We start from the raw sequence: 72089 nt of genomic DNA on the forward strand, positions 1-72089 counted from the left end.
ACTTGACAAAATAAATTTATTAAATAAATAAATCCATGAGAAAGGTTTCCCTCCTCTCCTCATATCTTTTGTCCTCAATTCTCACGATGCAGATTTCTTGCACAGCCTCACTTACATTTTCTTCCTAGGCGTTGATTACGGAGCTTCCCTTTTACTGCTGTTGTCCTAGTGCTTTGTGAGTCTGCCTGGAAAATGTACCTCCGCTATCCAGACTGGCCCCAGACCCAGGCTTGTTTGTCTCGGGCCAAGAGCCAGTCTGGTGGAGGGGTGACTCCAAACTCCTGAGTGTTTGGTCTGGGGGGTTGGACACAACTCCACCTGCTGTACAGGCAAAACTCGACTGAACCCAAAGAAGCCTTGTCTGGGTTTGGTGTGGAGGGAACAACCTTTGTTTCCTGCATTTTCTGTTGTTTCCTCACCTTGGCTCAGGTTGGGGGTTGGGGGAGGGGTATTTGGTAGGTCGGTAGATTCCACGGGACTTCACACGTGGGTGTGCTGATGTGCGTGATCAATAGAGATGTGTTCTCGTGCACCAACAGATGTACGTAAGAATGCTCATAGCTGCATTTGGGGTTGTAAGCCCAAACTGTAAACAATCTAACTGTTTATCATCATTAGAATGAGTAAATCCAGGGGCGCCTGGGTGGCTCCAGGGCGCGTCGGGCTTCAGCTCAGATCACGATCTCGCGGTTCATGAGTTTGCGCCCCGCGTCGGGCCCTGGGCTGACGGCTCAGAGCCTGGAGCCTGCTTTGGATTCTGTGTCTCCCTCTTTCTCTGCCCCTCCCCCACTCATGCGCGCTCTCTCTCTCTCTCTCTCTCTCTCTCTCAAAAATAAACATTAAAAAATTAAAAGAAAAAAGAATTAGAATGAATAAGTCCATCACGGAACATTCATACAATGGAATTCTCCACAGCATTGAAATAAATGATCTGTCATGACATGAACGGGATCTTACATACATCATGTTGGGCAAAACAAACCAGATACCAAAAACACATGTATGACTATATTAAGTTCAAGAAATAGGCAAACCGGTCCATTATATTTGAGGATGCCTGCTTACGTAGTAAGACTATAAAGAAAAACAAGAAAGTTTTTAGGATACTCGACATCCTAGTTAAGATATGGGTTACTTTCCCGGAGAGACGAAGGGGGAGTAGTTACACAAGGACCCAAGAGAAGTTTCTGGGGCTCTGGCTTTTAGAGCATGTTTTTGAGGGTTTTGCATTTTGACGCATCACTGTTACATACAGTAAAACCTTGGACTGTAAGCATAATTCGTTCCAGACACAGGCTTGCGGTCCAAAGCACTCGTGCATCAAAGCGAATTTCAAGACCCATTGGCTCGGTTGTGATCATGTGACATTCGGCGTCACATCTTGCTTGTCTTGCCAGACATCACTCGTTTATCCAGTTAAAATGCGTTAGAAATGTTTGCTCGTCTTGCGGAACATTCGTAGGGCAAGTTACTCGCAATGCAAGGTTTTACTGCAGATTTGTTTTGTGTAGTTTCCCATATAAAATGTACATTTAATGAATTTATTAAAAGCAAGTTGAAAAAAAAAAGCCCTTGAGCCATCGCCCACGGCAGCTGGTCTGGGCAGTTCATACACTGGCCACAGATGCCACGTCTCTCTCTTGCTGGCTTCAGCTCGTGTTGACACCCCCTGGCCCCATCACCTCTGACTTTCCTACACGCTCCACTCTGTACTGAGTACCTCCAGATCTCGGTCTCAGATTTCCTTCCGAGGACAGGAAATGTTCTGACATCCCTCCCAAACCGGGTGCTTCTTCCTCGGTTTACTTCCTCTCAAAGGGGTGCCAATAGCTTCCAGAAGCTGTGGCTGTTTTAGCTGGTGGTAGGCCCGCTTGGCTGGATGGAGTGGGGGTCATCTACAGAAATTCCTGGAGCCATGGTCTTACCCTCCTCATGCTCTTTACTCCCAGGGACTGGACGCTCAGCTATCGTCCATTGGCCTCATGGCCCCCCCGGGAGCCAGCCTGAGAGGCAGCGTGCGCACTCTGTTATCCCCAATAGTCCTTTCTCCATTTTGTCCACTTTCCGCTATGCCAGGCTGCCAATACGTCCTCCTGATGTGCCCTAGGGTCAGAAGACTTTGGAGAGGCATCACGCAGAGGGAAGAAGATCACCCTCGTTAACTGTCTTTAGACTAGAACTAATGCCCTCAAGGTGCACTTACCTAGGTACGTCCTAGCTTTTAAAAACCGATTGACCATGTCCTCAAAGGGCACACTGATTGCAAGCGGTGTGAACCAATGTTTATGGATGCCCCACTATGTCTCAGACATGCTGTCGGGCTGTCATGTAATCCCACGCTATGGGGTACGTGCTGTTCCCTCCGGTGTGTAGGTGAGGACACTGAGGCCCAAAAAGGGTCCCCGGCTCGTCCTTGTTCCCTCACACAGGGATCGAGAGGCCAGGGGCTGAGACTCGCCTGGGCTGGGCTTCCACGGAGCGCTTCCCATGCCGTTCCGGTTGGAGCTTCCGGACAGGATGACACGCAGGGCAGACCTGGAAAAATGAACATGTTACACTGTAAACATCAGCCAAGTCAGATATTTGTCAAAGCAAATGGATCCTAATGTGAGGTGAGAGAGGAGAGATCTTCCTGCCGGTTACCTTCTTACTACCCTCGAGTGAACAAAGTAATTATTGGTGGAGGCAAAATCGTGGCGCCTGGATAACTCATTAGCCCTTATTTGTTTAAAGTCTGATGGCGTATGACAAAAGGATTTGTTCCAGATGTCAGAGCAGCACAATAGGGCTTAACAGCCTGCGTATTAGGAAGGGGAGGAAATCGCGGGAGGTCACTGAGGCAGAGAGAGAGGCTGGTGGGGGCTGGGTCAACACTGCGAGAAGTCCCCACCTGTCCCCCGGGGACGTCACCACTTTCGGTCCCACCTCATCCATAAATTCTCGGCCTACGATTCTGAACGTTAATGACTTTTCCAGTGTCTGACCTTAAGCTATTGGAAAGGATTATTGAGATAAGTTCCTTTTGGGGTTTGGTGCTGGAAAAACATTTTATCTGAAAAAAATTGTGTATATTATATTATGTATATTATATGTGTATATTATATATGTATATTATGTATATTATACATTATATGTGTATATTATGTATATTATATGTGTATATTATATTATGTATATTATACATTAATTATATGTGTATGTTATATTATGTATATTATGTATATTATATGTGTATATTATATTATGTATATTATATGTGTATATTATATTATGTATATTATACATTAATTATATGTGTATATTATATTATGTATATTATATGTATGTATTATATGTGTATATTATGTATATTATGTATATTATACATTAATTATATGTGTATATTATATCATGTATATTATACATTAATTATATGTGTATATTATATTATGTATATTATGCATATTATACATTAATTATATGTGTATATTATGTATATTATATGTGTATATGTGTGTATTATATTATGTGTGTGTGTATATATATATATATATACACACATCATAATCACATAATACGCTTAATTTGCCACATTTTGCTTTTTCCGTTGGCTGTCGGGAAGCTCAGACTGCAATTTCCTACTCCACTGCAGAGCTCTGCAGAGCCTAACTTCCTCATACGATTAACCACCCACTTTGTTCCATGCCTTGTTCTATCACTATTTAAATGATCCTTTACTAGTTGTAGGCATTTTTACCCACTTCACCCTGGTTCTCTTTTTTCCTCCCCCCTTTATGTTAAAGAACAAAGGTTCCACTGAGTAAATCTGAAGATCTAACCGGCTTTAGGAAACGATCCACGGATCAGGAGTCACCTGGTCAACAGAAGGCAGCTCCAAAGACTTGTCTCAAGTGGAAGGTTTTTCTAGAAAGGAGGGTGGGACAAGACGTTACTGGCAAAAGACAAGAAAGGATTGTTTCGGGCACGGATCACAGGGGAAGGGCAGGGGGTCTTAGTAGGTGGGTCACCTCACCTTTCTTTAGGGGATGGAGAGAGCCCATGTGACAGATGACCTCATGGGTGCAGACCAGAAAATTCCTGACTGGCCCGTGAAGACAACATTTCTGGGGAAGGCTGCAACCTCAGTGAGGTTAGGCATTCGGCCCCAGTTTGGAGACTTGTCCTCTCAGAAGTGACCCCGTTTTAGGCCTGTAGTTCCTTTTTTTTTAATGGCTATGTATTTTTGAGAGAGAGAGAGAGGGAAAGAGGGAGAGAGAGAGTGCACGCGCAGAGATAAAGGGAGACACAGAATCTGAAACAGGCTCCAGGCAGCTCAGAGTTGCACGCAGGGCTCGAACTCACAAACCGGGAGATCCTACCCTGAGCCGATGTCAGAAGCTTAAGCGACTGAGCCACCCAGGCGTCCTGTCGGCGAATTAATAAATCCCAAGGGAAGCCTGCATTTTTCTATGAATAAATAGTTACCTGTCCCAAAGAGATTGGGACAGGGGTGCCTGCCCATTTCCAACCTCCTCCCAACTATTCATCTGGGAAGGCTTAGCTCCGAACGAGCAGTGAAAGCAGCCTGTTCTAATCTCCCACACTCTTGTGGTGGGCACGATCCAGAGGGCCCCTCCCTGATAAGAAATGCAAACTATTGTCCTTGCTGTGTGACCCCCACAAGCTTCGCCAGAAATGCTTCTCATGCTTTTTCTGTTTCCTCCAAGTACCCGGAGCCTTGCCTCTCACCCAGAAAGTGGTCGATAAGTATTTGCGGGTGTAGACGAACATACTCCCCTCCTTTTCACCTCCAGTTGCCCAAGCCCAGCTGTCAGAACTAAACTATTGCAAAAGTTTTATCCTGGGTTCTTGGGTCTCTGGTCTGTTTCAGTCAGTCTGAACTTCCTTTGTCCGAGGCTGACCCTCCTAACTCCAATCCCCTTTCTTCCACTGTCTTCCTTCAACTCCTTCCTTTGCCTAAATATGCATTGCTCAGCTAGGCCAGCTAAGGGCTCTAGCGAACAAGTTTTCAAACTTCGTGGCTTAAGCCCTTGAAAGGGTATTCCTTTCTCAGACTGCAGCCCGATACGGCAGCTGGGGATCATTCTGAAACCTGGACGCTATCAGCCCTTTGGAGGCCAGAGTTTTCCAGTGGCTATTCTGCAGCTCGCCAGACATGATGTCCAGAAAGACGCACGGAACATCGCGCAGTGTGCATCATTCTGTGCACATCCCATGGTCCAGAACGCAGCCACTCGCCCCTCCCTATGGGCTCAGGAGAAAAGGGAGAATGGGCATACAGTGGTCTCTGAATAACCGATGTCGCAGGACACATCGGACAGCGGCTCATAGTTCTTTTGCAGATCTTGGGATGATTGCCTGGCCAGGGGAAATAACGGGGTCTGTCTGATATTTGGAAGTCACCGATCCCATCACGGTTCGATCAGCAGAGATTAACCACAAGATCCGAGTCTTTTGACAATAACGAGAGCCAACCCTTACGGTGCACCAAGTTCTCCAGTAGGCACGTTACGTTTTTACTTACTCTTCACGCTTCAGGAGCCAGGTTCTGCTACGGTGCCCATCTCACAGATGAACACACCAAGGGAGAGCGGGCTTGGGTAAATTTTCCCGGCATCGCTCGGCTAACGAAGGGCTGAGCCGGGATTTGAATGAGGTGGGCTGATTCTGGGACCTATGAGTTTCACAACTGTGATCCTCTGCCCTCGAATTGGACGGGGCCAGCCAAGACAGTCTCTTTGATACTAGAGAGTGTGTGTGTGGGGGGGGGGGGGTAAAGGGAGCGTCCCCGCCTTTTACAGTCAGAAATAATCCTGGAGAGGCACTGGACCTTCACAGCCCACATGTACAGGGATCCCCTCCTACTTCTTGACCTTTCGTACACAAATGGCTACAGAGGACGCAGCCCATTTAGCGGTGTGCTCTCTAAAGGTTACCGGTTCCTCTCCTCCGTCCCCACTCAGCTTTTCAACAATAAAGGATATTTAACGAGCACCTACCATATGCCAGACACTTTTTTTAGGTGCCAAAATTGGAAGGAGATGAAGGAGTCACGACAGCCGGATGCAAGGCCTGTTCCCGGCAGCATCTGGACCATAAATGAAGAAGGAGGCAAAGTACAACAATGAGTCTATCAGAGCGAGGGCTTCATATCCAAGCAGCTAGGAGGAGGCCGGCTGGTGTCGAGGGCCCTAAAGAAAGCAGGGGTGACGGTGGCCAGAGATGTCCCCTGTTGAGGACAGCTGGGCAGGGACACGAATGACCCCAGAGAGCCCAGGGTTTTAAAATGTGGAGCGAGAGGGGCGCCTGGGTGGCTCAGTCGGTTAAGCGTCCAACTTCAGCTCAGGTCACGATCTCGCCGTCCGTGAGTTCGAGCCCCACGTCGGGCTCTGGGCTGATGGCTCGGAACCTGGAGCCTGCTTCCGATTCTGTGTCTCCCTCGCTCTCTGCCCCTCCCCCGTTCATGCTCTGTCTCTCTCTGCCTCAAAAATAAATAAACGTTAAAAAAAATAATAAATTTAAAATGTGGAGCGAGAGCATTCTAGGGGGAGGGGAATGACAGGCTCAGAGACTCAGAGCAACTTTTCGGTTTCGATACTGACAAGGCTTGCACATGTTCAGGGTTTGTGACATTTACATTCTACTCGTAATGTTTTTCTGAATCTTTAAGTTTATTTATTTTGAGAGAGGCAGAGGCAGCACCAGCAGGGGAGGGGCGGAGAGGGAGAGGGAGAGGGAGAATCCCAAGCAGGCTCTGTCCGCGCTGCCGGCACAGAGCCCCACGCGGGGCTCGAACCCGCGGAACCGTGAGATCGCGTCCTGAGCCGAAATCAAGAGTCAGACGCTTCACCGACTGGGCCACCCAGGGCCCTCCCCGCTATTGCTTTTGAAAAACAGTTTATTTTGAAATAATCGCCAACGTACGGGAGAGTTGAAAGGATGGAAGTGTTGACGATGAAGGAGAGTTAAAAAATCTCTCATTCACCCATATTTCCCAGCTGCTAATGTCTCCTTGCCTTACTTCATATCTTCCCTCCCTCATCCTCTCCCTCCCTCTTTCCTTTCCTCTCTTTCTCTCTCTGTCTCTGTCTGTCTCTCTCTCACTCACACACACACACACACACACACACACACACACACAATCTTTTTCCTTCACCATTTGCGAGCAAGCCGTAGACGTGATCTGCCTTCATTTGTAAATATTCTAGTATATATTCTCTAAAACAGAGATAACCACTCTCCAAGCCTACGAGTCAGGAAGACAACATCTTTCCAATGTTACCATCCCATCCATAGATGCCATTTCCATTTTGCCAGTTGTCCCAACCGTGTGTCTTTGTTCGACATGGTCTAGCATGCCACCCGGCAACCTGGGCTGCATTTTGCAGTGAAGCATGCTATGCCCTCCAACCTAGAACAACTCTTTGTCTTTCCCGCCTCTCCTGTCCTCAACCATTTTAGAGCACTGGACTCACACGCTGTCAGATGCCCCTCAGGGTGGTCTCCCTGGGACCAGCTCCAGATCACGTGTTCTTGATAGGGGCATCACGGGAATGATGCCGTGCCCTTCTCAGCACATCACCTCTAAACATACATGATGTCAGCCCATACTTCCCACCAATGCTGATATTAACCTTGATCAACCGGTCATGCTGGTGTGTGCCAGGTTTCTCCACCGTAATGGCATCATTTTCCTCCTTGTAACCCATTATCATTCCACGGGGGTATAGTGTGAGATCGTGTCATTATGTACATCCTCAAACTGCCACCCACCTACCTTTGCGCGCCCGAATCAACTCCAGCCCGGATCAATGACCACAGGTCTACCATATCCAACGACCACTACGATGGCTGCCAGACGGTGACCTTCCATTTCTAACATTCCTATTACTTATTAGTTTGATTTTACTATAATGCAGAGTTCTGCCTTCTCCATTTGTTTATGTACCTAGGTACGGACCCAGACCTTCTTATTTTCCACACTATATTATAATCCATGATACTTACACGCTGTTCTGAAATCACGATTTTTTTTTTAGCTGAGTCTTACACAGTTAGATGGACTCAATGTTTACAGCCAATCTGTTTACTATTTCTAGGTTGCATTTCTCGGTTGGCTGAAGTTTATCATCTAGAATTTCTTTAACAAGACCCTATGGGATTTCTATTCTCTAACCCTAAAATGTTTTTTTTTACCCCCATAGCAGCTTTATTGAGTTATATTTCATATACCATGCAATTCATTCACTTTGCACAATTCAATGGTTTTTAGTATATCCACAGAGTTGTGTAACTATTACCACAATTAAGTTTAAAACATTTTTATCACTGTCAAAAGGAATCTGGTAACCACCCTCCATTTTCCCCCCTATCCTCTCTGGTGCTTGACAAAAGCCAATGTGTTCTCTGTCTATATAGCTTGACCTTTTGGGGACATTTCTCACGTAAATGGAATCATACAATATATGGGGTCCTTTGTGACTGGCCTTCTTTCACTCAGCATATTGTTTTCAAGGTTCCTCCACATTGCAGTACATTCCTTTTACCCTGAAAAATATTCCAAGGTATGGAAACACCACATGTTGTTTATCCATTCATCTGGTGGCGGGCATTGAACAAGTAATTCCACTTTCGGTTTTTCTGAAAAATGCTGCTATGAACGTTCACATAGTCTTTGTGTGGACATACATTTTCATGGACCTTTGGTCCACGCAGGAGCGGAATTGCTGGGCTGTATGGGAACTCTGTGTTTACCATTAGGCAAATGGTGGCTGACGACGTTGCGTCCTTTTTCGCGGGCTTGTTGGCCATTCGTATCTCTTCTTTGGAAGAATCTCTACTCATACCCTTTGCTTATTTTTAAACTGGGTCATGCATCATTTTATTGTTGTGTCACTAACATTCTTTATATATTCTAGTGAGAATTCCCTTGTGAGATATATGGTTTGCAAATATTTTCTCCCATTTGTAGGTTGTGTTTTTGCTCCCTTTGAAGCACCGTCCTTTTTATTTTGGATACAGCCCAATTTCGCCATGTTTCTCTGTGTTGTGTGCCCTTTTGATACCATATCTAAGAAATTCTTGCCCGGTCCAAGATCATGAAGATTTACTTCTATGTTTTCTGAAAAAAGTTTCATAATCTATAAAGCTATTACTTTTAAGCGTTTGATGGTTTTGAATTAATTGTTATATATGCTATGGGGTAGGGAACTAATTCATTTTTTTTTGCGTGCGAATATCCTGTTTTCCCAACACCATTTGCTCAAAGGACTACTCTTTCTGCTATTGAACTGTTTTGGTACCTTTGTCAAAAATCAATTGCATGTTTATAGCCGCGCTTTCAACAATAGGCAAATGATGGAAAGAGCCGAAATGTCCATCCACTGATGAATGGATAAAGAAATTGTGGTTTATATACACAACGGAATACTATGCGGCAATGAGAAAGAATGAAATCTGGCCTTTTGTAGCAACGTGGATGGAACTGGAGAGTGTGATGCTAAGTGAAATGAGTCCTACAGAGAAAGACAGATACCAAATGTTTTCACTCTTATGTGGATCCTGAGAAACTTAACAGAAGACCAAGGGGGAGGGGAAGGAAAAAAAAAGTTAGGGAGGGAACCAAACCATAAGAGGCTCTTAAAAAGTGAGAATAAACTGAGGGTTGATGGGGGGTGGGAGGCGGGGGAGGGTGGATGATGGGCATTGAGGAGGGAACCTGTTGGGATGATCCTGGATGCTGTATGGAAACCAATTTGACAATAAATTTCATATTAAAAAAATCAATTGCATGTAAATGTGATGGCATATTTTTAGATCCTCAATTCTATTCCATTGATCTATATGTCTACCTTATGCCAGGACTAAAATGGTTTCCTTTGGCCTTTATACTTGAACAAAAGTTCTGCTGGGTGTAAAATGATTGGAGTTATCATTTCTTACTCTGAAGATTTTGGGGTGTAATTCAGTCGACTCCAGCACTGAGTATAGAGAAGGCTGAGGTCTGATGAGTGATTTTTAGCCTCAGAGCCAACACCAAAAGGACCGCTTATCTAAATGTTCACTGTTTCTTAGAATACATCTTGGTGCAAATGGTCCCATGTCAGGTTTTCCGGAAAGCATGTTGTGGTTTCATTATGTAGGTTTGATCTTTATTTCATAGAGAGTTTTCTTAAATGCTAAATCTTAAGATACGTTTTTTTTTGTTGTTGTTGTTGTTTAATTATTTCAGTCTCTTGGGGATGACAATTATGGCAGGTTGGAACTCTTTTGACTTTGTTCTCTACATCGATATGCAGAGTTAGATAATAGATGATAGATTGAGAGATGGATGAATAGATGGATAGATAGACAGTAGGTGGATGGATGGATAGATAAGATATAGACAATGTTATAGATAGATGATATACAGATGGTCTCAACTCCTTCCTCCATAATAACCCCTGGTGGCATTTAACCACACGAATTCCTTTTTGTCCTGTCTCTAATGTAGCTTGTAAATTTCGGTTTTTTATTATTCTCTTCTACTTCCTCCTTGTTCGCTTCTTTCTGCCAGCTTATGTTTCATCTCGTTCTGTCGCCTTGCCGTATATTCTCTGTGCGCTTATCTTTCTGCCTCGAGCTTTATTTTTTCAAAACGCTCCCTCGAAATCTTCCTCCGCGAACGAAACTACAGTGACACTCTTCTGTTCGAAGACCGTGTTCTTCCTCTGCGGGTTTCTCATGGGCCATTTTCTTTTGCTTATCGCCTCTCATTTCCCTGTTCCGTGTCCATACAGTTCCCGTCTTGGTCCCTTTCCTGGTACAGTTTTTCTGGAGGTACCATCTGTGTAAGGATCTGTGTTGGGAAGGGCAGGGGCCACTATTCAGGTCCGAAGAAATTTTCCCTGCTGACGTGTCCAGGGCTCCTCTGTGCCCATGTGAGCAGACCCCAACTGCCTTCAGCTGATGGAAGCCTGCTCTCGGTACAATTCCTCTTGACCGCCTGGCCTACTTCCTGCAACTGGGGCACACCTGTGCCAGTGTTGACAATTTTTAAGTGCTCATGAGCATATCCAGAAAGGGAGTCTAAAAAAATAGCGCCTGTGGTTCTCTCCGACGTGCTGTGCTGTGTGGTGCTTTTATTCTGTTCTTTTCTACTCTCCTGTAGTCTTGTTGTTGTGTTTTTAACAGAAATGTATATTATCTCTATAATCCGGAAATGCATTGTATTAGAAAAAGAAGGTTCACACGGCTGCAGCAGGATGAAAGAACAAAGGTGAGTTAAGGAGCTGGGTCTACCAGCCGGTCCCTCTCAAGTGCACCAGACTAATAGCTAAGGACAGGTCAACTGAGGGGGCCGGAGGGCTCAGACCTGGCGAGGCAAAATGGGCCACTCCAGTGAAAGAAATCACCAGGTGAAGCAGGAAAAAAAACCCCGAAGCAAGGCTGGGCAGAGGGGAGATCCTACACATCCAGATTATTACTACAACCACGTAACTCCCATGCAGGAGGCGACTGGAGCTCTGAGGGGTTGGGTCAGTTGCCCAAAGTCCCTCCATCTTGAAAATGCCGATTAAATCATGTTCTTCTAATTCCACATCATCCCAGGGCTTTTCCTCTCCTTCCTGCCTACTTATTAGCTCTCCAGCCAGGGTGACTCAGTGTAGGGTGATGCTATTAACTGAGAGAGGGAGCGTGGGGAGGGAAGGAGGCGGCTTGCGGGGAGAGATAATGAGCTCTGTTTTGGACATGATGAGTTATTGTGAGTGCAGTGCTCTCCTGTTGGAGTAACATGGAGGCAGAGGCATCGTCTCCTGTGAAAGCCCACTGTTCCTGTCACCTCGCTCCTGTCAGTCAAGCGAGGAAAAAAAAAATAATGTGTCTAGAAACCTGCTGGTGGCTGTCTTTCCCCCAGAATGAAGCCACCCAGTACAGAGGACACTGGATCTCAAGGAGACGAGGCTTTGACAGCCCCTGTCCGTGGCCCAAATAGCATCGGGAGCATCTCTTGGCATCAGGAGCATCACCTGGCATCCATCTGGCTCCGGGCTCTTGAATGGGGGCATTCCAGATACCTGGGAGGCAGAGGGGCTGGAAACAGCGACAGCTTTATTGAACTCTGCAGGGCTTCAGAGAGTCGCCTTCCCCGTTGTGATCTAGGCAGCCAGCCTCAAGGGAATTTGACCAAGGCCAAGTTTTTCCCCCAGGGCCGACGAGCACAACATCCAGAGCCATCCTCTGCCTTTGTGCGTAGACCCGTTTGCCAAGACTGACAAGGGGGTGGGTTCCAGCAACAAGAGCAAAGCATGCACAGAAAACACACCCCACCAAACTAACGGCAACCTGTGTGCGATAACATTTTTGTCCAAGAGATCACTGTTGAATCTCAAGCCTATTTTTCTTTTCTTTCTTTTAAAAGTTTTTTTTTTTATGTTTATTGATTTTTGAGAGAGAGAGAGTGTGAGCAGAAGAGAGACAGAGAGAGAGAGAGAGAGAGAGGGAGAGAGACAGAATCTGAAGCGGGCTCCAGGCTCCGAGCTGCCAGCCCAGCTGGCCATGCACTCAACTCCAATGTGATGTTAGCTCTTTGTTAGGTTTATTTATTTATTTTTCAGATTAAATGAATCACCTGCTATACACCCAACACCACACGAGCAGCTTTGTCTCTTGTAATTTTGTACACCCACGAAAACGAGCAGACCCTGTATCAGTCAGGATTGGCTAGGTTATGTTACCGTAACAAACATCCCACCTGTCTTAGTGGCTTGTATTGGTTTCTTACTCACTCACACTGCATGCCTAATCATTCAGCTGGCAGTTTTGCTCCCAGATTTCCTCACCCCCTCGGATCCAGACAACAGAGTGGCCACCTTTGCCAGTCTCAGGGGGCACAGAGAAGGAACGGGGTGAATCGCAACCTGGCCGGTAGCTCCCGTCCAGAAGTGACGTCACCACCATGCCACTTGGCCCTGCCTGAAATCAAAGGGAATGGGATGGAGGGAGGCCAACCAACTGCCTCAGAGAAGCATGCAGGTTTGGTGAACGGGTTTCTCACAAGGGAAACTGAGGCCCTTGGTTAAGTCAGTGAGCCAGGTGTAAGGAAGTGAATCATGGTCTGTCTGAACACGGAACACAGGGCATCCCATTTGTCTCTTTGGTCTGCTTGCTTCTCGTGTCTTCACGGAGCCTAATGCTTGGTCTCTCTGGAGAAGCCAGTTGGCAAGGCGCCTTGTGACACCCAGAAGCGGGCCTTTGTCACTCTGATGTGGCACAGATTTCCAGGCCAAGTGCCAAGTGCTGTCCGGACTTGTGGAGATGTCCTTGTGGATATGGTACTCATAATACAAGTCCATGCCTGCTTTTCCAAAATGGCTTGCTGGCCCGCTTCCTGAGCAACCCCTACCTTGCTGGCCCGCTTCCTGAACAACCCCTACCTTGCAAAACCAAAAGGCAAATCTCGTTATCCACGCTCCAATTCGAGAAAACTCCTGGAACATCTCTACTTGTAGAAATGTGATGGAGGAAGAAAGAGTGTGCATACCCCCTCCTTTCTGAAGTATTGAGCAACTCATTATTCATCAAATGGCATTTCAGAATAGTGTGGTTGTTTTAATTCAACCCTTTTTAACTTTTTCTTTTTGTACGTGTTTTAAAATTTCTATTAACGTTTATTTATTTTTGAGACGGAGAGAGACAGAGCATGAGCAGGGGAGGGGCAGAAAGAGAGGGAGACACAGAATCTGAAACAAGCTCCAGGCTCTGAGCAGTCAGCACAGAGCCCGACGCGGGGCTCGAACTCACGGACAGTGAGATTGTGACCTGAGCCGAAGTCGGACGCTTAACCGACAGAGCCACCCAGGCGCCCCTCTGCCTCTGTGATTTTTTAAAAAATTTTTGAATGTTTTTTTAAATTTATTTTTGAAGGAGAGAGAGAGACAGAGCATGAGCAGGGGATGGGCAGAGAGAGAGGGAGACACAGAATCCGAAGCAGGCTCCAGGCTCCGAGCTGCCAGCGCAGAGCCCAACGCGGGGCTCAAACCCACGAACCATGAGATCATGACGTGAGCCGAAGTCGGTCGCCCAACCGACTGAGCCACCCAGGCGCCCCAACCCTTTTTGATTTTTTCAGTCATGGGGTCACACTTGTGGTTCTATTTGGTAAATGCACTATGGACATGTGCCCACAACACCCAGGTCTGGAATCACTGACCTCCGTGTGCTCGGCTACTGAAACTTCATCCGAACCACTTAACAATAATCTAAGCGTAAGCCGCCGCTTTTAGCTTCTTCTGTTCCCCAGCCTTCTCTTACTGACTTGTTAAAAGAAAATCAAATGGTCACACATGAGACAGCAACAGAGGTAAGTGTAAACCCGTCCGAGATGTCATCCCGTGGTTCTCAACTGGGGGGTGCGGATGTGTGTCATTTGCATACATTTTATCACCTCTCTCTGCCCGGGACTCATCCCAAACCAGTGAATCGGAACTCCAGAAATGGGGCCTGGGGCACATTTCTATTTCAGGACGTTGCTCTCAGATTTGAGAACCACTGAATAAGGTCCTCAACCACTGAGTAGCTGAGCTAGCTCCCATTCCTGACCCCTGCCCCCACCCTTGTATTACTTTACGTGTGTATTTCTCATCAAATGAATGATGCATTTGTAGATGTTGTGTTGGGGTTGCAACATGTTTATTCTGCTCAGCCCTACGTGCTTCTGGATGCTAATTGAGGTCACTTTCATTGTTTGTCCCTGAGTCTGCCGGAATAATAAGCCTCACTTGTCAAGGGATATGGCCTTATCACTCCCTCTTGCATTTTTCCGGGACCCACGGGAGGAGAGGGGATATTTGCCTCATATAGGACTCCTGCCACATCCTGTACCTCCAGCTGGCTCACCACCCCCATTTGGGCCATCGACAAGGGGGTATCAATTGCCCCTCAGCTCCGGATTTTCTGGCTGTGGCAACACCAACTCCTAACCTCCACCCACCTCCAGATCTCCAACATGGACTTTCCTCATTTGCTTGCCGGGAAAGGTTTCCTTTTTTGTTGTTGTTTCTTCATTTCGGTGCTGGGCGTGCAGAGATGGGGGGTAGGTAAGACCCATGGTTGAGTGGCACTGTTGGAGATCCTGGGTCCTATGTTCCCCTGCAACAATTCTTTCCCAGGTACCCTAGACCCCGATGGTCCAGTTGGACTCTCCCAATGGACTCCTTCCTCTGTGCCATTTTGTCTGCCCTTCTCCTTCCGGCAAGCGAGCTTCTGTGGCTTTCCCATCTGTAGACTGTTTCAGGACCTCTTCTAAAACTACACGTTGCATTCCACCCCCATGATACGGTCTACCCCCAGGGGAGGCAAGGAGGCAGAATCTCCACAAAAGACGGGGGCTTCCGCGACACCCACCCCCAGATTCACAGGGGGTTCCGATCTGCAGCACGGATCAGAAAGTGTGTTGCTGTGGAGGGGCCTGGCTAGGACTTAGACTAGAATCTTCCTTTCAGTGTCTAGGACTAAGTGTCTAGACGACTCCTCATCCTGCAAGGCAAGGTGGCAACTTTCCCAGGATAAGGGAACGGCATTCGTGCCTCAGTTTCCACTTTGTAACAGTTGGTAGCCTTCCATTCTAAACTGAGCTGAGGTGAATCTGCCCATGCAGCTATTTAAAAGGAAGCCAGAGGAAGGTTTCCTAAGGCTTTGCAGAGCCAGGGTACCCAAAGAGGCAGAGGGAGGTGTGACAGGGGATACTCTGGAGACATAGCCTGACAAAGGGCTGTGGAGCTGAGTCTCCTCCCCAGAGGACACGAGGGGAAGGGGGCTTTAAAGCACCATTAAGAGCTTCCAAATATGTTCCTTCTTTCAGGAGGCACAGGAGACTGATGCCTGAGAACAGAAACATGGGTCACAGACTGGGTCAGATTTCCAACTGGAGGTGGGGGGGATGGCTGGCCACTTGCTTTGGTGGCAGAGCCTGGAGTCAATGGCATTGGGACTGGCCAGCAAAGGGTCTACAGGGGTGTGGGGGATGTGAGTGTTCCCGTGGAATGGACCTGGGCAACACTGCAGAGAAGGCAACTGTGGGGCCATCTTTGTTCCTCAGGCTGCCCAGAGCAGCAAGGAATCCCAGCAGAAAGAGGCCAGAGGACCATGGCTGGGTGCCCAGGGGTGAAGAAAGATGGGAAGTCGTGACCTGAAATAGAGACATCACCCCAGGCCCCAGGCCAAGGGAACCACACAATCTTCTAAAGCACCCAAAGCGAAAAACCAAAAGCTTTTGGGGGGGCGGGGTAAGGAGAGCACAGTTGGTGGAGGGCCGGGGAGAGGGGGACAGAGGATCCAAAGCTGAAGCCAGCTCTGCGCTGACAGGCTGACAGAAGGGAGCCTGACGCGGGGCCCGAACTCGCGAACCGCGAGATCATGAGCTGAAGCTGAAGTTGGACGCTCAACTGACTGAGCCACCCAGGTGCCCCAAGAAGCAACAACCTTAAAATGTGAACAGACACAGAGAACAAAAAGCCAGGTAAACACAGAGCTAGTTCAAGGAACAACTTTCCTGCCCTTTCCTCCTCCTCCGTGCAGCCCCCAGAGGCTGATGCTGTAGGGGCAGGGGGTGCGGGGGGGTGGGGTGGGGGGTGGTTCCGAAGAAGGGAAGTTGGAAACCACTGGCCCCTCTTCTCCTCTCCTACTGCAGGCTTCCAGCCAAGTCCAGAGTCTCTATTTAAATTACGGTGTGAGCATTCAAGTTTCTGAATCAATGTGTGTTTGTGATCTCACGCAACTTCTAGATGTCCTCTTAGCTGAGAGTGGCAGAGAAAGCAAAGACTTTGCAGGCTAGGAGAATCATCACACGGGGTGTAAAACGACCCTGTGAGCTAACGTTTAAAGGCACAATGACAGACAGAACAAAGTTGCGGCGTGATCGCAATCTATGCGTCTCTGTACAAGTTACAACAGGAAACGGGAGGCAGAAGTCAGCGGAAACCCGTACGTGGTAAGCTGTGCTTCTTGAATGGCCTTCTGTGAATTTCATATTGTTCTCCATATTCTTTTTAAAAAGGAAATCAAGGGGAGGGACTCGAGTCCACACTTAGACCAGAACTTGGAAGAGTAGATTGGAAGATCGCGGTGCCCCCGGAGGGACGGGTTCAGGAATCCCAAAAAGAGGCGACATTCAGGACCCAGGGGTTTCCTCACCTACCAGGCTCGTCTTGGGTGGCCACAGGACAAATAGGCCTCTGCATCAGCCTATGGATCCTAGGGAATGTCTAGGTCAATAATACCCTAATAACATGGTACGGTGACAGGTGGTAACTACGTTTGCTGCGGTGAGAAGTTAGTAATAAATTGTTGAATCACTATGTTGTACATCAGAAACTAATATAATATTACATGTCAGCTATACTTCTATTAAAAATAAAAATTAAAGGGGCGCCTGGGTGGCGCAGTCGGTTAAGCGTCCGACTTCGGCTCAGGTCACGATCTCGCGGTCCGCGGGTTCGAGCCCCGCGTCGGGCTCCAGGCTGATGGCTCAGAGCCTGGAGCCTGCTTCCGATTCTGTGTTTTCCCCTCTCTCTGCCCCTCCTCCGTTCATGCTGTGTCTCTCTCTGTCTGAAAAATAAATAAACGTTAAAAAAAATTAAAAAAATAAAAATTAAAAGCAAAAAAACTTTAAGTTTATTTATTTTTGAGAGAGAGAGTGAGCAAGATCACAAGTGGGGTTGGGGTAGAGAGAGAGGTACAGAGAGAGAATCCCAAGCAGGCTCCGTGCTGTCAGCACAGAGCCCCACGCGGGACTTGAACTCACGAACTGTGTGATCATGACCTGAGTCGAAATCAAGAGCCAGACGCTTAAGCAACCGGGCCACCCAGATGCCCCAGTAGTTAAAAGGTTTTTAAAGGTTCATATAGAAGCCTTAACTGGGTTCGCTGGCTCAACACCACATCACTATCTCAAGGCTGTGTCCCGGGAGCAGCCTCTGGGAGTGGGAAAGGCAGGCAGAACGCACATTCCCAGGACAGGGCAGGGGGCGGGGAGGCCCCCGTGGCTTGGGCCCTGCTCACGGGTCAGCCAGCGGTCGTGTCTTCTCCATGACCTGCCCCCACAACCTCAAGGAGAATTACCACTTGTATCGAACGTTCCTGTAGGAGTCCTACAGAAATCACCCAAGTGGAGGTGGGTGGAGTTTCACTTTGGAGAATTGCACAGCAGGTGCATGGGACACTTTCGGTGCGGCCACATAGCATTATTGGGACATTTACCTATACGGTGTAAGTTTCACTGGGCAAGCCGGTTGAAAATACATAAACACTATTAAATCGAGTCCCGTGGAAAACATGGCTAAAGGGCAGATTGATTTCAAGGAGCCTCTGCTAAGTGTACAAAATTGCAATGTGCTTTTGGTTTGTTTTCTCTAAAAGGTCTGCTGGTCCGCCCCTTGCCCGCGAGCTAACCCATGAAATAATGTCAACCTACAGCGTCATTTGGGAGATGATTTGACTTAAGCTGGAAACGGGGTCAGGGGTATTGATTGGAAACATAGTGACAAGGCCCGTTTTTACTGATAAGCAGGGCATGGTCAGACTCATTCCTGGGGGCTACTCTTCCAGAAAGGCGGGGTAGGCGGCCAAGTCTGGCATGCTACAATGCCCCAGAATTAAGTGCTGCTTCTGGGAAGCCTCTACTCCATGAGGAGAGCCACTCGCTCTTGCTGAGTTCTGGACAACTCTGCAGATGCTGTCTTTTAGAACGTGGCCTCTCATGAACGTGGAAGAACACGGAGATTAGAATCCAACAGACTTGGTTCGAATTCTGGCTGCACTGACCATATCCCCTAGGGGTGCTGCTTCTCCGCGTGGCTGTCTCTACAGCCTGGAGGCTCATTCTGAGGACTCAAATGATGCTTTACATGTGAAAGCCTTTTGCACAATGCTGGGCACACAGCACGACTTCAACAGATAGTCTATTTCTACAATAAAAGAGTTAAGTACGGCAGTTCGCCACTAAGATGTCCTATCTCATAAAGAAAAATAATTCTTGGATAGGAGTCAGTGGTTGGGGGTTGATGGGCAGTTCATCCCCAAACTACTTGAAGTCCAGGAAGTTAAAAAAAAAATTGGTAGCAATTAGAGTAAGAAAACTTAATACCCAGCTCGTTTCAGAATGCCTGCACGATCCGATTTTCATCAACACTACAACTGGACAAAGATTCTTGAAGGTTCCGCCTCTACCGCTCCACTCCCTTTCGCCTGGCCGCCAGCCTCCTTAAATATTCTTCTGCTTCTCTTTTTCTGTGTTCCTTTGAAAAGGTTTGTCGAGTGAGCCACTGACATTTTTTAAGGCAACGCTGGAAACACCTGAGCGGGCAAAGCCCGGCATTACTAACAGAGGGTGTTAAAAAGATAAATTGTTGTGGAGCGGGAGAGAGAGAAAATTATACGTGAGTGTAGAGGGTGGCCCCTGAGGGGTCTTCGGAGCTGCTGTTGAGTGAGCAGCTTTTCAGGTGTCGAGCAAAAAGAGGCTGTAAAGCAACCAAAATGTTTACGTGAGGTCCTAGGGCGTGCAATCCAGGAGACAGAGAGTCCCCGGAGACTGAAGGCAGTACACCCTGAGAGAGGTTACACGACTTGTTTGGAAAGAATCGTGCTCGGTGCTGACGGGAGGTAAACCACCTACCACACCGTTGCTCTTGGGCTGACAGATGTCACACTGTCTCTTTCTCAGCCCCGAGGAGCAGGATGTGTCCTAGGAGGTGGCTGTGTGGCAACCGACGAGTTGCAATGGACAGAAGTCAAAAGTCGGTGGTGTTCCAAGCACTGAAACGGGAGATGTGCCTATGCCTAGCTTCCTCAGTTTCCCCCTGAGCCTATTGTGAGGGACTTTTAGCAATGCTTACTTCACGGTGGAATCCCCTTTCACCGCAGAGGATCAAGCTTTCCAACTGGGAGAGCACTCTTTTCCCCCTGCCGTTCCTTGAAAATGTTCTTACGTAATGACTGAACGCCTCTCCCAAGAGCTCTCACTCGGGAGCAAACCCTCGCGGAAGCACCTGCCAGCCTCTATCTCTCAACTCCGTGTCATGCTTTTGAGCCCCCCCTTTTTTTTTTGCCTTTGGTCGCTCTTTCCTGGAGCCTCAAGAGCCCCCTTCTCTGCCTTTGATGCGGACGCCAGCCTGTGTCAACGTGACTGGGGTCTCCTTGGGCGTCCGTTGACTCTTGTGGAGCCTGTGGTCCAAGCCCCAACCCCGACTTGTTTCTGTCAACAGCCCTTCTCTTCAAACCCTTGAAAGCAGCTCTATTTATCCTCATTGTACCAACAACATCCCATGACTGTTCCACGTCCCAGACTCGGTATTTTTCCATTTGTCACCTCGATTCCTCCTCAAGCCAGGAAGTTAGCAAACTGCAAAGAGCCAGGTATGAACTTGTTTAAGTTTTAGGAGCATTGTGGCGGCCACTCAACCCTCAAAGCACAAAAACCACCGCAGAGAGCATGGAAACAAACGATCCCGGCTGTGTTCCCATAAACGTTATAAACAACATGTCCGTGAGCGGGCCTGGCTTGGTCCCAATAAAACTTTATTTAAACACACATTCAGCAGGGTAGTCTTGGCCGGCGGGCTGTAGCGTGCCCGCCCCTCGCTCTAAACAACCCGTCGGAGTGTGTTATTAGTACTTCTTCTACGATGGAGAAAAGGAAGCCTGGCGAAGAGATTAATTTCCAAACATCACATAGGTTGGGGGTGGCAACCCAGGGTGCGTCTGAGTCCAGTGCCCGTGTCAATTCTGCGCCGAAATCCCTGCAAACGATGACGACGTTCGCGTTAGGAAGAGTGACGTGGAAGACGGGGGGGTTTTCCCAGCAGCCTGCACCTTCTTCCTTATTACAAGCTCCCACCCCCCCCCCGCCCCCCGGATTTCACCAGCTCCACGGTGGGCTGGAATACTGCTCAGGGTAACGACTGCTCTTAGGGCTCTGACGTGGCTACCCTGCATGGCTATCCTGCATTGGCATGTAACTTCCAGAAAGCTACAGACAACAGCTTTTTCTTCCTTGGCCTGGAATTTGAGTAATATATTTTAGCCCTTGTGTTAAGGGCATTTAGGAACCTCAGACATTACTGAGCGCGCGTGTGTGTGTCCGTGTATATACGAGACACTGAGCTAAGCCCTGGAAATAAAACATAAACATATGTTTCACCATAAAACAGTGAAAAGAGGGGCACCTGGGTGGCTCGGTCGGTTAAGCATCCGACTCTTGATCTCAGCTCAGGTCATGATCTCACGGTTTGTGAGTTCAAGCCCCACAAGGGAGCTGGTGTGCAGCCTGCTTGGGATTCTTTCTTTCCCTCTGTCTCTGACCCTCCCCAGCTTGTGCTCACTCCCATGCTCTCGCTCTCTCTCTCTCTCTCAAAATGGATAAACATAAAAAAAAAAACAGTGAAAAGGACGGACCTGTTCCTGCCTCGGTGAAATGACCATCTAGACCTCTATGTGATGGAGTCTGTGTTGCTCAGGTCTATAGTTTAGTCCTTGTCCACATTATTCGGATGAACCCTCGGAACCTGAGCTAGGCATCATTAACCCCATTTTAAGCGTGGGTAAGCTCAGGCTGGGAGGTGCAGGGACCTGTCACATGGTGACAACTTTGGTGGTGGAGTGGGGTCTTTGGCTTGGGGTTTCTGGCCCCTGGCCCCGTGCCCTTTCCGGCACGCCTCGTAGCTCTGCCTCTCCCAGAGCCACACTCTGCACCATTGGGCTCTACTCCTGCACCCCCAGCTGGCAGCGTCTTTGTCTGAACTTTATATAACCTGGCTCCTTTCCAGGTCCTCTGGCAGCTGTCCCAATTCTCGTTTTCTATCTGCCCGGCATCTCCCCAGTTCCCTTCTGAAGCTCTTATCCTTCTCTGGCAGCCAAATGCCCTCTATTTTATTTCCTCCCCAGGGCACACTCATAGGATGGAGAAAAGCCGAGAGATTGTTCACTTTCTTAACAGGAGCTGCTTTCAATTCAGCCACAGCTGCGACACGTTTCACAAGTTAGATGGATCCCAAGACAGATGGCTCAGCAGCGACTATTTTAAGCCCCAGAGTCACAAGAACGGATCCAAAATAACTCGGTCCAGCAGGGGTCAAACGCAGAGCAGACCTGCCGGCTTTGGGAAAAGCATGACCCCGGGTCCTCGGCGTCGTCGAGTGAGTCAGCTCTGGTGTTTTCTAGTTAATAAGACTTCTTCGGCGCAGTTCTTATGCTGATGTTTCAGGGCTGAGTTGGCTCTGTGTTCAGCTGCTGCTCTCAAAAACAACAACAGCAGCAACAAAAACTCCCTCCACGTCTTCAAAGCTCTCATCTGAATATTTGTTACTGCGCTCAAGATTCGTACCAGGGGAAGCTCTGCTCCCCTGTGTATCAGTCAGCTAATTGCAACAGTGATGCTGTGTAAGAAAGCACGTCAAAACTCTGTGGCTTAAGGCAATGATTATTTATTCTCTTTCAAGTGCCTGGACTCGGCTGGGGTTCAGCTGATCTGGACTCAGCCTGGTTGGCCTCGGCTCCAGGTTGTAAATTTCCTTCTGTGGCAACACCTACTTTTCACTTTTGTTGGACCAGCCGGTTGTTTTCGTCGCAGTGGTAGAAATGCAAGAGGAAGAATGTCCCGCTACACATGCATGTTTCAGGCCTCTGTTTGCATGTGTCTGCTACAATCACATTGGCCAGAGCACTCTATGTGGTCAAGCCCAATACCATTGAGACAGGAAGTAGAGCCCACCCCACCGCTAATGGAGCAAGGAGGGACTGTAACTCACGCGGCAACGACTGTGGAAAGGAGAGTGGAGAATTAGGAACTATCCATTACCCCTGGGCTGCAAAACACCTGGAAAAGAAGGCTGGCTGGAGGGCAGCAGAGAAACCTGGTGGTCTTTCCCCATAGAGGAGCTATGACTACTCATTTTCCTTATGACTCCAGGGGAGACTCAGAGCCATGACAGATGGCCTGACTTTCCCCTTTGCAGTGGCCTTAAACCACCTCCGCATTCTTTTGTATGGACTGCCCTTCTGTCCCTCGAGGGGGCTGCTATTGATTCTTCGAACCGGCTCCCCAGAGGGCTCTCATAGATCTGGTAAGTCCGGAGATGTAAACAGGATGCGCGAGTAGAGGGTGACTTAAGGTCCCGAGCCCATTTATTTGCATGCCCCTGTCCCTGCACGTGAGGATGTCTTCAGTTTCAATGACGATACCAGAGAGGCGGGCTTCCGAGAGCTCACTGGAGATGGCAGCACGTTCAAGGTAAAGCTGTCCTGCTTTTGAGGCCATCAGAATTTGTCCGTGGGCCGGCAGTGGGGGCAGACGTACCGTGTGTAGGGATTTTCACGTACAAAAGACCGTGCGGCGCTCAGAGGCGTTGCTAGAATCATATGGTGCTTCTCATTGCACCTACCCCTGTCGAGCACACTGAGCCTTGGTGAAAGGGACATTTGCCTTCAGAGTCATGGGGGCAATGATGCAGTGTCATCTGTCTTCCGTCACTTGCTATCTCACGGCCCTCCTTAATATGTTCATGGCATTTGTCACCGTATGGCATTATGGGTTTGCGTATTTGCTTATTGCCTTTTTCCTCCACTACTCTTCAGGGGCAAGAATGTATACCTCTTTGTATGCCTCCTTTAGGGCTGTATCCCCAGAACCTAGACTCTGATACATGGTATTAGTCAAAAAGGAGTTCAATTAGACATTTGTTACATAAATAAATAAATAAATAATCTTGTCTCACCATGTGGAACAGAGTATTAGTATCCTACTATTCTCCCTCCCTCTTTCCCTCCCTCCCTCCCTTCCTTCCTCCTTTCCTTTCCTTTCCCTTCCTTCCCTTCCCTTCTTCCTTCTATCATCCTTCCTTCCTTCCTTCCTTCCTTCCTTCCTTCCTTCCTTCCCCTCCCTTCTTCCTCCTATCATCCTTCCTTCCTTCTTTCCTTTCCTTTCCTCCCCTTCCCCTCCCTTCTTCCATCATCCTTCCTTCCTTCTTTCATTTCCTTTCCCTTCCTTCCCTTCCCTTCTTCCTTCTATCATCCTTCTTTCCTTTCCTTTCCTTCCCCTCCTTTCTTCCTCCTATCATCCTTCCTTCTTTCCTTTACTTTCCTTTCCCTTCCCTTGTTCCTTCTATCATCCTTCCTTCCTTCCTTCCTTCCTTCTTTCCTTTCCTTCCCCTCCCTTCTTCCTCCTATCATCCTTCCTTCCTTCCTTCTTTCCTTTCACTTCCTTTCCCTTCCTTCCCTTCTTCCATCATCCTTCCTTCTTTCCTTTCCTTTCCTTTCCTTCTCTTCCCTTCCCTTCCCCTCCCTTCTTCCTTCTATCATCCTTCCTTCCTTCTTTCCTTTCCTTTCCCTTCCTTCCCTTCCCTTCTTCCTTCTATCATCCTTCCTTCTTTCCTTTCCCTTCCTTTCCTTTCCTTTCCTTTCCTTTCCTTTCCTTTCCTTTCCTTCCCTTCCCTTCCCTTCCCTTCCCTTCTTCCTTCTATCACCTTTCTTTTCTTTCTTCTGTCTGTCCTTCCTCTTATCCTTCCTCTGGATATATATTGATGACTCCACCTAAGATTACTTCATCTTGTATGATTCTATAACTTCCCCAATGTGCACTGTAAACTTCCCTTTGGCTGTGCTAACATTTAGGGCCAACTAGGGATATCAGAGGAAAGAAATCAATCTTGGCTCAGGGAGACCCAGACCTTTTGAAATTCAGATGTGAGGGCGCTTTGGGCTTAGAAATTATCTTGCTTTCCATTCATAGAGAAAGACTGGAAGTGGGTGAAGGCATCATCTAGGTGTTAGCTTTCCTACATGCCAGCGTGACCTCAAGCTGGCCAGTTGTGGCACACACAATCAGCCCCCTCCGCGACGTCCGTGGTCTAATCGCGTTGGGATCCTGTGATCGTGTTAGATCACGTGGCAGAGAGGGAATTAAGGCTGCAAATGAAATTAAGGTTTCTAATCAGTTGACCTTGACATAAGTAGATCATACTGAATCCTCGGAGGGGGCCCAGAGTTAAAAGTTGGGTGGGGGTCCAATTGTTAAAAAATAAAAGTGTTTTAATGGGAAAGGAGGAGGGAGAAGATCAGTGTCAGAATAATGTCACCTGAGGAGGAGTCAGCTAGCCTTTGCTGGCTTTGAAGCTGGAAGGGGGCCGTGAGCCACAGAACGCAGAAACTGGCGAAGGCAAGAAGATGGACCCTTCTCGAAGACCTCCAGAAATGAACACATCCCTGCCGGCACTTGATTTGAGCCTATTTTGGACTTAATGGCCTCTAGAACCACAACATAATAATTCTGCACTGTTTTCAGCCACTAAGCGTTTATGGCTTTAATTTTTTACGGCAGCAGCAGGAAACTAACATGCCCATTTGCCCACCGGGATGTTATGTTAACCTTTAAAACCAAGGGAATTGAACCAGATAGCGCCCACCCCTTTTCCAGGGCTAATTTCCTCTCCTTCATAACACCTGCATTTTTGTAACCTGTCAAGGAGGCGAACGGGGGGCAGTGGCCGGATGGGGGAGTCAGGCCGACCCAGGGTGCCTTGCATCCCTTAGCTCACTCTGAGCCTGTGAACAGAGCAGAACAGTGAGTTTTGCTCACCAGGAGAAGCATCACGCCCTTCCATGGGTGCACTGAGGGGCAATGTCCATGGCGACTCGGTCCACTTTGCCTATCCCTTGCAGCTTTCTGCCAGGCCTCCTTTCTATAACAAACGTAGAGAAAGCGTGGCACACGTACGGGGGGCGGTGAAGACACCGGCCTAAGTTTAACTGAAGGAGCTTCTGTGGGTTTGGCTGTTGGCTTTGTGGGCTTAATACCGTCTTCGTCGCAAAGACTTCTTGTTGTCCTCTCTGTGGTCACTGAATGTCCCTCTGGGACAGGCTGTAAAGGCTCTGGGCTCCCCCAACCTCAGCAGGAGTTTCGGCTTCAGAAAGTGCCCCAAATACAGCCGGGGGAGGTGGCTGGGATCCTTGGGGACACGATGATTCTGGAAAGAGTCCAAGGCTCTCACCTTGGAACCACAGGCAAATGTTGCAAGACTCCTGCTCGGGATCTGGACAAAAGAATGTAGGGACAGGAGCAGTTTGGGCTAGACAAGGAGTCAGTTTGGAAGGTCACAAACCCTCGGGGTGACCTCAGTCAGAGGCAAATGACCAATGGACCAGAGCATTCAATTTGATGAAGGATAGAAAAAGATCCCCATTCCAAGTGGTCCCCTAACTGTACTCATGCTTTTCAAAAATTATTTTATTTTTCAAGTTAATTTATTTATTTTGAGAGAGAGAGTGCAAGTCGGGGAGGGGCAGAGAGAGACGCAAGGAGGCTCCACAGCATCAGAGCAGAGCACTACGCGGGGCTTGAACCCACGAGATAAGACATCGTGACCTGAGCTGAAGTCAAGAGCTGGATGCTTAACCAACAGAGCCACCCAGGCGTCCCGTCACATTTTTTTTTTTTAAGTGCAGTTCGTTTTCCATCCCAAACTAATTTATATCTTTTGTAGATACTTCACACTATCTAAAGCGATTCTGTACTTTTATTTCACAGGCAATAAAGGCTTATATTTTCTATTAGAGATCAGATTTAACATGGGAATACGGCATATCCCTCTGAAAAGGTGGCACAGTTAGCTAAACCCATTAAGGCATAAATCACCGCGATGTTATCCTTGCCGAGAGCTAAAAACTCGAGGGGGCAGACTCCCACAAATTCTCAAAAAATGAGAAAGTTTGACATAAAATGAATGGAGGAAAAATAGGAGGCAGAGCTGGGGGGACAGAAGGACCCCAATAAGGGCCAGTGACTCTCTCTCTCTCTCTCTCAGCCTGAGTGAGCGAGATTGTCCTGATCTCACCTGATCCCGTGGCACCTTCTGTGTTTATTTTACTGGCACTAGGTCATTATGGAAAGATCTATATTTTATTTATTTATTTTTTTAATGTTTATTTTGAGAGAGGGAGAGAGAGAGAGAGCACGAGCAGGGGAGGGGCAGAGAGACAGAGGGAGACACAGAATCCGAAGGAGGCTCCAGGCTCTGGGCTGTCGGCGCAGAGCCCGACACGGGGCTCGAACCCACGAACCGTGAGATCATGAGCCGAGCCGAAGTCGGATGCTTAACTGACTGAGCCACCCAGTCGTCCCGGAAAGATGTAGATTTTAAAACTCGCCACTTGCTTTCATTCAACATCATTCCCTTGTTCAGTCCTTTATTTTCTGCCGGTCGAGGTAAGCCCCCAGAGACAGAAGCTCAAATTCAATGTGGTCCCTGCCCACAGGCCACTCCAAGCTGCAGGACGCAGTATGAAAACTGTAACCTCGGAAAACCTTGGGTGGTAGCTTGCAAAGCCAGCCACCGCGTTTTGCCGCTTCTCTATCAAAGAGTAGAGTCCATTTATCCTCCTTTCAGATCCCGGCTGGCCTTCTGACTTGCTCGAATGCGGTAGAAATGGCCCCGCTCACATTCCGACCCCGGTTTCGTGAGACCTTGCTGTTCTTGGGCATCCTGCAACCACCACGGTGTGAATCAGCCAGGGTTAGCCTGCTGGATGACGAGGGTGTGGGGCCCAGTTACTCGGTCCTCTAGCCAATGGCTGGCCAACCACCAGTCATGTGGGTGAAGGCTTGCTCACCGCAAACATGTAGTGAGCCCAACCCACAACCGCAGGGCAAGTGCCCGGCTACGCTCGGCCCAAACTGCCCACCCAACGTGAGCTAGAAATGATGGCATTTTAAGCCACCGATTTAGAGGCTTTTTCCTTTTTAACGCAGCAACAGCTAATCGGTACAACCTCCCACAGCGGAAGGAAACATGGAGTTACGGGGAAGGGGGGGTTGCTTAACAATGACCTTGTCAAGGACAAGCAGTGGTTCACGGAGGGCCGTGTTGACAGTGGGGGGAGAAGAGTGGTTTGGGCCGAGGGGATGGCCCAGGGTGGGAGAGAAGATGTTTGAGATTCCAACTCACTCTCTCCTACGGATGGACCACATACATGGCTGTGTGCTTCGGGGAGTTGTCCTTTTTTTCATCAGAGTAGTAGCTGAGATCGTAGAAAAATCAACCCGGCCTCAAGTGATGGTTTTGCTCATTGTTCTTTGTTGAAAGAGGCTTTGCCTTAAAATAGACTGAATATCCCAACCTTACTTCTCTCGTGATAAGAGAACGTCGCCTCGCCAATCCCCTCCCAGCGCCGTGGGTACGATGTGATAGGCACGGCCCTGGACACGGTGGGTGTTACCGGCTGGCGATTTTGGAAAGAGATTTTCTGAGACAGTGTCCCTGGCTCTCCGTTTCTAGACGCAGGTGCCTGTGTCACTGCTTCTTTTTTGGAAATGGAGCTCCCACTGACATCAAAAAGAATCCTTCTCAAAGTGTGGAGAGACTGCAGGGCGGGCAGTGTGGTTCTCCCAGCGGCAGAGAATCGGCTCCTGATGCAGGGACTGGAGATCAAATTGGGTTAAACGCCCCCGTCCAAGAGAGCCTGGAAAATTCGCGCGTTGGACCTCGAATGGAGGGCAAGCCTCAAAGCCTGGCCTAGTTCTAAAATTAGATCAGTAATTTTATCCGAGAACGCGACGGGGGTGAATACTCCTGGTTTTCCTTCTGGTCTAATGCCTGAGTGGGGGGAGGACTAGGGCTACATCTGTGCCTTGACGATTTCGAGAAGGTGTCCTGTGGATATTTCTCAGGGGAAAAAAGCAAAAGTAAGGGGAGACCCGCTTAAAATGTCAAGTCACATTGTTGGCAGACGCCTAAGGTGATCTTTGCTGCTTTTCCCTGCAAGTAATTCAAGCAACATTACATGTGCCGTGACAACAGGGAGTGGTCTGGAACACACTGCTTGATCTCTGGGAGCCGGCTGCCGCAAGGACAGTCTGAAAGGTCCTTCATGCATTTTATCATCCTTCAAGGGGTGCTTATTCTCTGGGAGCGGGGGGCTGCGGGGGGGGGGGGTTAGTTTATATGCTCGAAGAGCCATAGCAACAGAGAAGGCATGGGAGGCTGTGGGTGTGCGTAGGGCTGATTTTAAATATTTTATTTTATTAAAAAAAATTTTAATCCTTATTTATTTTTGAGAGAGAGAGAGGGAGAGAGAGAGAGAGACAGACAGACAGAGCATGAGCCCGGGAGGGGCAGAGAGAGAGGGAGACACAGAATCCGAAGCAGGCTCCGGGCTCCGAGCTGTCAGCACAGAGCCTGACGCGGGGCTCAAACCCACGAACCGCGAGATCATGACCCGAGCCGAAGTCGGCTGCTTAACCGACTGAGCTACCCAGGTGCCCCTAAATATTTTAAAAGTTAAATGGACATATGCATATGTATGTATACACACACACACACACACACACACACTCAAGGCTCCACAGTCAAAAATATCAGCTGCCTCTGTTTGGGGATCGAGTTATTTCCACCCCTCCTGACTACCCAATGTTGAAAAGAAGGTCTCGTTGGCAATCATGTGTGTGTATATATATATATTCATTCGATAAAAAAGTAAGAGCCGAGTGATTAATGATCAGGTTATAAATGCAGTGTGTTAGCGTCTCAGGGGGAACAAGAGGGGCCCGTTCACGCAGCCCTGGAATTCAGAGTCTGCTGAATGGGCACAGGACTGGCCAAGCCAACAGACTGAATGGCCGCATTGGGAGAAGCCAGTGTTTCCGCAGTGGTCGTCAGTATAACCACTGGAGATACAGATGTTTCCGTGAAGATTTTCAGAACGATCAATGTACTCTTGAGGCAAATCTTGGGCTTACCTGTCTCCCTTATAACCTGAAAAGCAAGGCATGGGGGTTTGATTGAATTGCCTAGTAATTCTGTCATGAACTGCACTGCTTTTTTCTACCTTGAACACATTACTGATGGTAACAAGGGAGTTATTTTCAATCAAAGCGTGCTCCAACGAAAAAGATTTCTCCTAACATTGTGATCCCTTCCTCTGAAATCCATTTCAGATTGGCGGATAAAATGTGATTATATTTACACTTCCCTGACACAATTCAGGCAGCAAAATAACAGCCTGCCGGAGACATTTTTCTTCTTCGTATTTAGATCTGTCAGTGCTGTAGTGCTGGGGGAACAGGGAGGGGTGACCGAGGCAGCTGGGGTTGGTGATATGGTTTACTTGGCTCACAAATAGAGACGTTCTGTGCACCGTGTGTGTGTGTCTCTCTCTCTCATCTCAGGATTCCTTGAACCCCATCCTGAATGGCATTCCGAGTGATGATACGGCATGCTAATCAATAGTGCTGTAAGCAAATCGAATTTCTCATTTTTTTGCCTTGACACAGCCCATAAATTATTTCAACATAATACTTTAATTGGTTCACACTCATTAGGGGCTGTACGACGTATGACTCACCAGCTTCCGTGTGAGTCAGTGCGATTTGTATTAAAACTCTGGGCTTCTGGATTGCAAGGTAAAAATGGTGGATGGGACAGCATAGAGGTTCCCTGGTGTTGTAGAGAGCAGGAGAGCCCCGGAGCGAGCGGGGAGTTTTGATGCTGGTTCTTGACCTACAGGGATCAGCCGTATGTTGGATGAGACAACTCATCCAACTTCTTTGAGCTCAAGTGTCCTCATCTGTACAATGGGTGGGTTGGTTTAGGGGGTCATCAGGATGCTATGGGTGCAATGTGAAGCCCTGCCTGTTGTCCCCAAGGCGGCAATGTCCCACTTGTGTCCCAGTCTCCACTCTCAGGAGATGATTGACATTCTGCTTCAACAAGGCTCTCAAGATCATCCAGGATCCTATGGACATCACCCTGGACCCTTCCTAGGGAACCAGTTCTGGTAACTAAATACAACACTGTCCCTCTTGAATCCAGAGAAGGAAGTGACCCTCCACTTTCTCGGGTCTCCTCTGAGTTTTAGATCTGTAGTGGATGTTGCAATCCCCGAATAGAGTACTTCTTGACCCCGCTGCTGGGAGTGCTGTCCGTAGACCGTCAGCAGCTCTCAGCTACCTCTGGGTATGGCTTTAACAGCAGAGAGCCCTAGCCTCCAGCCGCTTCCTGGAACGACCCACATCCAGTAACGGATGGGCATGGGGGAGTGAAAGCTGAGTCTTCTCACCCCAACTTGGGGCAGCTCTGAAGGGTCATGCCCTCTTGAGAAATCCCCAGAGGCTGGGCGAGGTTTCTGCGAAGACTGCATCAAAGTTTCAACGTCTCCTTCTGCCCAACATTGCTGCTCTCCTTCCTTTCCACTGGCACTCCCTGCTCCCTCTTTTCCGAGAGCACTCCCTGATAATCTCCTTGTGTGCTGAGCTCCGTCCAGGAGGCTGCATCTCAGGGAGTTATCTTTCATCAGCCATACAATGTGGACTCCAGACCATTTCTGGTGCCAAGTTAGAGACCCCTCTTTTCACCTGCAGCCAAGCTGGTAACTCCCTGACTTCTCTGCTGATGCTTGGACACAAGGAGTCCAAAGTGTCTTGGAAGCACTTATAGCTTGTAGTTTGATGGGACCCTGTTGTGTCTTCTAGTAAGTATATCCCCTTTGGGGTCCAACCAATGGAACCCAGGATTTCAGGAATAGAAAATACAAAGTCTCCCGAGGTGGGGGTGGGGGGGTAGGGCTCATTGGTTGTGATGATAATTAGGGATGAACCTGCCTTCACCCCACTGTTCCAAGACCCTATATGGGGTCTTCCTATAATGGGCACAGTATCAGATAAAGGTCTCTGATTTAAAGTATATGCTGCACCTTGAAGGAGGTCATTCTATACTTTCAAGGTATTGCCTTCAAGATGGTAGTTCAGCTGTACATTTAGAAGGCTACGTAAGCATTTGGGGGGGCCATTTATTTCTGGATGGCGTAGTGTTATCACTTGACCGCGGTGGACGATATGCCCATGCTCAAATGGTACTATCAGGTGGGCCCTTGGCTGAAGGCTATGTTGTATGGGATTCTATAGGTACGGATCAGGCATGTGTAGGCTCTGTGGGGAGAAAACAAATACACAAAACTCACTGCTGGTCTAGATACATAGCCCTGTAAGGATGAATTGCTGGCCTTCATGGATGGAGGGGGCCCAGTGTAGTTGGGTTGCCAACAGCGGGCCGTTGGACTCAATGAAGAAAAGTGCCCTATATGCGAGAGCCCGGTCACACCAGCTACCAGTACTCACTTGTGCACGTCTTTTCCAACCCTGTATAAAGGGACGTCAGGTTGGTGGCCTGAAATTTCCCATACTAGAGTGCCTATACCATCGCAATGGGCAAACACCGCAAATGAGAGCCTCTTGTTACGTATTGGCCGGGATACCACTACTTATAACTTAAGCTACTCTCCACACTACAGAGTTATTTCCCATCCTCATTTCTGGTGGCTGAAATCTAAATCATCGACGGCTTCTGCTTCTAGTGATAACGGGCATCTTCTCTTAGAACTGTCATCTCATTGAAAGCCACGACGAATTCTTGATGAAATACAGAAACAAGAAAATTTTAAAAGTCGTTTTGACGTCATCAAGGCGTAACCAAGGCAACCAAGTCTTGGGAAGCCATGTGAGCAGTGCCTTCCCTGCCTCCGGTCATTGGTTGAGTCCCAGCCTAAAGCCTAGATGGCCATCAGAGACAGTGTCAGACTACAGCTTTCAGAACTATCATGGGGATAGGATAGAAATGAGAGTTCAGGGTTTCAAAGGCTTCCAGGATTTGAGAAATCAAGATCCTGGAGAAATGAGCCTGCAGAGACATTCTATGCCACTTTTTACCTCATGGCATTTGCTGAACCCATAGCTGAGCTGGACAAAAACCTGATAAGCAAAGCATAATATAGCAATGTGGGGGGAAAAATCTATAATCAGAGCTTTTAGCCATCTTGTGGTGCTAAGGAAACAAAATTGAACTTCAGAAAGAGCCAAGAAGTTGGTTAAGCACTCATGGGTGAGTTTAACTGAGACCCATAACAGGCTATGCAGGCTATGTGCCAGGAGTAAGGATGGACCAAAAAATAGACAAGCCCCTGGGGAACCTTAAATCTGGTGCTCAATCATTTCAGCCCCTTATTAGATGACGAATGTACCTAAGAGCCAGAAAAGCTTTAAGTCTTCTCTGGAAGAACATGAAATTATCCATTACCCAACCACTTTTCATACAAAATGTCTGGCATTCAATAAAAAATCACCCTGTATGCCAGGAGTTGGGGGTAAGTACCCAAAAGCCAAGAGAAAAAGTAAAACAGAAGAAAGAAACAGACGTGCAGGTGATACACATATTAACTTTAACCATGATTAAGATGTTTAAGAAACTAGCTAAGGTGGAAAATTTCAACAAAGAATTAGTGACTATAAAAATAACCAAATGGAAATCCCAGAACCAAAAAATAATAGTAATGGCTAAATGAAAAATTAATGGCTTAATAGTAGCTTAGACATAGCAGAGAAAGGGATTCATACACTGGAAAGTAGCTTACACAAAAATATTCAGAGTGATTGGGGCACCTGGGTGGCTCAGTCGGTTAAACATCCGACTTTGGCTCAGGTCATGATCTCCCGGTTTGTGAGTTCGAGCCCCATGTTGGGCTCTGTGCTGACAGCTCAGAGCCCGGAGCCTGCTTTGGATTCTGTGTCTCCCTCTCTCTCTCTCCCTCTCATGCTCATGCTCTGTCTCTCTGTCTCTCTCTCAATAATAAATGGAAATTTAAAAATACATACATGTATATATATATATATATATATATATACACACATATATACATACATATAGAATGGGCACAGAGAAATAACAAGGAAAATTCTAGAATAGAACATGTAGGACATCTAGGCATAGTCAGGAGGCTAACATACTTAGAATTAGATTCCTAGAAGGAGGAAAAGCTGGAATGAGACAGAAATACTATTTGCAGGACATGGGCTGAAAAATTCCCCAAACTGATAAAGTATACAAAGTCACACATTCAAAACGCTTAAATACAGAGAATGTCCTACAAAGGCACATCATAATAAAAATTTTGAAAGCCATATAGAAACTCTAGAAAGAAGTCATCAAAAAAAAAAAGACACATTGTCTACAAAGGCACAACAACAACGATAATTATTATTTTTAAAAGTGTAAGAGATATATTTTCCTACAGAAATTATGTGAGTCAGAAAAGGATAAAATGTGCCTACCAAAGTTCCGCCCAAAATTATTTCTAACCCAAGAATCATATACTCAATGAGAATATTCTTTCATAGGAAATGTGATATAAAGACATTTTCAGTCAAGCAAAGGTTGACAAAATTTGTACCCAGCAAATGTTCACTAAAGAAATTTTTTTCTGGAAAGAGTTGTGCAAGCAGGTATTAAATGGGTCCATATAGAAGCACAATTATGCAGCAAAGTGTTAAGAAAAGAATACTGGAAAGGGTAAGTATGTCAGAAAACTGAATTTTTTGTATGCTAGTTCTCAATCTGCAAAATCCAAATCTCGTAGAGAAAGAGAGAAGAAGGGTGGTTACCAGTGGTGAGGACAGCTGGGGATGTGTCATTACAGGGGAGAGGCTTGCACCGGGAAGATGAGTAAGTTCTAGAAATCTAATGCACAGCAAATAGTGATAACAGTCAACAGTACTGTACTATACGCTTCAAGGTTGCTAAGCCACTAGATCCCAAGTGTTCTCACCACAAAAAAGGAAATTATAATTATGTGATGCATTAGAGGAGCTGGCCAAAGCTATTATGGTCATCAAATCACAACATATCAATGTATCAAATCAATACTTTGTATATCTTAAACTTATATAATGTTGTATGTCGATTGTATCTCCCTTAAAGAATACACTTGGTTTCGGGCCCAAGGTTCGACCCAAACCAGATCGCTGGAGTACCACACGCATTTGTTGCCTGATATATAACAAATGGGATATTGCAAAATTCTTTTTTTTATACAAATGTTAATTTTTAAAAAAGTAATCTCGAGGCCTAACGTGCGGCTCAGACTCACGACCCCACGATCAAGAGTCGCATGCCCTACCAACTGCCATTGCAAAAGTCTGGATACGGTACTTTATAAAAGAAGATGCCCAAATGGCCAGTAAAGAAATGAAAAGTGGCTCAACATTACTGGTTGACGGGGAGATGTATGCAGTTAAAAACCCTGGCGTGTGAGTAACTTGTTCTGTGAGTGTCAAAATTCTCTAATAAATTTTAGCTTAATAAACGAGTGATGTCTTGGGGTATGAGTAGGATGTGACACCAAGCATCACGTGATCGCCACCGAGCCAACGATTCTCGAAATTCGCTTGGTAATACGGTGCTTTGGACTAGAAGCATGTTTCCGGAATGAATTACGCTCTCAACCCAAGGTTTTGCTATTAGAACGATAAGATACCATTACAAACACACAAAATGAGCATGGTTAAAGTCAAGGATAAAAACTGGCAACGCCACACATTGGTGAGAACTTGGACCACTAGAATTTTCCTAGTCTGCTAGTGGGAGAGTAGTCTGGTACCGCCACTTGGGAAAAGCTCCCCCCCGCCATGTTGGGTGAAGAAGGGGGGGCAAAGCTGAGGGTAGACACGGCAGTCATTGGCTCTTACTGTCTAGTGGGCACTGGAGGCCAGGTGGTGGCCTCCTTCTATGCCACACTATTCAGAACAGGGGAACAGCCCTTACTGAGCCCAGCTCACACGTGGGCTTTGGGAAATCCCAATAACTAATCTCACAAAGAAGCCTCTGATCTTCTGGGAATACCAGTTCTCGGTGTGAATCTTCAGATGCCGACTACTAAGAGACGAATTTCCAAGAGATCTCTGTCATATGCCTTTCCGTCCATGAGAGCATGAGTTGAAACCTCCTTGAAACCAAAGCAGTGGCTTATTTCTGCCAGTTCTGGCTGCTCCTCTGGATGCTGAGGCCCTCCCCTTCCGTTCCACCTGCAGGATCCGTGCTGGAACAATGCCTGTGTAGACAGACAGACCTCCACTCTGGTTGGCTGGCTTCTGGAATTAGACCAGCCCTCCCTAACCTGGTGTCAGCTCTGGACAAGATTAAGAAGGCTGATGGCCTCCCTACCTCATCCCCATCGTGACGTCTTTGACCTCCGTTCCTGATTTTCCCTTGTGGCCTGCTAGGAGAGAGGTTCAACTGTGAATGCCAGGAGAATCCCTTGACGACCTTGCTGAGCTCCGCACTGTGACGGCCCACAACCGGACAGCACTTCTGATATAACCATCAGCTCTTCTGGCTTGTTCCCTACATAGGCTCCGAAAGATATTTTTGTACCACAGGTAGGCACCTCTGAGCGCAAGAACACAATAACCCCACCCCACCCCCTATCAATACCCTCATACTACACTCTCCCACCGCCTAACCTTGGCTGTCCCACATCAAGCTAGACCTCACGCTATCCTCAGAGTCTGGGATTCGTGCTAACTGGCTTAGCAAGGCTCACCATACCGGCGGCCTGCTTGTCACAGGGTATTTCTGGCATGTGACATGATTCACGGAAAAAACTGAAAAAAAAAAAAAATCCATCAAGCCAGTTGTTGGAATTCACGTGGGCCTGCCTGCCAGAAATTTAACATTTCAAAGGCTTTAGGGAAAAATTGTGTCAGGACAAAGGATACTTAGAATAATAGATGTACAGCCATCTCTGTTCAGGGCAGCCTTCCTTGGCTATAAGATCTGTAAGTTGTTACTTAAAGATACATTTGTCAGTTGGATTTGGTTTCGACACGGCCTCTGAAAATTACTCACATTCCCCGAGGCCACAGGACAGTCCCTACAACTTAAATAAATCGGGCATGTTTGAATCGATAAATAAAGGCATGCGTGTCCGCCCACTCCGGCATCCCGGACATGGAATATTCTCTGGGGGAAAGTTCTAAGAAAGGCTTGAGAATTACCCCAAAGCTGCAGAAAAAATCCTTCCGGGGGCACGGTAAAGTGGGACACCCACCCATCTGTGCTAGAGTCAAGCACATCTCAAAGAGAGGAGGCAGGACCCATTGGGGGGAGACTTTGAAATCCAATGGATACCTTGTTTATTTTTTAAGAGGCTGTTTTAGAGCTGTTTTAGGGTTACAGCAAAATTAAGAGGAAGGTAAGAGAATTCCCACCCCCCCCCCCCCCCGTCCCCACACATGCACAGCCTCCCCCATTTACCAACATCCACCTCCGGAGCGTTACGTTTGTTGCAATTGACAAGCCTACGTGGACACGTCACAGTCGCCCAAAGTCCACAGTTTCCTTTAGGGTTCACTCCTGGGGTTGCACAATCTGGGGGGGGGGGTTGACAAAAGAATAAAAGACGGCTATCCACTGTTAGAGTATCGGGGAAAAAAATTTCACTGCCCTCCGCGCTCTGTGTATTCATCCCATCCTCCCCTCCTACCCCTGGCATCCAACGATCGTTTTCCTGTCTCTGCAGGTTTGCCTTCTCGAGACTGTCGTATGGTTGAAATCATAAAGCATGTAGTCCTTTCAAAAGGCTGCCACAAAAGTCCTTACACAAGGCCCTCAGTAACACGCATTTAAGTTTCCTCCGTGACTTGTCACGGCTCGATAGCTCATTTCTTTTTAGCGCAGAATAATATTCCATCGTCTGGATGTGCCAGTTTTGTTTATCCATTCACTTGCCGAAGGACATCTTAGTTGCGTCCGAGTTTTGACGATTATGGGTACCGCGGCTATAAACACCCGTGTTCTGGCTCTTGTGCGGACACGGTTTTCAACTCCTTTCAAAAACCGGAGTGCGATGGTTAGATTATGTGCTCAAAGAAACTGTCAGCCTGTCTTCCAAAGTGGCTGCTCCCTTTTGCGTTCCCACCAGCAGCGAACGAGAGTTCCCGTCGTTCTCCAATGCTCACCAGCATTTGGTGTTGTTGTTGCGTTGGATTTTGGCCCTTCTTATAGATGAGCGGGGCTTTCTGATAGCTGTTTTGACTTGCATCTTCCTGACGGCATATGACGTGGAGCATATTTCCATATGTGCATTTGCCGTATGTGGATCTTCATTGGTGAGCTGTCTGTTAAGGTCTTTGGCCTACTTTTTTTTTTAATGTTTATTCATTTTTTTTTTTTTTACAGCGAGAGCATGAGCGGGAGAGGGGCAGAGAGAGAGGGGGACAGAGGATCCGAAGCGGGTTCTGAGCTGACAGCAGTGAGCCCGACGCGGGGCTCGAACTCACCAACTGTGAGATCGTGACCTGCCCTGAAGTCAGCCACTCAACCGACCGAGCCACCCGGGTGCCCCTAGCCTATTTTTTAATTGAGCTGTTTCTTTACCGTTGGCCTGTCAGCGTTCTTGGTATATTTTGGGTACCAGGCTCTTCGCGGTTGTGTCTTTTGCCAGTATTTTCTCCCAGCCTGTGGCTTGTCTTCTCAGTCTCTCGAGCATGTTATTTTCTTGAGTTGTTGGGTGCAAGTCACAAGGGGGCTGGTGCCTGGCTCATTCCATGAAGAAGTGTAAATTAAAAAAGCATCAAGTCTTTGAGCACTTGCTTACCAGAGAGACGGGAGGGCATAGTGGTTAAAGCAGTTTGTGTATGTGCAGGTGGGGGTGGGAATGGGGGCCAGCAAATGCCCTGTGTCCTCCTCCTGCGGCTCCAATCCTGGTCATGCCATTTAATGGCTGGGCCAAACTACCTAATTGTGTCTGCCTTAGGCTCCTAACCTGTGGAGCCAGTCCCCAGAGGATATGAAGACATCTCCAGACGGCCATCAGCAAAGCACTGAGAACGACGTCAACGCCTTGTAAGCTCTCCGTCAACGGTAGCCATTATCGTAATGCACCCATTCCCGTTAGGGGTATTTTTAAGGATGCAGGAGAAAAAGACATCCTTACCCGTGGGCATATCCTATTATTTCATTGGAGAAGAAGATTAAAGGGCAAGGTAACAGGGGTGAAGAGTGAAAGTGAGCACAAGCCCCTTTGGAAAACATTCCCCATCAACTAAAGCCGAGCAAAAAGTCGGGGATAGAGTGGATTCTGAATACGTGCTTAAGTATTCCATTAATTATTCGACAGAAGGGCCAACCTCGGCGGGAGGTAAAGTGGAAACGTTGGAAATAAGACCGCCTAAGATGATTTGATGACCGAAAGTGGGGGGGAGGGACCGAATCCCAAAGGATTCGGTCAGATTTGGATTTGTGAGGGAAGAGGAGAAGAGCATACATAGCAGGTGGATGAATACTCGGAAGGGAGGACTGTATTCACAGGACGCGGAGAAGCCCGGCTGCAGAGGAAATCAGACAGGCGGCAAGGAGCCGTATTATTTGAAAATGGCTGAAGTCAGCTGCCAATTTCCAAACCAGATTGTGTAGCTGGAAACCACTGCTTTTAGACAAGTGCTAGATTTCACCTCCCCTCAAATCTACTTGTTAAGCAGCTGCTTTCAAAATAACCAGGGGAGGGGCGCCTGGGTGGCTCAGCCAGTTGGGCGTCTGACTCTTGATTTCCGCTCAGGTCATGGTCCGAAGGTTGTGGGATTGAGCCCCACGTCAGGCTCGGCACTGGGCGTAGAGCCTGCTTAAGATTCTCTCTCTCTCTCTCTCTCTCTCTCTCTCTCTCTCTCTCTCCCCCTCCCCTTATCTGGAAAACAAAACAAAACAAAACAAATCAAAAACAGGTGATTGTTGAATTAAACTGTAGTGTTCACCTCGGCCTTCAAGACCAAGCTCTCCCACATAACGTATGTAACTTAGTTCTCCCTCCTGGGACAACTGTTGGATCTATCATTTCACTCTTGGGGGGGATGTGGCGACGAGGTGATTTGGGATTCTGTTCACTTACACAACCCCCTAAGAGCAGCTCCAAGGAAATTGTTTAAATGTTGACCCCTTCCCCGCTAAATGTTCATTGGGTAAAATTAAGTCTGATACACAAGTAATTGGAAGACTTACATGCACGCAAAAACCGACATGCAAATGTTCGTGGCAGCTTTATTTGTAATCACTAAAAACTGGAGGCAGCCGCGATGCTCTTCTACAGGTGAATAAATAAACTGTGGTATGTCTATACAGGAAAATACTACGCAACGATAAACAGGAGCAAATGGGCAAGCCACAAAAAGGCACGGATGCATCTTAAACACACATTGCTAGGTGAAAGAAGCCAGTCTGAAAGGGCTACATATGAACGATGCCCTCCCTATGATGTTCTAGAATAGACCAAACTATAGAGATTGCAGACAGATCAGTGGTTGCCACGGGATTCGGGGAAGGGAGTGGGGGCTGAAGAGAGGAGGCACGTGGGGTTTTGGAAGGTGGCCAAAGCAATCTGTGTGATCCTGTGATGGCAGATACATGACACGCGCTCGATATCGGTTAAAAGCCGTAGAGCTTTACAACACAAAGGGCGAAGCTTCACGTGGGCAAATAAAAGGAGTCAGGTAGGAATTCGGGGGATCCCAGGATGGAACACAGAATGTGACCCCCAAAGCCCTCTAAATTACAGATGTGTGAGGCAACCCCAATAAGGAGGATGGGGAGGGGAGACGCTAACCTAAGACAGTTTGAAAAAGAGTAGACACAAAGCCCAGCCTCTAGAATTTCCATGAGGGGGCCCAGGTGCTGCTCAGAATGTAGGTCACATTCACCCCCCTTAACCTTTAGGAAGCCTTTCCAGCCTTAGCCTTGTAAGTTAGCCAATTACCCTTGGTGTCCCCTGCGCCCTTTGCCCAGACACTAGACACATCTTAAGCGTCCGTGGGGTATGTAGACTGGGGACTGTCGTCCAGACACGGCTACCCTAAGCTATGTAGGGATTTCTCCTTCAGGTCCCACAATTACTTAGGGCAGCAAACCAAGGTAGAGCTGAGCAGAAGGCAGTGGCAGCTAAGGGTAAGCAGGTCAACAGCCCATGGTGCCTTTCCAGGCCATGAATGCCATTCTTTGAATTCGATTAGTAAGCCAAGAGCAGTGGAGAGGCACGTCATCACGGTCCGTCACCGAGCCACCCAGCTGGCCACACCAATCATTTTGAAACGTACCTGGGGTTTGCTCTAATCAGGTATGGTAAGACGACAGACACGGAGACGACTGCCTCGAGAGAAGAGTTTACCACTTACCATTCCCAAGAGGAGGGGGGATGTCACGTCACACAGGGGCCACAAGAGGAGGCACCAGGGTCGGTCAGAGCCGGAGTGAGAGGGAATCGCCGACAAGAGTCTTCCTTCTGGAGCGGTGGCAAGTTTTCAGTCACGGACGTTCCCTGTGGGGCAGGAAGCAAAGCACGGATGTTGGGATCTGTGGTTGGAAGGGGTGAAATGTGACCCCTGCAACCCCCCAGGGGTGGTAGGCGCGGTAAGGATTCGGACTCATGACTCCAAGACGTCAAATAGTCAACTACAGGTGATCAAGGTTGATCATTACGATGGGATCCTGAAGCAACAAAGAAAGAAAAGGGCGTTAAGCAAAAAGTAAGGAAATCTTGGGGCGCCTGGGTGGCTCAGTCGGTTGAGCGTCTGACTTCGGCTCAGGTCATGATCTCACAGCCCGTGAGTTCGAGCCCCGCGTCGGGCTCTGGGCTGACAGCTCCGAGCCTGGAGCCTGCTTCGGATTCTGTGTCTCCCTCTCTCTCTGCCCTTCCCCTGCTCATGCTCTGTCTCTCTTACTCTCAGGAATGAATAAATGTTAAAGAAATGAAAAAAAAAGTAAGGAAATCTGAATAAAGTGTAGAATTTAAGGCATCACGACATAGCAATATTCATTCATGAATTAGGACAAAGTAGCATCCTTTTTTTTTTAAGTTTATTTATTTTGAGAGAGAAAGAGAGAGCACAGGGAGGGGCAGAGAGAGAGGAAGGGAGAGAATCCCAAGCAGGCTCTGTGCTGCCAGTGCAGAGCCCGACGTGGGGCTCGATCTCACGATCCGTGGGATAATGACATGAGCTGAAACCAAGAGTCAGTCGCTTAACTGACTGAGCCACCCAGGCTTCCCACCAAGGTACCATCCTAATATAGGGTGACAGTTCTAGAGGACATAGGAAAACTTGGGAATGCTCTGGTGCTATCTTTATAACTTTTCTGTAAATCTGCAACTTTTCCAAAGTAAAAGTTGATGTCACAAAACTAACTGAGACAGAGTGTGGGCGGAGGAGGGGCAGAGAGAGAGAGAGAGAGAGAGAGAGAGAGGGAGACACAGAATCCGAAGCAGCTTCCAGGCTCCGAGCTGCCATGGAAAGGGCTGGTAAGAGATGCATCTGGAAAGGAACAGTAGGGCTCTAGCCATTAGGAAGCACTTGACGAACATTTGCTGATGAACTGAAGGAATGAATGGATGAATGACCAGAAGCTGAAAGTTCCTGTGTGATTTCCAGAGTCTCGAGTTTACTGCATAGGCAACAGGGAGCCACCTCAGGTTTCGAGAGGGGGTGTGAGCCGATGTGTCGGCCATTAGACACTTGCCGCTCCAAAGTTTGGTCCATGGACCGGGTGGTTCACGCAACATCGGCGTTACCTGAGCGCTTGCAAGAGCCAGAGAAGCTGAGGTCAGACCCCAGAGGCACTGAATCTGAATCTGCATTTCACCAAGATCCCCCGGGTGCTTCCTCCGCACGTTTTAATTCCAGAAGAGTCGCTTTCTTGAGATCGCTTTGTTGGTAGAGGGGGGGAAAAAGTCTTCTGATTTTGTTGGGTTTTGTTTTTGTTTTGTTTCATTTTGCAACAAGAAAAAGGGGAGGGGAGGAAGGGAGAGAGGGAAGGGGAGGAAGGATGGAGAGCAGGTGTATTGTGGGACAAATACACAGCCTCCCCCCTGACTGCTTTCTTCCACCGAGGTGCTGCGAGACGCAGTATCTCTAACTGGAAGGCTTCGGATCCCGGCCAGTTTCCTGCGGAGGGAGGTGGGCAGCCTTTGAAGGGGCTGCTGGGGAAACTGGGGACAGGGTAGGGGAGAAAGGGACAGACCACCGGCGGCATGGTGCCCGGCGAACGTGGAACCCTTCTCCCCTCTGCCAGCAGTTGAAACCTACACTCCATTTCCAGGAAAGTGGCCGTCGGGCTGGCCGCTGGGGGAAATCAAAGGCTCAGCGGGCCTCCGTAATGCACCCTCATTTTGTGCAGCCAGAGCAGAGGATGGGACGGCAGGGTACAACCGTCCCTGGCTCCCACTAGCCCGTCCAGCCCCTCTGTCCCCGGCCCTGCACGCTTGCCCGGGGCGGCCCAAATCTGGGCTCGTGCAGGGAAAGCAAATGGGAATGTCTGGCCGCCTCGGCCCAGGTGCAGGCGGCTGCGTCGAGCGACCCGCTTCTACTGCCTCGTCTATACTGCCTGTGCTGCTGGGGCGTCCTCCTCCGAGACACGCTCATCGAGATCTGTTATATTTACCCATGAAACAGCGCGTGATAACGGCATCCTTACGTCTCAGCCTCTTATTTGAGACGAAAGATCTACCAGAGCCTTGCTCGCCTGATTGGCGCCCTGGGTTCAGCGGTCACTCGGGGAGCACGGGCAGGGCTGTATGTGGGGTTTTGTCCTCTCCCTCCCCTTCGTCGTTGGGCTGCTGAGAACGGAGCTCATTCTCCAGTACAGCCTGGCAGTCACTCTATTGCTCTGTGCCAGGCGTGTTCACACAGCTCTTCCTTGAAGCGCCTCACGAAGCGCCCTGGAAGGTGGTCCCCTTGTCCCGAGTTTACGGACAGGGACATCGATGCCAGCAGCATGGATGGCGTTCTGCCCAAGGCCGGGCTCTCCCCTCTGCATTGCTAGTGACAGGGCGAACTCGGGGTCAAAATCCACTCAAAGGCACGGTCCTGGTTTCCTGAGGTCGAAATCTCTTGGAGGAGCCCTCCCTCCGGAAGAGTGCCAAGTGTATAATGGGACACCAAAGCCTCACGGGTGTTAGAGCTTTGGGTTTCCGGAACTCTCCATGATATCATATCTCAATGCTGGCGACTACAAGAACTGCAGGGCTAGGTCAGTATCCCCAGCTTCTGGAGACAGGGACTGAGCCCCGCAGAGAACAAGCCAGCAACGTGGCCCCGTAGGGAAGAGATCTGGAAGAACGGAGGGGCGTGGAGGTACCCCACCCTCCCACCTGCGCGCACGGGCTCATGACTTCACCCGGCAGGAATTGGAATGAGTGGCTTGGGATTGAGGAGGCAGAGCTGGAAAGCAATGACTGTTGCCTTTGAAAATCTGACTATTGCCAAGAGGGGGACACAGCAGCCTTGTTTTACGTGCACGTGTGGGTGCATGTGTGTGTGTGTTTTCCAGAAAGCATACGAGGAGTAAGAGAATCCAGCCTCTGAATGGGTCTCTGATGAATTGAGTCACCCTCTAGCTCAGTTAGATTCAGTTAAATACAGAGACAGGAGCCCTGAGCAGGGCGTATGGTGAGAACCAGAGTGGCCGACAAAGCAACCGGCTACCAAAGGTGCTATTTGTCTGATGGTGTCATCGACTCAATGTGAGGAAAGTACACGGGATGATGATCGCCCAAGACTGAGATTCCCAAACCCACTGGGGAGCAGCACCCTGGCCCCCTTGCTCCACTGGACCACATAATAAAGGTACTAGGTATGGGGCACAGAGCCGCATGGACGGTTGTTGGTAGCGAGGTAGAAGCATTTAAGCTGGTGACACACTGACCATCTTTGAGCCTCATCTTAAGGGAATCCATCCAAGATCCTAAAGAGAGTGACTGCCAGACTCTGGAAACCTTGGTATTCCAAGAAACTGAGTAAACAGAACCATCAAGGGCCAATGGCTAAAAGGAGACATGGCCTAGCCATGGTCACACTCAACCCCACAGAGAGGCCACACTCAACCCCACAGAGAGGCCACGCGCAACCCCACAGAGAGGCCACGCTCAACCCCACAGAGAGGCCACGCTCAACCCCACAGAGAGGCCACGCTCAACCGCACAGAGAGGCCACGCTCAACCCCACAGAGAGGCCACGCTCAACCGCACAGAGAGGCCACGCTCAACCGCACAGAGAGGCCACGCTCAACCCCACAGAGAGGCCACGCTCAACCCCACAGAGAGGCCACGCTCAACCCCACAGAGAGGCCACGCTCAACCCCACAGAGAGGCCACGCTCAACCCCACAGAGAGGCCACGCTCAACCCCACAGAGAGGCCACGCTCAACCCCACAGAGAGGCCACGCTCAACCCCACAGAGAGGCCACGCTCCACTCCACAGAGAGGCCACACTCCACTCCACAGAGAGGCCATACTCAACCCCACAGAGAGGCCATACTCCACTCCACAGAGAGGCCATACTCAACCCCACAGAGAGGCCATACTCAACCCCACAGAGAGGCCATACTCAACCCCGTAGAGAGGCCCGTACTCAACCCCGTAGAGAGGCCCGTACTCAACCCCATAGAGAGGGCCGTACTCAACCCCAGTGTGGACAGTTGGCATGGAGAAGCTGCCAGAAGCATGCGGAAGTGACATCAGTTTAGCCTCCGTGGTGGTAGCAGCCATCATGTGACCCAGTGTGGGCAAGGGTGGGGAGATGAGAGCCATGATGGCAGCGTCCAGCAGTCCACAGAACAGGAGGCAGGACTGAGTCCCGAGGAGCAGGATGGAGTGGGGGGCCCTCTCAGATGATGCCCGAGGGACCCCCACTCACTGGAGACCAGCAGGTCCCCTCTCTTACTTGATTATATCTTACTCAAACTTTGTTTTTAAAAGCTTATTTATTTATTTTTTGAGAGAGAGTGCTAGAGGGGAAGGGGCAGAGAGAGGGAGAGACAGAATCCCAAGCACGCTCCTCACTGTCATCGCAGGGCCCGATGCGGGGCTTGAACTCATGAACCACCTGAGCCAAGATCAAGAGTAAGTACACTTGGGGCACCTGGGTGGCTCGGTCGGTTGAGCGTCCAACTTCAGCTCAGGTCATGATCTCGCGGTCCGTAAGTTCGAGCCCCGCATCGGGCTCTGTGCTGACAGCACAGAACCTGCTTCAGATTCTGTGTCTCCCTCTCCCTCTGCCCCTACCCCGCTTATACTCTGTCTTTAAGTAAACATTGAAAAATATTTTTTAAAAGAAGAGTCAGACGCCACCCCAGCGTCCCTATACCATATTCAACCTTTAAAACCCAGCTCCAAGGACACTCCCTAAAGCATTCTTTTCTAGAAATGGGTCATCCTCTGAACTCCTGGAGCTCCCAGAGCTCTTAACCTTATTGTGCATAATATCTTCCGTCCTGTACTTTGGCTGGCTGTGGTCCATTTGCTCTAATTAATTTTTCTAGACCACAGCCACCTGTCCTGTGTCCCTCTGTCCCCTTTACATTGAACATCTCTTTTTAGATCAAGAGACCTCCTCTCCCAATCCACCCAGCCTGAGCCCATAGGGTGATCTTGTTTTGAATGAATGGCTGCATGCGTGATAAAGGCGAGAGGGAGGCTGGGTCAGGGAGGGAGATGGGGTGCTTTTGAGTCCTCTGGGAAAGAAATCGATGAGGCTTTGGCCTCATTTTCCCAGGAGGGGTCCAGGCTTGCTCACAGTGGGTGAGCCAAGAGAGGGAGGGGGCGAGACGGCCAGGGCAGGTGCATCGGGGCGCATCAGTTCGACAGGGAGGAAATGCCCTTGACAGGGGCAGCGTGCTCAAGGGGCCCGGCCCTGGGTATGCGCCGTTCCAGCTGCGTTCCCAGGAATTAGAGGCAGAGAAGGCAGGGGAAGGGACTCATCTCAGAGCCTGGTGGGTGAGGGGACAGGAAGGGGGGCGGGCGGGGGGTGGCGACGACACCTCGGCTGACTAATTAAAGCCTTTGGTAGCTGGCCCCCACCAGCTCGAGCAGATTATCACTGCTGACTCAGCTCCCCGCCAAGGCCAGACGCACGCTCCCTTTTTTCCTGCTTGATTTGCCTAATGGAAGCTGACAGTGAAGTTCAACCCTGATTGTCAGATTTCAGTAGGAACCTCAAGGAGGGGGGGAGAGGAAGGCAGACATTCGAGGAATAAAAATAGCTCACATAATGAGATCCTTTATTTAGCTGAACTGCTTCTTTAATGACTCACCTCTCCGTCCCTCCCTCCCTCCCTCCCTCTCTCTCTCTCTCTCTCACACACACGCACACACAGTTGTGCACACAAATGTCTGATTTGCACGTAGAGCTTGCCTCGGTCCTGTAGGAAAGAGGCCATCCATCCTGGACCATACGGTCTGCAAAAGCGGATGTCCCTTAATGGCAAAGTTGGGAGATATTTTCCCTCATCCCTCTAACCAGAATTGCTGCTCCCCAGGCTCATTCAATGGTCCAGTTTCCAATATGTGACCCAGGAAATCGGTCCGGCCGGCACAACCAAACACACGGGTAGGCCCTCGCGACCCTGGCCGGTTCCTCATCCATCCGTGCCTCCGGCTCTGTGAACTGAGGTCTCGAAGGTCCGGATCACTTCTTAAAACCTGAGCTCCTCATCAGAAGGGTCAGGCTGACCGCTTGTGAGGAGGAAACAAAATGGCGCAAGGAAACCTCCAGGTACTCTGCGTGACACAGCGTCCGGGCAAGAATGCCATTGCCCTCCTCCCTCCTCTGCTGTGCAGTTTGTTCTCCGTGAGGTCACAGGAAGTCACCTGCTAACTGGACGTGTCCGGGTTAAAAACCTAGCTCTAAAACGGGAGGTTGAGGGCACCTGGGTGGCTCAGTCAGTTGAGCGTCCGGTTCTCGGTTTCGGTTCAGGTCGTGATCTCAGGGCTGTTGGATGGAGCCCCACGTGGGGCTCCGCTCCGAGCATGGGATTCTCTCTCTCCCTCTGTGCCCCTCCTCCACTCATGCGTGCTCTCTCTCTCTCTGCCTCTCTCTGTCTCAAGACAAATAAATAAGCTTAAAAAAAAAATAAAACGGAAGGTGGGGTCGTAATACAGGCAGTTCTGCGTGTTTGTGAGCGCCGTACACTGATGTTCGACGTCAGTATCCTGGGTCATATTTGCGTGCGCTGACGAGGAGGGGATCTGGGGACCCCAGTAGGGCCACATGGGCCTGGACTAGGGTGGGACTCTCTGAATGAGCGCCTCCTTACGCTTTGTCCCCTGTATGCCTCCCACGGCTGAGGGCCACGTGGGGGAGAGACAGAAAGGCCGGCGGTCGGCATGATGTGACTCCATCATCCTGAAGGTATGGCTGAACAAAGACCGTCTCACGCTAGCTAATGGCTCAAGAAGAGAATTCCAGAGGGCAAGTTCCGATCTACTGCCTACAGCCAACCCGGCCTCACGGATTCCCAAACCCAGCGGGGAAAGGCAGGCCAGAGGTGACAAGAAGGTCACTCTTAAAAATTGAGCTGCGGAGCATCTTGCGGAGCGGTTTTTTTTCCCCTTTGAATGTAGACCGTATTTTTCTTTTCTCTTTATTTTTCTTCCCCTACTCTAACAAAATCCTTTTTTTTAATGTTTTAATTTACTTTTTATTTTATTTTGTTTTATTTTTTATTTTATTTTACTTTATTTTATTTTATTTTATTTTAATTTAATTTATTTTAGAGAGAGAGAGCATGAGTGGGGAAGAGAGGCAGAGACAGAGAGAGAAAGAGGGAGAGAATCTTAATCAGGCTCCACGCTCAGCACAGAGCTTGACGTGGGGCTCAATCCAACGACCCTGGGATTGTGACCTGAACCAAAATGAAGAGTAAGACGCTCAGCTGACTGAGCCGCCCAGGCGCCCCTCTAACAAGACGCCTCTTGAGTGGCGGCTGCCATTTTTAATGGTGAGCATCTGCCCCCCATTTGTCAACATTTCCTCCCTATCTCTTGTGCCACAGAGGAGGGACCTGAGGCACAGAGAATGTATGTAAGTTGCCCAAGATGGAGGCAGCTAACAAAGGTCAAGTGTCCAAAGCCTGAATTATTCTGTTCCCTGTAAGATGTTCCCTCCTTACTTTGTCAAGAGGGAACACAAGGCATAGTGAGGCAGGAAGGGACCAAAGAACAAAACCTAGTCAGTGGCCCCAGGACCTTGGAACTTACTGTTGTGCATGGACTCCTATGTTTTTGAATAGGCTCATGCGAAGGAGCCACACAAACCCCTACCTGAGACGCCTGTATTTCTCACTATGGACCTCTTCCTTATGGTTCTCTTGGTGTCTCCCCCACAGGCAAATCTTCTGTGTGATTCTCAGGAGTCAGCACAGCCAAGCAGCCCTGGTCAGCCCGCCCACCTCTCCCTTCTCCCTCCTGTGTATGACCTTCATATACATTGACGCTTGTTGTCGGGTGATAGTCTCTAAACCCACGCTCTACGCATTGCCATGCAAAGCAACAAAAAGACCCGCTTTTTCAAGGGTCTCTGAGTGGCTAAATTAGTACAAATGTTTAACTACTCTCGCAAGGCAGGCATGGTTTTTATCAGTCACCGTCTTCAGTGGACTGTTAACTTTGAAGACAGGACAGAATAAGAACAACCATGGAAGACGGGGTTCCCCAAGTTTTTCCCCCTTCCTGTTCCACCTGCTTCGTGACCAAGTGAGTAGAAAAGTGGCCAGTGGGGGCCTGGGGACAAGACAGAAACAGCAAGAGAACTCGGAATCCATGAGAGAAGCAGGATGCTACCCGATTCTCATCTGCCGGGCTCGTTCACTTCTGCTCCACACCTGCCAAAGCCTTCTGCTTTCTCCTCATCCAGGGGGACAAACTGACCATCACCAAGTCTGCCCATGAAACCCCAGAGGAATCTGAATGAAATAAGCAGAATGGCCGCTCAAACAGAGGGAAGGAACAGGGGAGGGGGTCACTGTCATTGGTGGTTGAGAGATCGCAAGACACTGAAAGAAGACAAAAGCCCGATAAAGGTGGGTTGATGGATAAAAGGAAAGGCCCTTAGCTCAGAATAGGCTGAGGAAGGGATATGCTGGTGGAGAAGCTGGTCTTCTGAGAAGAGTTTGGGACAGACTCTAGACCAGAGGTCTGGGAGAACAGAGGCGGGCAGAAACAGAGGGAGCAGAGGCAAAGAACTTCGCTGAACAGTTGTTTGTCCTCAGAACAGCTAGGCCGTTAACCCTTCCCTCGACGCCCGTCCTTATGGAACGGAACGGAGAACTGCGAGATGTTCTGGGACAGAAGCCAAGAAGCAGCTGGATTGAGATAGAAAAGGCAGTTTGGGAGGATCCAGGAAGTGTGTTTGCAGTAAAGAAACCGGGTGCTTTTATAAGTGGAATCGAGGACAGACTGTGCATTTTTGAGGACGTGGGGAAGACACAGTATTGTTTTATCAGCAGACAAGAGGGAAGGAGGGAGGGAGGGAGGGAGGGAGAGGGGGATGGGGGAAGGAAGGAAAGGAAAGTAGGAAGGAAGGAGAAGAAGGAAGGAAGGAAAGAAGGAAGAGGAAGGAAGGAAGGAAGGAAGGAAGGAAGGAAGGAAGGGGAAGGAGAGGAAGGAAGGAACGAAGGAAGGAAAGAAGGAAAGAAGGAAGGAAGCAAAGAAGGAAAGAAGGAAGGAAGGAAGGAAAGAAGGAAGGAAGGACCTCCAATTGGGGGAAAGAAACTCAGGATCCAAATATAAAGCAAAATAAAATGGAAATGTTTCTGAGTCATTAACAGAGTATTCAAAAAAAGGAGAGAGAAATTCTACTCAATCTACATGTTAGAAATCTTTTCTCTGGAGTGGGTATTATTCCCAAGAAGACAATATAATCCTGATATCCACTATGGCTCTGTAGACTAAAAATTTCACATAGTTACGTTAGGGTGAATTGTTTTTTCAAGTTTTAGAATGAATCTATAGGAAAAGTTAACAAGCCCTCATTTGGGTTGTGGAACACCATGATTGCGTTTTCAGTCTTGATCTCATACAAGTGATGTTAAGCTGACAGGTGGGAGAATGGAGGCAGGGAGGCAGGAAGGAGAAGAAGCGGTGAAAAGGCCAACATGAGTAAAAGACTCCACTTCGATGGCGTGAAGTCAGGCATCTGCTAATGTTTATTCAAGAAGCTTCAGAAGTTTAAATATACTATTTAAAGTGGTAAGCATTGGGGCATCTGGATGGCTCAGTCGGTTAAGCATCAGACTTAGGCTCAGGTCATGATGTCACGGTGGGTGAGTTCAAACCCTGCGTCGGATGAGCACCAGGCCCGCTTTGGGCGAGCCCCGCTTCTCTCTCTCTGCCCCTTGTGGGATTCTCTCTCTCTTTCCCCATCTCTCTCTCTCACTGCCCTTCGCTCGCTTGTGCCCTCTCTTTCAAAATAATAATAGAATAGAATAGAATAGAATAGAATAGAATAGAATAGAATAGAATAAAACTGTGAGCATCACCGCAGGGAAAAAAATCCAAATCGTAAATATAAAAATTCAGGACTGAAGAGGTTCTTGCTGTATTCTACGTAGCGTAAATACCGTGACCCTGAGAGTAGGGTAAGTTCCTCTTTTACGTTATCAGTCAGTATATATGCTTTACAAACAATAAATTATGAAACACTGCCATAAGCATGTTATCTGGAAGCGAGAGAAATACAGAAGGACTCGAAAGTTCTAGCTTCTGTGGCTGAGAATGGGGATCAGAAGGAGAAGGCGGTTACTTTTTTGCCAAAGAACTTCTGACCTCTGATTTTTTTTTACATAGGCATCTACTAATGTGATTCAAATCTGCATGAAAAAAAATTCAAAGCTCCTTCTGGCAAATGAAAAAAAAGTTCAAGAATTACATTTTCTCTTGGGAAATTGTGAATCTCCTCAAGATGACAGATTGATGTGCTTCCGACCAAATGTGAGTCTTAAAATTTTGCACGTGGCTCGAATTTGCGTAAATTCGGAAAAACGCAGTAGTGACTGTCATGCTTTACTCCTAGCATGTATGAGTCACGTGTTTTTCTGGAGACGTCTTCATTGAAGGTCTAAGGCACGCTGCAGATAGCTTCTCAAATAACCCTCCGTCTCATGTCTCTCATAAAGCATACCTAGAGCCCATCACTTCAGAGAAATTCATCTTCCTGTGACTGTTCTTTTTCCATGTAAGCTGCCGACCTTCAGACACCATATGAGTTCATGTTGCCCAGAAGTTTCTCATTCTGCCTGTCAATTCCCCTCCTTCCTGCTCCCTGTGATTGTCCCCTACTGGCCATTCTTACCTGCTACGGTCATTGGCGGGGCCATCTTGTATTCTCGGTCTTACTTTTACTTCTCCTGGGACCTATCGGGTAGTGCCTTCGAAACTACACTGATGGCAAAGAAGGAAGCCAGCTGGGAACTCAAGTAAAAATTTACCCCTTGCAAGTGGTCGATCGTGTGGGAGAAGAATATACAAAGTCCAGAGAACCTACATCTATGGCACATTCCCAACACTATGCTGGGTGTCCCACATGAACGATCCACTGACTTCCCACGAGCAGCTCATGACAAAGGTGTCGTGTTCTATTACGGATCAGAAACTGAGCTTCGTTAGAAGTTAGGCACTTGCCCTGGTCACGCTGTTAGCATGGGGCAATGCCAAATTTGAACGTAAGTCTGTGTGGCTTCCCATGTCTTTGAAAAATATAAATCAGAGTGTAATTTCACTGTGGCTAGCTTTCCCCGTAAGACAAGTTACGCTGAATGACGAAATGGGGATCAAGAGAGCTGTATTCTAACCAGCTGGCTTACAGGCAATCGGGAACTTGGAGTTGGTGCCATGTGTTGGCCTCCGGAAACAATCAACACGATTGAGGACCCAGGGATATTGGCTTTCATTTTGGTCCTAAGACCAACGAGCTCTCTGGACTTGCATTTTCTCATTTATAAAATAAAACGTTTCTCACCGGGCGATTACTAAGCTCTCCTCCAACCCTGAAGAATCCGCAGACTCGAAAGAGAGAAGGCTCATTAAAGTTACTGTCTCATTCAGATATCGTGCAAATCACTGTGGGGAGTGAGGTGGAAAAATGGGTTGCAGGTTAAACAGCAAGGTAGGAATTGAACTAAAAAGAAAATCCTCATACGTTAACACTTACCTTGTTACTGTCCAGGGTGGAATGGAATTAAAGTACTGCCATTCATCAGCTCGGGCCGCCGGGACCGAAAAACCCACAGACTGCGAGACGTAAGCAACAGAAATGTATTTCTTACGGTTCTGGAGGTTGAGCGATCGACAGCAAGGAGCCCGCAAGGTAAGTCGCAGCCTGGGGCTTCTTCTCTTAGCCTGTCGGTAACCACCATTTCACAGTGTGGTCCTGTGATCTCTTCTTTGTGCATACGCAGAGAGAAAGGGAGAAAGACAGAGAGAGAGGGAGGGAAGGGCAGAGGAAGGGAGCAGAAGACAGTGTGCTCTCTGTGTTCTGTTCTAAAAATGACACTAATTCTAATCTTACAAGATCGGGGTTCCAGCCTTAGGACCTCAGGTGACCTTAGTTACTTCCTCAGAGGCCCCATCTCCAAAGACGGCCCCAGCACAGGGCTAGGGTTTTAACGTACACGTTGTAGGGGGTCACAGACATCAATCCCATAGCATGGAGAATCGGAAAATAACGGCGTGAGTGCACGAGATTTGAATTGCCAAGTTATTTCCCCCAAGAGGAGTAAAGAAACTACCCCAGGAAGAGCAATACGTTGGAAATAATGCAGAGCACGGCTTTCTCAAACTTTAGCATGAATCGGAATCACCTGGAGGGCCTGCTTAGCTAGAAAGTTTAGCTGTGAAATTGGTTTTCAAATTACCTGTGAACAGAGCAAAACGGAAAGCATGCCAGTTACATACCTTTCATTGTCCCTAAGGATATTTCATATAAATCTCTTAGGGGAGCTAAGTTTTTGCCCTCAATTAATTCTAAAATAAATTGATCATCTCTGCGACAATGAGGAATAAGTAGATGATGCTTGGAACAAAATCTTGACGGGAAATAATAAAGCTATTTCTCAATAGCATCTCTCAATAAAAGTTGAGGCTATAATGTCGAAACCAACTCAATAAAATCAGTATTCTGGGCCTATGGATGATAGACTGTCTCAAAATAAATGTAATTTTGTTTCTTCCAAATGCATAGGGTAATTACAGTTGGGTCAACACAACATTGTCCAACAAAAACCCTTAGGGGACCTGCTTTAATGAGTAGGTAGCACGTCTGTGATAAGCGTGACTTTAAAAAAAGAGTAAGAAGAAGAAGGCATTTCTGGAGAGCACGAAGAGTTGGGTTTCCTAAGTACTTGGTTTTCCTAAGTAGTTTAATCATTCTCCTGGGGTTTGTGTTTATATAATTAATTTGCGGAGAAACACTTTTTTTTTTTTTGTAGGCCAATCGGCTTTATCTGGAAATAGGGATGCTAATGAGAGGAGACAGGCTGCATGTATCAGACCCAGAAATCCTATGTTCCATAGCTTCTGTGTCTATGTTATGCAACCGGCCTCTGATGCCTGTCTTCACGGTGTGGTCGAAGGCCTGGTTGATAAAATATCCGTGAGAGTTTGCTCAAAGATAAATAAGATAACGGACTGCAGTGAAAGGGCAGAATTCTCTGGGCCCAAGGCGTGTCCATAATAGTAGTTAAAAATGTTTCCAGACATGTGTTTTGTGCTATCCTGGACACTACATCTCGTCTGTTCTCTGAGCCAACGGAGATGTGCAGATAGGAGGGGGGAGAAAAAAAAAACCAAAGAGAAAACAGTAACAAAATTTCATTGTGTCTGACTTATGGATTTGTTCTACTCTGGGAGTCTAAGAGGAGCTCTTTCTGACAAGGGGCGCGACTGATTAGAAAGCAATGAACTATGGAAAAGAATCCAAAGCTACTGAGAGTAGATCCCCACGGAACTGAAACTCGTAGGACTTGTATGAAGTGTCCTCTTGCTGTCAGCTACGCAAAAGGTGGTTGCCTCCCTGTCGTCGTGCTCTAGACCTCTTAGGAGCTGGGATAGAGAGCCAAGACACCGGCAAAAGGAGCGGGCATGCCTCTGTGCTTGGCAGTTATGTCACCTATTTCAAGTAGTGTCGTCTATATAAAGCCAAGGGAGTGGGGCGTGTGGTATTACCACCTTCCCAGGAGCGATATTTGTATTTCCTTTGCTTCTACTAAGCGACTAAATCTAATTTAGTCACTGAAATCAAAAGTGTTCACAGGTTACATCCGCCTCCCCTTGAGGCAGATTGGCCACAAAGATTTCTGAATGAGCTCCAAAATCACGCACGGAATCACATTGTCTGTCTGTCCATCAGGGCTGTCTCATTAGGTCACATCAGTGGACATCCAGCTCAGAATCTGTATATATTAATCACCCTTAACTTCATGAGTCACTCCATAGTCGAGTCTAGGCTCTGGATCTGTGCTATCATTTCTTCCTGGCAAGACATCTTTTCATCCATCCACTTATTCAAAAAAGCTTCAACTTCATACTGAGTGAAATAGAAATCTAAGCCTCATCTTATTTTTTCTAACTTATTATTTTGCAGTATTTATATTTAAAAGACAGGCAGAGTGCAGAAATAGTTCTACTTTTCAGGGGTCTGGTGGGCAATCCAAGCAATCCTTCTCATATCCGTGGGGATTTTGTAGACTTGAATCATGATGTTTCCTTTGGCTTTTCCATCTAGTTCTAATCTGCTCTATATTCTTCCCTGAAAGCTTGATACTTAACTGGCAGAAAATCATTCCAGGACTAGTGTTTCAGGGGATCAAAGAAACCCAGATCTGCTCATGTCTCCTTTCAGTCACCCTTCCTAATCCCCTCTGCCTTCTGGTTGTTTCCCATTTCTATATCTAGGTCAAAGGGACTCCAGGCATCTGCTCTATGTGTACATGTTAATGGCATTGAATGGACCATGGGAATCCAATTATGATGCTCTAAGATAGCACTATACAAACACATACCAATATAATCAGAGATCAAGCTCTAGCAACATACCTTGTATGACTTGACACTTTGTAAATTTATTGATACTTATTTGTGGTCTAGACTATTGTCTGTTATGGCAAATGTCTTATGTTCACTTGAAAAGAATGTGCACAACAAAGAAGATTAAAACAAATCATAGAAAAATTTTAGTTCTGTCCCAAAGAAGACAGAAAAAAAGAGGGAGAAGGAAGTAAAGAACAGATAGGAAAAACAGAAAGAAAAAATGGTGACATGATGGGTTTAAACTAGTTATCAATGATCACATTAAATGTAAATGGTCTAAATATGATTAAAAGACAAAGATTATTAGATTTGGGTTTGGGGGAGCCAGATCCAACTGTAAATTGCCTACAAGAGACTCACTCTAAGTAAAAAAGGCATAAATAAAAAGGAAAAGTGACATAACATGGTAAAATCAAGAGAAAGTTGATCAGAAGAAAGCTACCATAGCTAGGGGCACCCGGGTGGCTTGCTTGGTTAAGCATCTGACTTTGGCTCAGGTCATGATCTCGTGGTTTGTGGGTTCGAGCCCCACATCAGGCTCTGTGCTGACAGTTCGGAGCCTGGATCCTGCTTCAGATTCTGTCTCCCTCTCTCTCTGCCTCTCCCCCACTCTTGTTCTGTCTCTCTCAAAAATAAATATAATAGGGGGCACCTGGGTGGCTCAGTCAGGTAAATGTCTCGCTTTGGCTCAGGTCATGATCTCATGGTTTGTGGGTTCGAGCCCCATATCAGGCTCTGTGCTGACAGCTCGGAGCCTGGAGCCTGCTTCAGATTCTGTGTCTCCCTCTCTCTAACCCTTCCCAGCTCATGCTCTGTCTCTCTCTCTCTCTCCCAAAAATTAAAAAAAAAAAAAAACATTAAAAATAAATATAATAAACATTAAAAAAATAAACACAGAAAGTTAACATAGCTATATTTACCTATGTAGTAAATTTCAAGCAAAAAATATTATCGTGGATAAAGAAACTTATTGCATAGTGATACATGAGGTCAATTCATTGAGAAGACACAGGGCAAATATTTTTGCCCTTAATAGTACACCTTCAAAGTACATGATTACAAAAGCTGACCTAATTGCAAGGAGAAATATACAAATCCACAATTATAGGCAGATATTTCAATTCCCTTCTCTCCATAATTGATGGAACAAACAAATAAGAACAGTAAGGATATAGAAAACGTGAACAGTACGGTCAAACATCTCGACCTAATTAACATTTACAGAATGCTTCACCCAATAACAGCAGAATACACATTCTTTTTAAGTGCACGCAATACAGTCAACAAAATAGACCATATTATGGGCCACAAAACAGGTCTTAATAAATTTAGAAGGAGTCAAGTGATACAAACCATGTTCTCTGACCACGACGAGATTAAGTTAGAAATCCACAGCTACAAGAACTTCAAAAAATTCCCCAAATATTTGGAAACTAATTCTAAATTACTTAGGACTCCAAAAAATAAACGGACAAATAAAATTGAAACAAAACAACAAAAAGAAAGAAAAGGGAAAAAAAAAGGAAATCAAAGCATTATTGAACTAAATGAGAATAAAAACACATATCAGAAGATATAAGAGGATACAAAAAACGGTACTCACAGGGAACTTAATAGCATTAAACTTCTATTTTAGAAGAGGAGAAAGATCTGACATCAATACCCTTAACTTCTACCTTAAGAAACTGGAAAACGAGGAGCGAATTAAACCTATGCTGCAGACAAGAAGGGAAATAATACAGATCAAGGAGGAAATTGGTAAAGTAAAAACAAAAACAAGAACAAAAAAACAGGAAAACAATGGAGAAAATAAACGAAACCATAAGATGGATCAATATAATTGATATAAAGTCAATATAATTGATAAACTTCTAGGCAGATTCAGAGAGATACAGAGACAGGCACATAGAGAGAAAGAAAGGAGGGAAGGAAGGATGAAGAGAGCAGAGGAAAGAAGAAAGAAGGGAAGAGAGAGAGAGAGAGAGAGAGAGAGAGAGAAGACAAATTATCCACACCATGAATGAAAGAGGTAATATCATTCCAGATTCTACAGAAAATAAAAGGTAAGTCAATAATTTCAGCAATGTGGGTAACAAGGGCCAATTCTCCAAAAGGTACTCAAGAAGAGATAATCTGAAGAGTCCTGTATCTATTATAGACACGGAATTTGTAGGGGTGCCTGGGTGGCTCGGTCTGTTGAGCGTCCGACTTCGCCTCAGGTCACGACCTCACGGTTCGTGGGTTCGAGCCCCGCGTCGGGTTCTGCGCTGACAGCTCAGAGACTGGAGCCCGCTTTGGATTCTGTGTCTCCCTCTCTCTCTGTCCCTCCCTTGCTCGTGCTCTCTCTCTCTCTCAAAAATAAATAAAACATAAAAAAGAAAGAAACGGAATTTGTAGTTTAAGTCCTCCCCGCAAACAAAACTCCAGGCCCAGATTACTGCAGTGGAAATTCTACCAAACATTTAAGGAGGAAATAATTCTAACGCAACACAAACTCCTCTAGAAAATTGAGGAGGAGGGATTACCTCCTGACTCATTCAATGAGGCTCGTATTATACTTACTTCAAAACCAGATACGGATATTGCAAGAAGGGAAAAGTACGTACCAATGTCCCTTATGAACACTGATGCAAAAATTCAAAGCCAAATTTTAGCAAATTAAATGTAAAAATAAAAATAAGACCTCAGGAGCAAGTGAAGTTGATCTCAATAGTATGATTTTGGTTTAACATTAGCAAGGCAATCAAGATCAATTCACTGTATAATAAAGAAAAAAAAAAGAAAGTCTTCTGAACATCTAAATAGGCAAAAAACCATTAAAATACAGTATCTACTCTACATTTAAAATACACCTCTCAACAGGAATAGAAGGGAACTTCCTCAATCAAATAAAAACAGGTACCAAAAAACCCTGCAGCTATCACCTTACTTGCTGGTAAAAGACTAAAAACTTTGCTTCTAAGAGGAGGATTAGACAAAGGTAACTTCTCTCATCATTTCCACACCACATTGTGTTTTGGGTTGTAGCAGGTGCAATCAGGGAGAGAAAAAAAAAGAATTAAAATGCATCCAGATTGTAAAGAAAGAAGGTAGAATAGTATTTATTCTCCGACCACATGATAGCCTATGTAGAAAATCCAATAGAATCTACAAAAGATGCTTCTAGATCTAAAAAGTGAAAAATTGCAGAATCGAAGGTCGATATACGACAATACATCATATTTCTATATGAGCAATCATAACACTGAAATGAAGGAAGCAATACCATTTAAAATAGCATCAAAGTACGAATTATTTAGGAAAAAGTAGGACAAAAAGTGTGCGAGGCTTGTACATTGACAGCCACCAAATATTGCCCAGAGAATTTATTTTATTTTATTCTTTTACGTATTATTACCTTTTTTAAACAAGCTTTAATGCACTTTATTTTTCTGGTGCAAACCTATGTGATGGCCACAGCTGGAGCCTGGGTCCTCTGCATGGACACTCTGGTATGATTTTCCGATGGGGAGACTTAGTGAACACAGTCTCTTTCTGAAGATCAGGGGTGAGAGAGCTGTAGGTCTTGGAAACAGTATCAAAGTGGCTTTGGTGAAGTTTCCCTGGGGGGGCGGGCAGTACAGCCCCCCTGGCTGCGGTGTAGACATCGTCAATACCAGCCAACATCAGTAGCTTCTCAGGCACAGGGGTTCAGGCAATGCCAGTGCCTCCGGGGGCAGGGATGAGGCACACCAGGACAGAGCCACAGTGGCCGGTCACCTTGCACGGGACAGCATGGGGTCCTGCCAATCTTGATCCCCCAGTAGCCTCCTCGCACGGGGAAGATGGAAAGCTTGGCCAGGATGATGGCCCCATGGATGGCAGTGGCTACCTCCTCGGAGCACTTAACTCCCAGACGGACGTGCCCATTGTCATCTCCAATGGCAGCAAATGCCTTGAACCTGGTCAGCTGGCCAGCACGGGTTTGGTTTTGCACAGGCATCATTTTCGAAACCTCGTCCTTGAGGGACGCCCCCAGGAAAAAGTCGATGATCTCAGATTCCTTGATGGGCAGGGAGAAGAGATCGATCTCCTCCAGGGACTTGATATTCATGTCCTCGACCAGGCGGCCCAGCTTGGTGTTGGGCATCGACTCTTTGTCCTCGGCCTTGCCCCTGCGAGGTCCCGGGCCCTGGCCCCGGCCCCTGCCCTGACCCCAGCCACAGCCCCGGCCCAGGATGCCTCTACGGAAGCCTCTGCGGAAGCCGCCGAGGCCTCCCGTTCCAGGGTCCCCGGGCCCACTGGCATCATCTGCCATTTGCTGTTTTCTCGGAGAAGCACCAAGAGAATTTAAAAAAGAAATAGGTAAATGGAAAGTTATATCATAAAAAATCTAAAGCTATAAAGTTTTTAGAATGAAACGTAAAAAAAAATATTTTTAATTTTGCACCCCATATCTTAAATAGGACCCTAAAAGCATGATCCGTTAAAAGAAAAGGAAATGGATAAATCGGAGTTCATACAAACGGAAACATTTTGCTCTTCAAAAGACACCAATGAAAGGGGCCCCTGGGTGGCCCAGTTGGTTCGGTTCAGGTCATGATCTCGCTGTCTGTGCATTCGAGCTCTGCCTCGGGCTCTGTGCTGTCAGCTCAGAGCCTGGAGCCCGCTTCAGATTCTGTGTGCCTTTCCTTTCTCTCTGCACCTCCCTCCCTCTCTCTCTGCACCTCCCTCACTCTCTGCACCTCCCTTGATCTCACGCTGTCTCTTTCTCTCTCAAAAATAAATAAACATTAAGAAAAAAGTGGAAATAAAATCAACAAGCCATGAACTAGGAGAAAATATCTTTCTAACCAAATATGTAATATTTATATCATGTATATTTATTTGTATATAAATATAAATTTATATTCAATTAATATAATATATATTATATAATACATATATTATATATAGTGGATTATAATAATAAAATATATACTATATAACATATAATATATAATAAATATATAATTAAATATAAACAAAATATATAAGTATATATAATATATAATTAATTATAATATATAATATCATTACATAGTGTATAATATATAATATAATATAATATAATATAATATAAACAGATATATATATGATAAACAGGAAATAGGCATAAATAGGAAAACGTGTTAAGTAGCATCAGCCATTCACAAAATATAAATTAAGCCATGAAGAGATGCTTATTACATTGGTGAACATAAAAAATACTGACAATGCCAATGCCAGTGGACATGTTCAGCCCCTGGAACTCGCATACCCTGCCTGCTGGCACCTGAAACAGAACAACTGCTTTGGAAAGCAGTTGGCAGTTTCTTTAAAAAAAAAAAAAAATTTTAACGTTTATTCATCTTTGAGAGACAGAGACAGAGCATGAGCAGAGAAAGGGCAGAGAGAGGGAGACACAGAATCCGAAGCAGGCTCCAGGCTCTGAGCTGTCAGCACAGAGCCCGACGCGGGGCTCGAACCCACGGACCGCGAGATCGTGACCTGAGCTGAAGTCGGACGCCCAACCGACTGAGCCACCCATGCGCCCCAGTTTGGCAGTTTCTTTAAAAGTCAAACATACCCTTGCCATACGAGCCAGTCATTCCTCTCCCAAGTATTTCCCCCAAAGAAGTAAGAGCCCGTGTCCTTTCAAAGACGTACACGTGGATATTCCGAGCAGCCTTATTTGTAAGAGTTCAACCCTGGAAACAACCCAAATGCGCACTCAGGGGTGAGCGGATACACCGAAGGTAGTATGTCCTTACAGTGAAGTACTAAGCAGCAATCAACAGGAACGAGCTACTCATAAAGGCACCGTCACGGAGAAATCAAAATAATTGTACTGAGCGAATGATGGCAGATGAAACGCGGGTCAAAATACCCCCAAATTAAAACATCACACCAATCAGCTTGCTTTCTCCACAGTCACTCCATGCTTGTGAAGCACTGACCACATTCCATTTTGAGCTAATGAGTGGGCTTTTAAAAAATGTCTATTGATTTGTGACAGAGAGAGACAGACAGACAGAGCATGAGTGGGGGAGGGGCAGAGAGAGCGGGAGACACAGAATCCAAAGCGGGCACCAGGCTCCGAGCTGTCAGCACAGAGCCTGACTCGGGGGCTTGAACTTTGCTTTTGCCCTTGAATTTGACGCAAACAGACCTTGACCAGTCTGAGCCGGCTTACCCCTCTGCCCCTCTTACTCCCACTTTCCCGATTCTGACCCTTCCCCCATAGACATCGCCAGCGCCGGGTCCCCCACGATATTAGGCAGATAATTAGTTGTGGCTTTGTGTGTGTGTGTGTGTGTGTGTGTGTGTGTGTGTGTGTGTCTCATCCAAGTTTGTGCTATCAGGCTCTGCGAAATATATATGTTCACTTTCATGCCTATTTAACACAAAAGTCCCTGTCTCTGGGGGTAATGTGCCATTTTATCAGTAGTTTTCCATCAAGGGCAGATCATAACATCCTAATATTCTCAGCGCTGTTCCTCAGTTCCCCAGGGAATCTCTTTCTCAGGTATTCGTCTTTGCAGCAGTGCTCATTAATATGATAAGGCTCTCTGGTTTTAAACAGCTCTTCAGACCCAAACAGGCCATAATTGAATGGAAGATTTAATTGTTTCCCCCCCTCCCCCCCCCTCCCCCCCAGCAAACAATCAGGCCAGGAGAGCAAGGAGACCGCAGACAAAACGCCACCGCTCGACTCCGGAATGAAAGGCGTGTGTTTCCATTCACTCACGGGCAGAAATGTCACTCGGATTGCAGAAGGGCTGACTCGGGGCTCAGTTCGGAGGGGAGCACTATTGAATTCTCCCTTCTGGCGGGCAGACAGCTCAGCTGCGGGGCTCTCCCCCCTCTCCCCCCCCCCCCCGCCCCCCGTCACTCCTGTTGATTTGTCTTCAAGGTGGTCATTCAGAGGGAGAGAAAAGGCCACGGTTTGCCATTTCAGGCCCAAAGATTTAGCCGTGACCTCCATCTAGCTGCAGCTCTTAGCGGCACGGCTCAGCCCCGAGGCTCCAGCCCAGGGCGGCACGCCGTGCCTTAGTGTTGTCTTTTGTTCACCCCAAGTAAGATCATCTCCCCGACAGATAATAACTGCCTCCCCCCCCCAAAAACATCCCATGGCCGGGGGCCTGGGTGTGATGCATCAGTGGCTGCTCCTGAATCAGCAGCTTCCATATTCCACTACAGGTTCACGTGGTAAGTCATGGTTTTAAGCTTACTGACAGCTGGCGTCCCCTGTCCTTTCTTATCTTCTGCCGGACTCTGCTCTGTCCCTCCGCAGGCACTCGACCTTCCAGCTCTCTGCATTCTACAGAATGCTGGAAAACTTCACAAAACCCAAGTTTTCAACTCTTGTTGTTGCTGTCAGAAATCGGGAGAGGGCATGGCTGGGGACTGTAGGGACCATGGTCGCTGCCATTTTGAAGGACTTAGAATCATAGACTAAGTTTGTACTCTGGTTTCAGGAGAGGCATGGCTATTGACCAGGGAGCAGAACGTAAGCTGAGACACGTTTCTAGCGACACTGGAGCCGTATCTCCCTATCTGGAGAGGAAAGGAAATCCCAGAACGTCGCAGGTGTCTCGGTCCGTGGTAGGCGTCAAAACATGTCTTAACGCCAAGCGATGCTGATTTTGGAAGGAGCCATGCCCAAATTCAAGTCCACCGTGATCACTAAGGAAGATAAGACCCATTGTCCCTAGAAAGCCTGGTAGAGATTGTTAGAAGTTTATGCAAAACGTACACATGGCTAAAAAGCCCATATCCGTTTCTTCATGGATGTATTACTTCTGTCCAGGCAGGAAAGCAGTTACATTTCTGTAACTAGCCACTGTTGATATTTATAACTTTCCTCTTCACTACCATTCCACGCTCCCTCTGTCTTCAGTCAGATCCCAAACCGACCTCATGTGATGCTGTGAGCCTTTGTTCCTGAAGGGTCTGAATATTGAGTGGCCCTGCCCTTATCTGATCGGTAGAGTTTTCTACTGAGCGTGAAACTGAGAAGTGGCTTCTCCAGAGAATCCCAAGGGCGAAGCATGACCTGGAATGCCACTTTTATGTAGCTGCAACCCTAAAAAAAATCAAGATCTGTCACTTCAGCGGACAGAATAGCAGCCTTCGTTGTCCATTCGTTCAACGGCATGAAGAGCCCCAAATGGCCAGGCGGTGGACTAAACTTGCTACTTAATGGAACCATAGCTGTGCACCTTGTGGGAAGCATTCCTCTGCTGGGAATTAAGCATCAACTGTCAAGGAGGGAAACAAATATCTGCAAGTTGATCATCTGGGGTGTTAATTCACAGACCCCTGCATTCAGGCTATGAGAGTAATGGCACCAGACATCGGTCGTTTCTTGAAAGTGTCTTTAACGTCAGGTTTTCAGAGTTCTCTCTCCCAACTGGCGGTATAATCAACTCTTCAGCAAGCCATTTCCCCATCTATCTGACCAACGGCTTCAGTGTAATGGGATACATGGTAAGACTCGTAAATTCCACGGGCGTGAATCCACGGGCACGCTTATCTTGCCATGAAATAGGTTCTTCCTTCGGCAGCAACGCTGCGTGGCACACGGTGACTGAGAATAAGGCATTTAACAAGTCCATGGGTTTTGGTGGTGGCACGAGCATTGACGGAAGAGAAGGCACATGTGTAACTATCCTACAGATCACCGCCTTCTTCCTACTGGAAGGAGATCAGTGCAGGTGGTCTGTCACCAAGTGGCTATCTGGTCACCCAGGAGAAAGGCACCAAACAGGGCTCCACACTGGCCTTTGCCGTTGGAAGCTTAAGTCCTCAGACCATATTGGTGAGCCAATAGACAGCCTTTGTCTGTGTCCTCATGGGCACTTTGTACATCTGACCGTCATCTGTAGAATGTGTCATCTTGCCCATGGGATTATCGAGAGCCTTCCCTGCGGTGCACGGCCTTTGCTTTGCATGCACATGCAACAGAAATATGTTTCCACACTGTACTCACCCAATACCTTTTCCCCAGACGTTTTGTTGCCAGTCTTCCAATTCTATACCTTCTGATTCCTGACCAGCCGGCCAGACACTTCGCTACTGCACGTGAATCAGGATGTATCCACATTGCCGATCGCTCGGTCCAATCAAAGTGGACGGACAACTGCCCCAAGCTTTGCCGTTGCGGAAGATTGGCCTTTATCGGGTATCTTTCCAGAATATTCCTGATCAGAGCTGGCACACCACAGCCGTTCATTTCATATTGGTGGCAGCACACTGTGCAGAGAAATCTGTGACCCGGATCCAGACATTTGTTTTGTTTTGTTTTGTTTTGTTTTCAGTAAACCAGTCATCTTGGAGGTCATAGATGTGGATCGAGGGAAAGTAGGCTCTGCAGCGGGAATCGATGGCATAGGAATCTGGGCCTCCTGTTCACTCAACTTACCTCCCTTTTGGACCTGCTTAACCTGGAGCTCTTTCATAACGTTCCAACTTGATGGGAGATGGTTGCTGTGCATATCCTATGGTGGTGGGCCAGTGAATAGCCAGTTCGTAGTTGGTAGAGTAACAGATGCTTTGGCGCTCTGCCTGGATCTTGACGCTCATCATTTCGGGACCTACCACTTTCTACTGTGGTCTCTAGTGATTCTCTACGGGAATCTGAGCACATAGCAGGCCAGAGTGCAGAGCACTGGGAACAGCTAAATGACAAATGGGAGTTGGAGAGTCAGGACACCAGCTTCCTCATCCCTTAGGTTAGGATGTTCCGGAGAGGCTCGCCAGGGTCTCCAGTGGGATTAACCACTGTGAGTTGTGCCCAGTTCAAAACTCATGAATGTGCCCATATTCCCTTCCCTCTCTTCCCTGCCTTGTATTTCCACTTCTTGTCTTTACCACCGCTTCCTGGGATCACCTTGCAAACAAACCGTACGTATCCAAATCCCGTCTCCAGGTACGCTCCTGGGGGAACCCGGGCGACGGCAGATAGCTCAAATTGCACATAACTTGATGTCAGGTTCTCAGGTGCGAGAAACAACACATAGAATGGGAAGAGTTTCAGAGACAATCGAACCACTGAAGTAAGCTTGATTTTGTTATTCCAACCCCCTCCTTTTCTCCACACCAACGCTGCTCAAAACCAGGACGAAAGGGAGAAAACAAACCAATCTGTAGACTTTCATCAAACTTACACCCCACCAGGACCCACACCGGTCACCCCAGAGTTATGCAGAATCATTTTGCTCTCTCGCGGAACAACTTCACATGCGCACTTTGCCAAGAGGAAATCTTGGTTCTCTCCTTGAATATTTGCTACTCAAGTTGCATTCCTGTTCAGAAAATGCCTTCTCCAGCCATCTATGGAGGGTCTCCAAACATTCCACTCCCTCATTTCTCCACGGGGCTGCCCATACCACGTTGGCAGACTCAGACCACAGGTTGGAAGTCTTTCATTAAACAAATGGATTAAAGGCAGAATCGATGCAAGTTTCAATTCTTGTAACTGTGAAATGGCTTTTATCTGATTAAATTTCATGCAGAAAACAATAATGAAACTGGGACAAACAGAACAAAACAAAACAAAAAGGCAACGGATGATGTTTCTGTTGGCACCGGAGAATGATCAAAAGCAGGCAGAAATTGGAATGGAGTCAACCCTTGAATGAAAGAAAATGCGCTGGGTGAGAGCTATGTTTATATAGTTTTTCCCCTGAGGACTACCCCAGTATGCTCAATGTAGGTTGCCGAGAACTCAAACAAAAATATCCAGCCTTTCAGCCTGAAGTATCAGAGGGAAGGATTTGGGGGGTTCCAGAGTAGCTACAAATTTAGGGAGAGGAGAATGTTTAAAAGGAACGATCTACAGAAAGAGGAGTGCCCCAATTTACATGTAAACTCCCCCCAAATCCTAATGTCGTCTGAATTATGTACATGTGAGGGGGGAGTGGTGTTGCCAAGACCCTCAAGAGAAAGCAAAGGATGGAAAGCTGAAAAACTTGAGCAGAGAATTCAGCTGTGACCTACCTGAGGAGCAGTGGAGTTCAGAGTTTGAGTCCCATCAAGTTACAGAGTTTTGGTAAACATCTCAGATTTCTGCTGATTTCTAAGGGTAATACTTTAAACAACTATTTCCCAGAACTAAGGCTCCAACCAAAGACTAAAAGAAAAACTAGAAGTGACCCACACTAACAAAGGATAAAACAAAACATCCACAAGTTCAAGTAAATTAGTAAGAAATTAGATCACCTGGTAGAGCAAAAATCAACTCATCCAAGGAATATACCAGAATCCAGAGTTTCTGCAACATCTACAATGTCCCATACACAATAAACAATTACTGGACATGGGAAGGGCAATGCAGTGTGATTCATAGTCAGGAGAAAACTCAATCAATAGACTAAGAGCATACATAACTATGTTGTTATTAACAAACACAGACTTTGAAGCAATAATTACATATATGGTCAGGAATTGAAAGTAAAAGATAGTTATAATTGATGAATGGAAGAGGAATACCAATGGAGAAACAGGAACCATAAGAAAAGAACCAAAATTAAATTCTAGAACTTTAAAAATAACATTTGAAATGAAAAATTTACCGGACGGACTAAGTAGCAGATTAAAAACATACAAGAAAGTGGCTAGAAACTTGAAACAGAAAAAAAAACTGGGGAAAAACTCAAGAAGTTCTCAGAAACATATGGGAAAATAGAAAATACTTGAAAATACGTGCAATTGCCATCCCTAAAGGGGATTTTTTTAAAAAGGACTGGAAAAATATATGAAGTAATTGTTGACTTTATAATTTTTGGTGAAAACCATTAACTTACACATCCAAGAAACTCCATGAACCTTTAGTAGGCTAAATATAAAGAAAACCAGGGGCACCTGGGTGGTTCAGTTGGTTAAATGTCCAACTTCAGCTCAGGTCACAATCTCACAGTTTGTGAGTTCAAGCCCTGCGTCAGGTTCTATGCTGACAGCTCGGAGCCTGGAGCCTGCCTCGGATTCTGTGTCTCCCTCTCTCTCTGCCTCTCCTGTGCTCACACTGTGTCTCTCTCTAAAATAAATAAACATTAAAAATTAAAAAAAAAAAAAGAAAACCAAAGTAGGTCATCATAGTTCCACTTCTGGAAACCAAACAGAATAAAAAAAAATGTCTTCAAGGCAGCCAGAGAGATGTGACACATGATATACAGGGGAACAATGATACTATTTATAAATGACTTCTCTTTTGGAACAATAGGGATCAGGAGACAAAGGAATGTCTACCTAGAACTCTGCATCTAGTAAAAATATTCTTTGAATGTGAAAGCAAAATAAAGACATTTCAGGTAAACAAAATATGAGAGAATTCATAGTCAAAACAGCTGTATTTTAAAAGAATGTTAAAGAAGTTTCTTCAGCCGAAAAATAAGGGAAACCAGATAGAAACTAAATAGTATAGAAAGGAACAAAGAACACCAGAAATGGTAAGTCAGGCCAGTCCTTACTATTCGCAGAATTCATGCATGTGAATTGACCCCTTCACTAAAACGTATGTGTGATCCAAAAACAAACCCTTGCGGCTCCTTTGCAGTCCTTCAGGGACATGTGCAGAGTGGCAGAAAGTGTGAGTTGCCTGATATGCATGTTCCCGGCTGTGGTGACTCTCTGCTTTCTTGTTTCAGCTCTCAACGTACAAACAAACGATCTCTGTATGTTTTATTTACCGCCACGTTTTTCACGTTTTTGCTCTTTCTCGGGGATTTTGCCATTTCAAATGGCCCCTTAAGTGTAGCACTCAAGAGCTGTCCGGTGTTCCTAAGTGTAAGCGGGCTATGCCATGAGAAAATGTGTGTGGGGGTAAGCTCTGTTCAGGCATGAGTCACAGCACTGTTGGCCATAGTCAGTGTTAGCGAATCAACAATATGTATGAACTAAGGTGTCCCTAAACATAAACCCACATAAAACAAGGTTAGGTATTGATGACTGGACGAAAATGTTGTGACCAGAGTCTCGCAGGAACCTAACCCCGTATTTCCCGAAGGAACGAAAGCTCAGTATTCACTCACTCACTCAATAGCAACTTGACAGAATATTACCACGAATAATGGAATATCAGCCGTATATGAATAGAGTCATCAATCATTTCTTATTAGCTTCTTTAAAGACACATGACTATTTAGTGCAAGAATGTTAATACTGTTTTGTGGCTTTATAAAATAAGTAGATGTAAAGTCCAGTACGTAGGGAAACAGTGAACAGAATGATATTGTACTGGTGGCTTGTTCTTGCATTTTATGTGAAGTGATATAATATTAAATCTAAGTAGAATATAATAAGGTTGCATATTATAATCCTTAGAGTACCCACTAGAAGACTGATACGAAAAAAGAACTAGCTTAAGAGGCTATTAGTGAATTTAAATGGAATATCAAGAATATTTGGTCAAGTCAAAGAGGTCAGGAGAGAGGGAACTAAAACCAGATGGGACAAATATAAAACAGTGACATAACTGACCTAAATATAACCATAGATCAATGAATACACTAAATGTAAATAAACAAAATCCTCAGATTGAAAAGTAATGAATATCAGACAGGATTTAAAAACAGGATGAATGAGCAAATAAACGAATGAACCAACCATCTCAGAAAAATGGATCAATGGGATTAGTGAATACTTTGTCCTTACTGGAAACCATTTAAAGAACTACCATCCGCCATTTTCAGTTCACACAGTGTGATGGTGAGCATAACCCCACTTCTGGCTCCAAAACGTGGCACGTTACCCAAATATGGGCAGTCAGAGCACAGTTTATCCCTCACTACAGTGACTGGTTAAGAAACATATTACCCAGGGGCGCCTGGGTGGCTCAGTCGGTTAAGCGCCCGACTTCGGCTCAGGTCATGATCTCGTGCTCCGTGAGTTTGAGCCCCGTGTCGGGCTCTGTGTGGACAGCTCGGAGCCCGGAGCCTGCCTTGGATTCCGCGTCTCCCTCTCTCTCTGCCCCTCTCCCACTCATGCTCTGTCTCTCTCTGTCTCAAAAATAAAAAACATAAAAAAAAAGAAACGTATTACCCAAACTCTACTAATATGAGTCAGAGACAATACTTTTGCTAGAATGCTGGAGAAGAGAAGCCCTTTTCTCACAAGTTTCGAAGGTGATAAAATGTGCACCTGTGTCTACCAGTGGCCATCCTTGCCTATTTAATGGTGAGAGCAACACAGAAAAAGCAAAACAGAAAGATCTAGATGTGTTTCTGATGTCATTATTTTATCCATCTGGATTCAGACATGCCTGTAGCCATATACACTCTGTCCTTTTAATCATTCAGCGAAAAATAAAGCAAAATTAAAAAAAAAAAAAAAGAACGCTTTTTTGGTTACTGTTCTTTTCAGCCAAAAGAGCCCTAATGAACCCAAGTAGCAAGCCGATTTGTTTTCCAAATAATCCCCCCTATTGGTTGAAATAAGATGTATCTGCGAAATGAGTTGGTTTCTAATTTCTGACCCATTTTCTTCAACCATGAAAATCCTTGCAAACTCATACACCAGAAATGATATAGAGAGTTGCCTTCAACTCTTCACAATTGATGGATATTGTTCACGAAAACATTGTGCCCTCTAATTTCCACATGACATGTTAGTAGGCCCCCGAGGGTGTGCTCTCAACCGTCCGCTGCTTCCTCTCAGCTGCTCCCCTTAGAAGAATTCTTTACCTTTTCCCCCAGATTATTTAGTCCATGTCCGTGGCTATGGGATGACGTATAGGAATATTAATCCTCTTCCCCCACGATTTACATACATGGAGCCTAGAGCCAGGCGCATTTCAAGGAGCTCCCTACTTGCCTATCATTGATGTTTTGGGGGACTTGGCATAACCAATAATTTGTATGATTAGAAAGGGAGATTATCCCCTAATCTTCGTACATTACCTTCCGAATAGTTGACTCTCTCGTATCTCTTCACCCGGTAATGAAAGAATGAGTTTTCGGGGACTTGCAAAATTAGCCTTGTCTGTGTTTCAGGATCTTGCTCTTCCTCTACAACGGGCGACTGTCACAGATGCAGAGACCAAGTCTGATGCCAGTGGATTAAGAAACCTACACCGATGCGGGTATCGTCCAATCATCAGCACTCCGCACTCAATCCAAAAAGCTGCAGTGGGAGGTTTCACGAGTAAAAGCAAAATGGCCAAAGCGCTCTGAGTTTATTCGTACAACATGGCAAATCCTCAATAAATGCCCAATGGGTCGAATCGACTACCTGTTGGACCAGACTTGGGTGCAAAGCCCACCAGCATAATGAGGAGGTGGATGGGGCTGGGACAAGCGGGGAGGAGCCTGAGGGTCTAGGGAAGAGAAGGAAGGAGGCCCTTGTTCTCACACATTTACGTGACCTCAAGAGTTGGCAGCTTGTGGTTGAGCCATAGCTGCCTCGCTTGCTTTGCCTTGGTCCTGGCCTTGAGTGCTGGTCATACATTACAAGCAAAGAGGGACGGAAAAACTCTTCTACGCATTCAGAGCAACGTGCTCCAAGGACCAGGAACACGAAAGCAGGTGTAGCTAGAGAAGAAGAAGTGAGTCCTTTCAGTTACATCCAGGAACGTAGGAGGGTGAGGGGAGGGGAGCAGAAGATAAGCCTAGAAGTGTGGGCTGTAGCCAAATGGGGAAGGGTCTTCTAGGCCGTGCTGAGGATCTTTGACTGGTGACCATAGACAAAGAGGGAACAAACAGTCTTCAAGTTCAAGGTTGTTTTTAAAGGCCCCCTGTGATAAAGTGCTATGGGAAAACGGCTTGGGGAGGAAAACCAAAGCTAGGATAAGCCTGGTTGGAAGCCGCACTCATGGGGTGCCCGGATGGAGCCGGCGTCTCTTGGACCTGGTCCCGGAGAAACGTGTCTGATGAGGAAAGGCCACATGTAACTCAGCGGTCTCTAGGCTGGGCAAGTAAGTGGGTGATTCTGTCCCCTAAGAAAGACGAGGACGGGAGGTGATAAAGGAAGCACGCCGGTCACATTGAGTTTGGGGCGCGTTTTGAAACATTTAGGTTGTGTCTGAAGCAGCTCAGCCTGTGGTAACAACAATGCCAGAGACGAGGCAGCTTGAACAACAGACATGTATCTCTCATAGTTCTGGAGGCTGGGACGTCCACGATCAAGGAGCTGGCAGATTGGTTTCCTGGTGAGACTTCTGTCTTGTAGACATCTGCCCTCTAGCTGTGTCCTCACATGGCTTTTCCTTCCCTTTGTAAATGGCGGAGGGGAAGAGACAGACAGGAAGCTCAAGTGTATGAATCCCATTATGGCTCTACCCTCATGAGTCCTAATTACCCCCCAAAGGCCCCATCTACCGGCCACCACAATGGGAGTTAGGGTTTCAACGTGTGAAATCTGGGGACAACAAAGAAAACTCAGGCCACAGAAGCACGGCGAACTTTTGG

At 47.1% G+C, this 72089-nt stretch overlaps 1 long non-coding RNA gene and 1 pseudogene across 1 annotated transcript; both read right to left on the reverse strand.

Moving 5' to 3' along the window:
• Window positions 1-20551: 20551 nt before the first annotated feature.
• Window positions 20552-52665, reverse strand: LOC122234727. Its single transcript, XR_006212647.1, has 3 exons — window positions 52619-52665; window positions 41009-41151; window positions 20552-20774 (listed from the first exon to the last, which is right to left on the reverse strand). It is a non-coding gene; the product is annotated as an uncharacterized LOC122234727 (long non-coding RNA).
• A 6463-nt stretch (window positions 52666-59128) lies between these two features.
• Window positions 59129-59983, reverse strand: LOC102965054 (annotated as a pseudogene).
• Between the last annotated feature and the right edge of the window lie 12106 nt (window positions 59984-72089).

This window comes from Panthera tigris, chromosome E3 (genome assembly GCF_018350195.1).
Source record: "Panthera tigris isolate Pti1 chromosome E3, P.tigris_Pti1_mat1.1, whole genome shotgun sequence".
NCBI lineage: Eukaryota > Metazoa > Chordata > Mammalia > Carnivora > Felidae > Panthera > Panthera tigris.